Source organism: Dermacentor andersoni, chromosome 9, assembly GCF_023375885.2.
Source record: "Dermacentor andersoni chromosome 9, qqDerAnde1_hic_scaffold, whole genome shotgun sequence".
Taxonomy (NCBI): domain Eukaryota; kingdom Metazoa; phylum Arthropoda; class Arachnida; order Ixodida; family Ixodidae; genus Dermacentor; species Dermacentor andersoni.
In genome coordinates this window covers 15,790,015-15,862,103 of record NC_092822.1, presented here as the reverse complement: position 1 = coordinate 15,862,103, position 72,089 = coordinate 15,790,015, and the positions used below count along the sequence as shown (strand labels likewise).

The following is a 72,089-nucleotide window of genomic DNA, read 5'->3' as shown; positions in this document are numbered from 1 at the left end:
CACCCTACACGGTTTGATTTTCGTGTAGCCCTGCAGTCTTGGTTGACCCACCTCTTTGCCCATCCTCATTTCGTTTTACGTCTAGCTCCTCAGAAACACGGTCAGTCAGATAAGTGCGCTGGTCTCCTTCAATGTCCGGCGTGTTTGGATACTTGTGCAAACCATTTTCTTTTTCACAGCGCACTCGCAGGGGCCGTGAGAGGCAGCTGAATTCGGAAGCGTGAGTCTAATACAGCATCACTCGATCGTTCTATGCTCAACTGCTCACGAACCGCTATAACTTCTGCCTGAGTAAGGAAAGCAAACGTTGACGAAATTCATTCACGATAAGTTAAACAATGTACCGTGCATATTTAGGCTTAGACTAGTTTCTTTTCTTTATTCCAGCCCTATAGTGAAGTAAGCGCGTACCTTTATAAATTGAGTTTTCATAGAGATAAAAAAGCAATGGAAAGACAGGGCAGTTAGCAACAGGATATCTGGTACTGTCTACCCTGCACCGGGGAAAGAAGAAAGAGCCGCGATAGCTGCGAAAACACGAAGAGAACAGTGAAGGATCAAAACTGTTTGTGTGGACCCATGCACGCTGTCTCTTTAGGCACCACATAGTCATACGCAATGCTAGCATGCCACTGAGACGTACAACGTCACATAGTGCCGTGTCGCACAGGCCTTGACCCAGGGAAGCGCTATTGAAGAAAGAAAGCAAAAAAATTTGCACGCTGTATCTCCTGTGGGAGTTGTCTAAATTATCCATAAGCATTTGGTACGAATCACCCGCTGTTTCGGCGTCGTAAGCTGCTGTTTTTGGTACAATTGCACGAAACACCGCGAAAGAATCGTGAAACGGAGAAGCGCGGTTGAAACACAGAAACGTTAGCTGAGACCAGCATGAGACGACGAAGAAGAGGCTAGTAATGTTCACTGACGTTAAGTAATGGTGCGCTTGGATGATGTCGCTGCGTTGTGGAAGATGAGCACTGGCCTATGCGTGCTGTAGTCCGTGACGTAGTTGAACAGTGTCACTCTTGGTAGACTTCGTACATGGACGTGGTCGATGACCTCTCGATGACCTTTCTCCTCTCGATGCGAACCATTATCAACCATGATCAACCGAACTCCGGCGGCTACGTATGGTGCGGCCGCACGCGCCCTATACTGAAAGCGATCTGCGATGGGGAACAATGCGGCAAGTGCTGATAGCTTCTTGAGCGGCGTGTTCTCATCGCTTAGTTCCCGTCGAAGCGAGAGGCAGCACGATGGTCGATTCGCTTGCTGCTGCGGGGCGCTACGTTGAAAGCAATCTTGTCTTACGTGATGGACGGACGGACGGACAAACGGACGGACGGACGGGCAAACGGACGGACAGACGGACGTATGGATGGACGGACAGACGGACGTATGGATGGACGGATAGACCAACGGACGGAAGGACGGACAGGCGGTCGGGTTTGCTCGTTGGGTAAGCATAGAAAGGCTTACGCATTTGAGACTTACTCACTTCTGAAAGTCCGCGTTCCCGCTGATCACTTCCCACGTGGACCTTTGTTGGCAAAGCCTATTCTGCTTGTTAGGCGCGAATGGATAGTGCTGTAGAGCACCGCCGGCATCGTCACAGAAGTGGCTCACCTGTGAAAACGGCAGCGGCACGCGTTGCCGCCTTTTTCAGTCTCCAGCAATGCGGCCGTGTGCGCATATACATTTTTTTTAAAGAAAGGAAATTCAGCGCTCTCTGCCTAAATCTGCGACAGAAAGACTTGAAAGAGCAAGCTCAGCATTCTCTCGTACGCAGTTCGTAGGTGTCAATCAGAAGCCCATTTAAGTACACGTTGACAAACATGCGCTACTGATCACGTATGGTATCTGCGCCTCGATGAAATAAATATATGTGTTTGCTGCAGAGCAGTAGTGTTGTACTATCTAGCATGCAATCGGAGAATGGTGGCGGTTGCCTCCAATATTTCGTTGTACACCTTTTTTTATCTAAGCCTTCCATTTTGCATGATTAGAGACATGGCACATAACAGGCTTCGACAGCCTCTCATGTGCCCCCGTGCCAACAAACCAAACAGTAAGGAAAACTTGGAAGTAAAATACTGCGTGATTACGCATTTTCGTAGACACACGTATGAGACAGAAGGGGCATCAGACAACACACTTCGCGAACTAGTGTAAACGATGTGCATATTTGCTACCACCAATTCAGTGTTAACTAACTATGCTCCGCACGTCGATGTATATAAGAAGTCCGCCCGGTACTGTTTCAGATATCGAATCTAAATGACCGAGTCCACAGATTGGCAAAGAAACCACGAAAGAGAAAAAGCGTTTATCTGCCTCTGTGTTTTGATTTGTGCTACGTTTTAGCACGGCTATTTGAGGATTGGACGCAGATTTGCACTGCCCGAGCACCTGATGCTGGAATAATCACGAACAGCTGATGTTAAAGGGGAGTTTAACCTCCAGCGATATTTATTAATGTACATACTAAACCTAAGAACGATCTCGTCTGACCACCAGTGGGCCGAGAGCAACATATTTCCTTTAATTTAGAAATAAATTTCGTTGTACCGTCTGTTGGAAAAGTTATGATTTTGGCCTTATACTTGTTTTACAAAAAAATGCCGCAAATAGAAAAACCTATATTACTTACATTCTGGGGTGGCCAAAACGAAGATATGCTTATGAGGCACGCTGTAGTAGGGGATTGCAGATTAATTTTGACCTCTCGGGTTGTTTTAGGGTGCACGCAATATGCCGGAAATTGAAAAGCTTCTAGAATTTGAAGTGCAAGACGGTTAGAACTGTACAAAACCAACACATAAATTTATTACACTTTTGCAGAGAGCTTTAAGATAGCATATGGAATTGATTAGCCTTAGAGTATATGCTATGTGATTTGGAGCATATTTACAGCTGTAAAAGGGAATTATTTATTTAACGAGTCTCAGTAACTTATGCAAAAGCTACCTTCGCATAACTAAACATTTTCAAAGAACAGTTACTACAATTTAACTTTTTTTCTTTTAAATGTTGTCTACCCGTCGAGAGCATTACTGAGTTTCATATAAACTTGAATGAAAAAAAAACTGCTCTGAGCCTCGTTGTATCGCACTGCGTTTCATTGCGCTCTTCTATAGTCTTCGCACTGTCGGCGATGGAGAGCCTCCAACCTTTTCATTGCTATATGGATAAAAAATACGGAGACTGCTATATATATTTCGACCTTCAGACCAAAGCCACAACAATCGTCGCCCCCATTCCGGAGCATGTGTGAAGTTCAAAGCCATTCGTTGCCGTCAAAAACGAGCCCACCTCACGGCTGTTTGCAAGCATGGGGAAAACATGTGCTTTTTATGTCGAAGCACTGGCCATGAACGCCATTTCATGGCACCATGGCGAGAGTTCACAGCAGGCCCCGGTTGGCTCACAAGAAATTGCGTCGGGAACCTTCCTAAGGTAGACACAAACCCATGCAGTATCCTCTTTGCACTGAACGTGAGATAGGTCACGTGTGCATTATGCGCTCAAAGCTGAAACTGCTACGCGCTGTGAAGCGAGGCGCCTACCCTCTCTCCCATTGTGTAGCGCTCTTCTAGCTAAGCGCGCTTCTGAAAAGCTGTTGTTAATTTCCTCTCCTTGATCCTGGCCATATCTTATCCGTTCATACAGTGCCGGAGTGAAGCAATTCAATGATGTAGGCCTGCTGCTCACGTTGCCAACACGGGGCATGAACATGATCGATGACTCAGTGGGATGACCACTTCTGGGATGCTGCAAGCTGACCACGCAGTCCTCCGACAGTCGACACGTGCTATCCACGGAGCATTGTCCTCCAGTCGCTGTCCTGGCGGCGAAGGCGATCCTTTCCGAACAGGCATTCAGTTTCACCTGAAATCAAGGACGCACTCGTAACAAAGTTGCAGCTAGGAAAAACGCATGATTTAACGTCGATCTGCGTCTTGTTCACCAAATTATTGATGCATTGTTAAAAAAAAAACCTGTAACTCATTTTGCAGGAAGCTGTCGATTCTATTTAACTGGCTTCACGAAGGCAATATACCGGGTGTTTCACGCAACTTGAGCAAAACATCAGAAATAGAGTGGTTTACCTTAAATGAATGGAAAAAACAGCATGTTATTTCTAGTCATTGAATTACTCAAACTATGAAGCGCAATTAGTAAGCGACATCAATATCTTTAATTATGCGAAATCATAACTATTTGTTTTAGGCTTACGTCTTATATTAAAAGTTACAGAGCGTGCTTAGAATCGGGTAATAAAATTGTTTCGATAACGGTTTCCTTTTTTTTTTTTTGCGTGGGTATGTTTTCTGAGCACTGGAAAAAATTCATGAAATATAAAAAGAAAAGCTAACATCCCAGCACGCTTGCGCGTCTGGATTGCAGCGCACTGAAACTTGTTTTGAACGAAAGAAATCAAAATTTTGTTATAAACCTAAGGTCCAAAACACAATCGAAACAGAATGCTCTGTTGGAACGATTTTTTTTAACCCTTTGACCCCTTACAAAACTTGTTGCAAGATATTTAGCTGCGTTTAGCACTCGTATTTGAAGGCCAGCAATAAGTTGAGTGAAAACTAGATGTTTTATGAACTCTGGGGCATGTCGCGAATTCCCGACGTCTGGCACAAGTCTCAAAAATATGCACGCATATTGGAAGAAAAGAAATAAGGCTGAGGCACTTCGTGAGGTAAGTTGCTCGAAATTGTTTATTTTACACTAACTATGACCCTATACTAAACAAATGGTCAACACTGACTGCCTATGGCTGTTGAAAGTAGTGAAGCAGTTTTGACATCTTGGCGTTAAAAGGTCAAGTTCAATAAATTTCATTTACGTTGGTTCCGTGATTATCGAAGAATAAAAATCTTGCTTTCCACATGTGCCGAAAGGCACATAGGAATGGCCCTCGTAATAAGGCTTCATTTTCGGTGTTAAAGTCCTCGCATTAATTGTGTTTTTCTACTCCACGTATGCTGTGAAACTTTATAAATGCAAGAAATATCAGTATTTTTAATTGTAAGACGTCAAGGTGTTGTCATTTTAAACGTTGAGCACTCGTGACTACGGATAACTAACAACCTCTTTTGAAAACCATGGGCTCACCTTGCCACTGTGGCAGTACGTCAGCGGGTACTGATTGTCATCATGGCAGCCGTACTCGTCAAACACGCCGTACCGGAAATGGGCCCACTGGTGCACGAACATGTACGCTGAAAGTTATCAGTTAAATGTTCAGCAGCGCAAATGACTATCTGAATTTCGCGGGTTCTCTTCCGTTCACTATTTTAATAATATTATTATTATTACTATTATTGCGATCTCTAAATGCGGAACTACTTTACGATTGACGCGGAAACCGGTTCCTGGATGGTAGCGCTTGAATTTCCGTTAAGAATGGTTGAAATTCATCGTGATAAAGGTAATGCACCTTTCTTTATATTTTAAGCAAACATACATGCGGCTGCATGTATGTTTGGCTACATGTGCATCCTGGTTTGGATTCCGGCTACATGCGGTTGCATGTAGCCAGGATCAGCCTTTGCAACACTCTAAAAAGGAATACCTGTCTCCCACCGCGCTGCCATTGCCGCAGCGTGTCTTGTTTTCTCGTATAATTTGACATCGAATATTTGTTTACAAAGAAGAGCTTTATACAGTTTTTATGGGCAAGCGTGGCTATTTAAAGTGATCATTACGGGGATATCGTCCGGCAGCAGTCATTCAGCAGATTAGTACCCGGCACCCTTATAGCAGGAGAGAAAAGTCTCAAGGTTGTGCAAAGACGAATTGTAAAAATGAGCAGACGTTTGCGCTATCGCAAGGTATTCGCGAGCGACATATCTGGCCGGCCGTACCTCCTTTGAAATTACTTCTACGACGGGCACTGCAATCCAGCTGCGTGGAATACTCACGCAACCTGCACAGCGTCATTAAATGTGTCTTTTTATCCATTTACTGAAAACCATCGACTGGCTACAATTCGCCTACGAGACCGCGTAATGGGACGGCCCTTGATAGCTCTTACCACAAGCTCGCTATGCCGAGTCTGCACGCTCCCCTTATCGACGGCTCCGATTGGTTGCTGAGTCACACAGCTGTCATTAACACAATGCACGAAAACGTTAACGTAATGACGACTCTTCACCTAAAGGGCGAAGGAACGATCAGCAAAGCGTTCTCTTCGACCTACTCGGCAGACGATGCCACGAAGGTCCGCCTGTATCAACAAGTTGGCTCGAACGAAAAACACTAATCACATCTTTCAGCCGCCGCTACACGCATGTGCACCAGCGCGACACGATGCACCCAAGAGCCTGCTCTCAAAGTACTCTTCCCCACGAGGCTGCAGCATGTCACGAAACTCTGCGCCTTTTCTAGTCCTCATCAATTACTAACGGTAGTAAGCCGGTAGTGGCATTTTCCAGCGTTTCCTTTTACCCCAACTAACAGCAGTGCCCGATGGTTTCGCTCTACGCCGACAGCCTACGTCGCGACTTGAGTCGTGAGCTTTAGCCGGTGCCTCCCTTGTACAACCCGAAACACCTAGTTCTCCCAACGGGCACTGCATAGTCACAGACATTCTGACGCCAAGAGATATAGGTAACGAAAAAAGATGCAGCGAGGTTAACCTTGGTGCGCTCGTTTGGCCACCCTGCATGTAAGGAGAGGGGAAAGAGGAACAAAAGATAAGAATGACTGTGAGCTCGAAGGCAAATAATTGTTCACTGGCGTACATTCACAACCGCTCGTATAGCCCAGTTGCCTTCATGAAGCGCTTAGCATTTTCGTGGCCTTGTGAGTACCAGAGGTCTTCAGCCTGGCTGTCGTCTAAGCCACTTAGACTATTACTCAGAACAAATGGTTGTCAGACTACAGGAGGATGGTTTAGGTGGACTGTGTCGGTGGGTTTCGGTTGTTGTGACAAAGGCTGTAGTTCCTTTCTTCACAAATACCGCCGACTATGCCCGGAAATTCAAGCTTGCCTAGGAGGAGCACGTGTCATCACCGTGCTACGGGAATAGAGTTTTTAGCTATTTGCTTATGCTTTCATATTTTGTTAGCCTGTAGTTGCTGGTGCACTAAAGGCGTCAAAATATTCTTTGAATTTATATCAATTGAAAAACCTTTCGCTAAAGCCAGGATTACCCATGTTCAATGAGTGGTTGACGGTCGAATTTCTAAGTTGGGCGAGGAACCGCGGCGTCAGTTGAACGAAGTCTCCCGGCTGGCCACAGGGCTTCAGCTGCTGCGTGAATGGCCTGTCCCCGTACGGCTCGCTTGGCAGGTCGATCCGGATGTCGCTCTGCTCGAAGGAGCTCGACGATACGTTGCGGGCATTTTCTCTCGTGGGCCATTCTTTAGGTATCTCAATGGTGACCTGTTTGAAGTACACGCGTCCATTGGTGGCCCGGTGCAAGAACTCGGAGGAAGACCGGAACAACGCCTGTAAGTATTCAGCGCCTCTGGTGAGAGAGAGAGAGAGAGAGAGAGAGATTAAAGAGAGGAAAGGCAGGGAGGTCAACCAGACGAGCTTCCGGTTTGCTACCCTACACTGGGGGTGACGGACAGGTGGAATAGAAAGAAGAAAAGAAGAAGGAAGTGATGACTGCGTGCAGTGAAGCACCGTGATACCAAAGTGGAGTTCTAAAGGTGGTGATCGGCATTGATCACATCTGAGACGACCAAAGGGCCAGTGGTCGTTGCGCGAATGGGAGGCTGCGGGTGAGCTATGGTGAGAATCGCTGTATATGTATATAGCTGCATGGTAAAGATGCCTATCCCGTTCAGAGACAGAGAGCCGGAATCGAACATTTTGAGAGGCGACTATTTCTAAGCAAGTGCGTGGCTGTCATTATTAGCAATGGAAGTCAAAGCTAGACTCAGTTCTATTGAACATGACAAGAAGCGTCTTTATAGCTTTGCTGCTGCCGCTGTCAAGCTTAACGGTAAACAACCTTTATCACTAATACGCATCGCTCTTTTTGCAGCACAAGCCCTACCTAGCTTTTCATTCCCCTAATAATTTTTTTGCACTTCGCTAGTGGTGCCTTCCTCGAGCACAGCCTAAGCCTCTCATTGACTTGAATATTGCTTCCCTGGTACGTCGCCCGAGCTCTTCTGTATTTCGTCTCTGTCCCTCGTCCTTTAACATTTACTGCTTGCGGACAGCCCCATGATAGAGTGTATATGCGCGACTGAACGAGGACGTAGAAAGCAACAGATACACAGAGACAGCGCTTCTTTGTTGGTCTCTGTGTATCTCTTTCTCTACGTACTTGTTCAGTCGCGCTTATACACTCTATCATGGATGCTAACCAACTAGCCCGCCAACGTGTTTTAACGCACAGTTCCCTTTACAATTTCCCCCATTTTATCGGGGTTGCTGAACTAAAGCCACATCGGCAAATATTCTCGGTCTTCCGTCTGTGACCTGCACAACCACTTTCTGAACTTTACAGCTGCGTGCTCAAAACGTGTCATTAAAACGATGACCGGAAAGCTTGCGGACAGCGTTCAGGGTAAAAAACAAAAACAAAAAAAAACAAGCGGTGTGCCAAGCGACGAAGCTGCTCACGCTCACCTTTACGTCCTCAATGATGGACTCGTCGTAAGGAACAGCTTTGCTGATTGAAACCAGCACGTTTGTGTACCCTCCGTCCGACGTGTCAATTTCCAGCGAGGCCACCGAGCTTAGGAACCAAAAAAGGACTGCCGCACGACGTTGTTCTCTGTTCATCCTAGCTTAAAAAAAAGAAAGAAAAAAGAAACAGTAGATGTACTGAAGAACTACAGCTGTTACAAATGCTATATATATTCTTCAAAACCAATAAAAAAAATACGGAAAACATTCAAACGTAGTGATTTTTGTTTCTCTTCATTTTTTTTTTTTTTTTTGCTATAACGAATCATGGGGGTGGGGGGGAGGTGTCAGTCCTTCTGAGATCAACCAGCTCGGCAGTGTTCCGTTAGCACACAATGCGTTTGAAGTAGTTACAAGATGGCATACTCTACATTAATTGGACAGACTGACAGTGGAGCATGCGAGGTCTGTGGCACGGAAGAAAACATCGACCACCTGCTGTGCCACTGTCCACGATACACCCCTGAGAGACAAGAACTTGCCAAAGCTTTTCATAAACTGGACAATCGGCCGCTTTCTGTGCAGGTGCTGCTGGAACACCGCCCCCATCGCCCGTCGGCCCATAAAGCGGTGAAGGCACTTTTGTGCTTCTTAAGGACGACGGGCTTGTGCGACCAACTGTGACTATTAATGCACTTTCTGTAAGGCCACACACGTCAGCGAACTCACTGCAATTTCCTTCTTTCCTTTCCTCCTCTCTCTCCCTGTTATCTTTGTTTTCCCCCTTTCCCTTTCCCCCGGTGTAGGGTAGCCAACCGGACATGATTCTGGTTAACCTCCCTGCCTTCTTCTTATCTCTTTTCCCCCTTCCCCCAAGATGGCGTTTTTTCATCTGTGGTCCACAACGTTTACAAAATCCCGTGCCTGGATGTCATTTGAGTTGCTAAAGGCATGCCAGATGTTGACAAAAACAAAATGAAATGCTCTGTCTGCATGTTGGATATTCATGTTGTAAGCTGTACACTCTAAGATTGGGAAAACCAGCTTAACATAAGCTAAGCCCGTAGTAAAAGCTATCGCTATATCGAAATATGTATTTAATGCCATATTTATGGAAGGCTATTTGTTTAAAATAATGCTTTTATATTTTTCTTGCACGTGCTATATAAGAAGTATCCCGAGAACATTTTTAGTTATAATAATTTGATGTCTCCAGCGAGGGTTCGGCGGCAAAGCGATGAATAGCGCTCAGGATTGGGGTGTACATACGTAATATCCGGTTCAACAGTTCGTCTTTCCTATGCAACGTGTATTTTGAAAAAAAAAACTATGCTGCTATTAGAGGTATGTCCACACACTTGCCTTCAAGTCCTGTATCGCATCAAACCAACCTGTTCCGAATCCCTCCTCTTCACACTGCGACGCGGGGAGTGCCACAATCACTGCTGAGATGAAAGGTGGCTACCTGCGGTTGTTTAGCTCCTATTTGCAGTTTTATATCTCGATAAGCAGCGTTCGGCATCCACTGAATCTAATAACTGGCACACAAAGATATCACCGGAAACGTTGATAACGTTACGACATGCGTCCGTTGTGAAAATACGGAGAAAGAAAACTAGCCTATTGCTCCGGGCTAAGAATTATACAGTCACGACCTGAATGCTAGTTAGTTAAATTAAATTCTGGGGTTTTGCATGCCAAAACGGCGATTTGATTATGAGGCACGCCGTCGTGGAAGACTTCGGAAATTTGGACCATCTGGAGTTCTTTAACGTGCATCTAAATCTAAGTACACAGGCGTTTTCTCATTTCGCTCCCATCGAAATGCGGAGACTATTTCGTGGGTATTACGTTAGCCTTAAGTTTTGGTATTTGAATCAGTCCATACTTTATTACTGAGAAAGAGAGAGAGAGGAGACTTTAATGAAGATAAAGGAGATAATGAAGAGGTTGGCCTGTAGAGTAGGTCTCTTGCCTGTTACTCTTCACTAGGGAAATGGAAAGTGGGAGATACACGGAAGAAAAGAGGTTGCTGAGAGGAAGATTGTTTAATCAGTGCTGGAATTGTGTGCCTGGTCATACACTTAATATACTGCACCATATTGCGAGATTTTATTACACAGATTGCATTACACACACGCACAGCATACACAAGTGACGACCACAAAGGGTAATAGGTAAATGAAGTGTCTAACTCAGGTCAATCTTACAGTAGAACACTAAAAGCACTTTCCTTGCGAGCGAAGCATCATCAGCACGCGCCACACTCCAAGAATTTGGCGCAGCTTGAAGGAACTGCCATGTCAACTTAAAACAGATTAGATTCCGGTTCTTGTGGGTGCAAAACGGGTTCAGAACCACACAGCATGATGCGAGTTATCGAGCCCAATGCGTACACTACGCATGGACGTTCGCACCTATAGCAGATTGTGCTAGTAGTTCGTGTGGGCGACGTCAAAGCAAATATGATGTAGACATGTTGGTCACCCGTTATTCTATGTTACTGTAATACTGAGTAAGGCATCTTAACGGTTTCTGATTCCATCTATATAAAGTGATTCAACAGCTTATTAATAACGGGTTTCGCGAATGCATTACTTCTTGTTTGTTCTAAACATAGTCGTGATACATCCGTAACCTGTATTTCAACAGTCCAGCATGTAACCTGCGCAGTTACTTCATGAATAACCCATTATTGAGCAATCACTGTTTTAATGTGGATACATACTTTTAAAGTAGTGCTGATCAGGGAATGAGGGGCTGACATAAAGCGTAGTTTGAATGAAAGGCGAATATGAAGTTTTCTTTGTGTGCATCAAAGCAAAGGGGGCGTTCGTTTACGTCAATTTGAAGATGAAATATCTAATTGCAAAGTCATATTAGACCAAGATTTCCTAACTCATGACAATAAAGAACAGTCCATGATGGCCACGTAGCGAATAACTTTTTCAATTTCAATTTTCTAAACTCCTCTACGGAATGGCACATTAAATATCTTGTGCACGTGGTATGCACAAATGTCTTAAGTGTTTCAAGCGTTATGTGCAACTCCAAAATCGTTGCATCAACAGCAAAAGCATTGATCAACGTAATGATACGCTCGTATTTAAAATGTGTCGCACACATCTTCAAACACTTCTGATCGAATATGCGCTGCAAGTTTGAATGACATATACAAAATGTTTTAATAAAATGAGTGAAAAGGTAAACGGCTGCGTATTTTTGCTCGGTGGGACACAGAGAGAGAGCGAGAGAGATGCAAATGAAAGAATATGCAGGGAGGTTAACCAGAGTTAGAACCTCCTGTTTGCTACCCTGCACTAGGGGAAGGGAAAGGGGAAGTGAAGACGGAAAGAAGAGCGGGGACAAGAATAATGGCGTGAAAAAAAAAAAGGACGGGATCATTCTAGTCTTTCTAATATGCCGCTGCCGCGTAAAAAGGTCAACCAAGCATGATGTCATTCTATATAGCGGGATAACTTCGTCCATTGTTTTTAACAATTTGTTGTATCGGTCATTATCTTCATGTTGCTGAATAGGGAATTTTCAAGCCTGTAGAAGTGAAATAGGCTATGTTCTCATATCTTATGTTCCTGTAGTGGGTTTTCGCATGGATTCCAAATTCTGTATACTTCACAACACTCACTAAATATTTATAACACTTGACCTGTTATGCAGCTGTATGCTTTTTATGGCTTTGAATATATAAGAAATGCGGTGAATGTAAGTTTTCGATTAACAGAATTAATTGGTCCCTGAATGGGGGAAGTTATTTTGATCCTTCTATTGTCATCTAGCCATTAAATTTTAAACTGCTCGCTTTTTAATGTGATCCTGATAATTCTTAAGGGGCCATCGTTTTTCAGGTATTCCGAACTTGCAGAATAAAATTATTTTTGCGCTACAATATGTACAAACCAAAGAAAGACGGCACTCGAATAAGACAGACACAAAAAAAGTATCGTAATCGACAAAACAGCCACAGTCAAGTTCAAGAAGGTAATCCAACATCTGAATATTTACGCCTGACCAAGAAGGCTCGTTGCTTACAGCCTGGAGCTGGCGTGCCTTCCTTTCTTTTGCCCTTGCCACGTACGTAATACTCTTAAAACTCTTATGTTTTTGAATGATGCTGGAAAATACATCTCAAGATCAGTACCTGTTCGCGTGTGCGCAATGCAAAATACGCAATCTGTTAACGAACAACTCATAAGAGCATACGAAGCAAGCGCCATGTGTTGATAAGCCTCACATATACGTGCAAGATTCTCGAGCTAAGAAATGCGCTGACAGAGCGTAACGCGGACGACAATAGCGTTGCGCGGTTATCTTATTTCTAATCAGCAGAAAATCAAATTCAATCAGCGTTGTGCATCCAGTACAGTCGCACATTAGCCCTTTACTGCCGTTCGCTTGACTGCGTGAATCAATCATCGCCTGATGAAAACTGTAATTTGTTTCGTACGTGAACGACTAATTAAGCGAAATGGAATGCAATAAACCGTACCCGCTGCGCAACATGTGTACATATTTAGCGGTCAAGGCCGGTCTGGCATAGGCGGCTTTTTTGCACGCCGGGGCATCGTATTTGTCAGCATTTCCGATGTTTGCGTTGCTTGGGTTTGCCACGCAATGATCGGCGAACTAGATCGAGATCGCAGCGTCCTATTTCTTGGGCTCTAACCCTTTGTTTTTCGCTATTATATCAGCGTGACCAAGCACTATTTTCTTCTGAGATCCTTTAAGTGTCTGCTGCCGGGGCTCACTGCCTGTGCCGTTCTTCTGCTGTGCACGACGTCTTGGGTTCGATTCGCAGCCGCGGCGGACGCATTCCGTTGTGGGCGAATTCAAAAACAATCGTGTATTTTAAATGCGTTTTATAGAACCCCTGGTGGGCAAAATTATTCCAAAGCACCAGCCCTAGAGCGTACCTCATAGTCTGCCCGTGCTGTTTCCATACGTTAAACCAAGGAACGATGTTAGTTAAATACATGAACGGATACAATATTAAATGTTCACAAAAGTGCTTTAACAGCAACATATAACACACTGTGTCTTATATGTTGCCGTTAATGCAACAATACGCTTCCAATAGGAGTACGGTGACAGCAACAGTTGTTGCGTATGCAACAAAAGGTTAGAGGAAAAATGGCGACGAAAAAAATTAATTAAATTGCAGGGTTTTACGTGCCAGAACCACTTTCTGATTATAACGCACGCAGTAGTGGGGGACTCCGGAAATTTTGACCACCTGGGGTTCTTCAACCTGCACCCAAATGTGAAGTACACGGGAGTTGTCACATTTCGCCCCCATCGAAGTGCGGTCGCCGTGGCCGTGATTCGATCCCGTGACCTCGTGCTTAGCAGCCCAACACCATAGCCACTAAGCAACCACAGCGGGTAAATGGCGATGAACAGCAGCATTGTTTTATTGCAGTTGCTACGTGCCAAATGGCCGATGTTGTGCACCATTGTGAAACTAGCTTTTGGCTAAAAGAACGTCATGGTGATAATGCGGTTGGCGTCTGCGGGAGAGGCTTTCGCAGTGTAGTCAACCGACCCTAAGCCACACCACGACCTTCGCGAGAAAGCACTATCATCGCCTGGACCGTATAGTGCTCCCTGTCACTGTATGGGAGGAGGAGGACGAAGTAGACATCGAGGCTCGTTCGAGTGCCGAGGACTTACTAACAACATCTGGTACAACAATGGAGACACGATGAACCTCTAGGGTTGCCATTCCAATAGCCTGAAGGAAGGTTTGCGCTAAAGATGTGATGGAGAACGAATCCAAATGACTTCATTACTGGACACTAGTTCTTCAGGAGGAAGCGACTGGCGAGGCTTAGCACTGCTAGCTAATAGTCGTTATCGCTTGATGTAGTAACACTGGGCTTGGTGGAAAGGAGGCATCCTACCTCTGTTCCGTCTGATTTTAACAGTGTTATAGGTAAGTGACATGCTTAGGCCACTTGTAACTCGATGGCATAATTGCCATAAACAATTTAAAGAAGGCGCTCGGCAGAAGCAGTTGTCAGTATATCACTGCAAAGCTGCATCCGCATGTAGCTACCACTGTCCTACTCGTCCTGCACCTTCATCGCCCTAGAGACAGAATCTCAGCTTTGGGAAAGCCTCGCATTCGCTCTAAGAGCCTCCGCTGGTCAGTGTACGTCATTACAATGAGGCCGCGAAAGGGGACCACATTTGCCTGCTATCCCTCTCTGCCCGAAGAGGTGGTCTTGTATTCAGTAATGTCAGTAAATAATTCAGTAAGAGGGCATGTAAAAGACAAGTCCACTCGTCGAAGCGCTGGCTCCGGCTTTGGCCATGTTCTCGTTTTGCTCATCGTAATGTCCCAAAGTGTGATTAGATACTGCATCGACAAATGGCGCAAGAAAATGAGATTGTAGCCGTGTGAAAAACGTGTCTGTACACTGGAAGTGATCCGCAGTGGTCGCTCATTTGACTATAGCGTTGTTCCGCTCTGCACGAACTGGCGGGTTCGATTCCCGCCGCAGCGGCCGCGTTATGACGAAGACATAACGCAAGAAGGCACGTGAACCGTGCTCTGCATGCACATTAGGGAACCTGTGGTGGCCGACATGAACCCTGAGCGCTGCCCTAAGGCGTCCCCATAGCCCGTTAAACGGTCACGGGACTTAGCTTGACTCCGCAATTTATTTTCAACTCGACGGGACCAGACCGGCAAATGATGTGCGACGTTTCAAACTAATCGCAAACCATGTTGTGTAGCTAGCAGTGGGCTAAGCTTGCAGGTGCACGGGATACTGCGAACAAAAAATGAAACTTTACGCAGCAAGATAAATGGTGCGGCAAAATCTCTAAACCTGCCAGATCTGGCTTCAAATGACACCGATATTACTCGTAGAATTTCTACGCTCGAGAATGTACCAGGAATTGTCAACTGGACAGTAAACTAGATATGTGTGGCTGCGGAAACAAAAAAGCGCTGCGAAATTATAAACCGTCATATCTCGGTCACTGAAAACTTGAAGCGTCTGAACGTTGATATTGAAGCGCCACGTCAAGGAATGGGCAGCTAGCAGTGGCTATCGTTCGGTCGTCACACGCGAAGAGAAATTGCTTTCCTGCGGAAAAATAGCGTGGATTCTGCCGTTATCCTTCGTAGCATGGCAGACCTTAACAAACAATCTGTAAAATGGCCAGCCTCTTTACCACCCATTTCCCAAGTTGGCGTTTCTTCCAGAACAAATAGATTTCTTAAACATTAAGCCTTCTGTAAGTAACTGTTCATTCATTTTTACTTTCGGACAGAAAAAGATGGACTTGCTGAACGTGATTGTTTCTCTAGGAATGAATACATACGCGCAATTGCATTGAAAATGCCAAGCATTATTCCTGTGAAAGTTCTAGCAGGTTTTCTTGTAACGCATTTATTTATTTATTTATTTATTTCCGAGAGGTCCAGCTTGAACTCGATACGATGCTCCCAAAGGTGTGTTGGGAGTTGGGAGTCAAACACTACAGTATTCGACTCTCTCCTGTAGTGCTCGTAATCTGTAGCGATCGGCAGGTGCGCCGACGTTACGTCTCACTCGAAACGAGCCTTTTGTTTCATACCGCGCTCTTGCCAGTGTTTGCCATTTTTCACTGTCACTACAACGTAATAATATGCCAAGTCATGTTTTGCCGGTAATCTGAAATTCTCCATAGAAAGCAACATTGACCTGAACGTCATTACTTTAAAAGGGCTAGGAGTTACATTTATGATTTCCAAATATATGTCTTTGTTGACGCGCGAACTGACGTTCATCCCTATATTTTTTTCGTATTTCTATTTTTTCTTGTACTTCAATATGTATAACTGTGCCAGTTATATAGCGTTCACTGATATTTTTCCCATGTTTGTACCATGAGACCATGATTATTAACACAGCTTCCTCCGTGGTGCTCCTGGCAACATTTTTGATGCAAATAAACATTGATATTTACGTAACTTCTACAATAAAGTTGCCAGAGGCATTAGTCTGTCTACACCCTAACATATTACTCCGAGCGGGTGAGTTTCCGGTCGTCGTGTGTATTGTTCTTGTTGCGCCAACTGTCGCATTTTTGTGTGAAATTTCAGACTTTTCATATAGCGGTTCTCTACAACACCTAGCGATGGGCCAACAGCAGAAAAATTTGCAGGACTACATCCCCGCTTACACAATTTATTTAGTTATTTATTTATGTGTTTGTTTGTTTGTTTGCTTGTTTGTTTTTACATTAGAGGCTTCAAGAAACGCACACCAACAACAGATTTGTTAGAAATTCATGGTTTCTGTAGCGTACAGCCACAATTAACAGACAGTACACATGGTTGCAGCAATTGAAATATTTAAGGCACAGGAAATAGATATGAGAACACGTGCTTATAGAAATAAAAAATGCATGTGAGAGGTACCCTCTTCTTCGTCCTGCCTGTAAATCTTGGCTGTATGCTACAGTTCTCGAGATATGCACCAAGTATGCAATGGAGGCAAGGGGTGAGGGAGGGGCACCGTGGTGCAATTTATTATACAGTGAAAATCGTGCAATAAAACATCGTCGATTACAGAGAAAGTGATAGTGCTTTTAACGAAAAGGGCCAAACCCACCACAAATAAAGAAGCAGTATCAGAACAGGTATAAAAAAAGAAAAGGAAAGAGAGAAATAGCATTCAAATAATCGTACATAAACACATATGCTATACTCGTGCAAACATTAAACTGCGAAAAACCCCCAAAAGTGCCGAAGTGGAAGTTAGATGAAAAAGCGAACAGAGCGTAATGATCGCAATATGAGTGAAGCATTTACAGAACATTCAAAGAGTGTTTTTCATATTATCGATATCCTTACGAGATATAAAGTGAATTACTTGCGTATGTACTGTGAGACTCAGGTCCATTGAACGTGGGCACTCCGAAGGCGAGAAACATAGAGTAACTTAACGTCAAAATTACTCCTCGCCAATGACGATGAGCCAGCCTTAAATCAACAAAAATTGAGATCATTAATTTTTCACGTGCAGTGAGGGTGCATGCCATTGCGTATTTAAGGTGCAGTACGACGCGAAACAATAGGAAGTGAGACCAGAACAGAAAAGGGCGTTTTTCCTGTCCTGGTCAACATGTTTTGTCGCTACCAATTGCACCGTAATAAGTACGACCCAACAGCTCAGCAGCACATTGTGGCACGTATCCTCACAGTTCACCCTCATGTAGGCGGAGCAGCAAGGACTACGCTGAAGCATGCTGGCTTTCCCGGGAATGAATGTAGAAAAAGCGGTACAGCTCGCGCTTCGATGGACTCATCTTGACCAAGATCGCTAACACAGTGGCAACCATAATAACTGCTGCAACGCAGCCGATCAGAACCCAGACCCAGAACGACACGACGAAGCGTGATGACTGGCTACCCGCCACGCCTGTCGACGATGAAACAGCAGTCGGAACATCCGTGGCAGTAGTTTCTTGGGTAGTGCTACTTTGTGTAGTAACAACCTCTGTCGTGGTAGCTTCTGTAGTGGTAGTAGCGACCGTGGTCGTCACAGACGGCGGAGTGTAGAACACGGGAACGACGTTTGACGTTTGGGACTGTCGGCCATCCGCATTTAGGACGCGAGCTGCTAGGTAGCAGCTCCAGTCTAGGGCACCGTCTTGGCGACGCGTAGACAGGACACGGGGAAGTTGCACGGTGACGATGTGTTTGGCACCGGGGCGTCGCGGGTCGAGATTTCCTTGCACAACGTCGGCAGCCGTGATTTCGTTTTGCTTCTCGAATTCTGAGCTGAGCTTGGCATACTCTCGGCTGGCTCGAATCTCCACGCCTGAGGCTGCAACCAATAAAATAGCACATTGTAAGAACGTCCTCCAGTAAGTACAGTGCTTCTTACGGCAAAACCTTCGTTGGGAGGGCGAAAACAAATCAGACGTTTTAGCTCGGGTAACCAGTGAAGCTACGTCCTGATCAGTAGTATTTGTGGAATGAAATTTTTTTTAAATTATTGCCTTGGCTTTGTAGGAAGAAGGTTCGTCACAATACACAACGCGATACACTGTTGTCGACGTTTGACTGCAATGTTCGTCCTTTTCCTCTTTCCGTACCAAGAGTGACTGTTTTCGCCCAGTCTCCTTACATGCATTTGTGATTATTTGGATCTATCCCTCCTAAGAGTAATTTTTTTTTGGCTAATGCCATAGTGCAGCTTCAAAAACAATTAGGAAGTCATTTCTGCTCATATTGTCCTAACACCGTTACGCCAGTTCTGCTGGCTTGCATTTGCCTACACCTTGTTCATATACGTAACCAATGTATAGCACAAAAGCAATTCGCAAATAAATACAGTTGAAGGCAAGCTTTAATCTGATATTACTCTTGACCAATAACTATATAAACAGGAGACTCGGCACGAGCTATGAACATTGTTTTGCCGCACACCTTCAATAAACTGAATATTGAGAACCCATTTTATTTTTGTGTAATGTAATGGTATGGTATGGTATGGTGAAACTTTAAAGATGTCCTGCAGATCGTGAGTCTTCACGAAGCGGGCCGCTTCCACGTGGGAACCGGAAGGCCGAGCCACTCGGCCGCATCGTGGGCCTGCTGGACAGCCCAGAGTTGGTCACCCAGAAGAGGGCTGCGGAGAACCGCCTCCCATCTGGCCGAGCTGTTAGCGATGATAGAGCGTGACCGGGCACACCGCCAGAGCATATGGTCTAACGTGGCTATATCTCCACAATCGTGGCAGGTAACGTTGGTGTAAGTATCCGGATAGATTTTATGTAAGAGCCACGGATTGGGATAGGTATTCGTTTGTAGTAGACGGAGCGTTAATGCTTGAGCTCTAATGGGGCGCGGATGAGGAACAAAGCAGGTTCTACGGCTGAGATAGTAGTGTTTAGTATTCTTGTTGTAGGTGGAAGGCGTGTCCCTGTTCTCTGGGGAGTCGGCTTCCGGCTGGTCGAGGGTAGCGCGTTGGGCAAGTTCACGCGCAGCCCCGTTAGCCGACTCGTTGAGGTTGGGAGGAGCACCCTTTATCTGACCTTGATGTGCCGAAAACCAATAAATGAAGTGGTGCGTGATTGCCTTGCCCCCAATAAGTCTGAGGGCCTGTTTGGAAACGGTGCCTTTTTCAAATGCTCTGACTGCAGGTCTTGAATCACTATAGATGACATCCCGTGAGCTATCCAGCAGGGCTAGTGCAATAGCCATTTGTTCAGCTATTTCGGAGTCCCTCGTCTGAACCGATGCAGCATTAATGATTCCTTGCCGACCATCAACAGTGATGGTGAACGCCCGACGTCCCTTACAAGAAGCGGCATCCACAAAGCTGACCTGTCGCTGATCACTGTGTATTTGCCTAAGGAGGTTGGCCGCCCTTGCCCTCCTTCTACCGCGATTATGATCGTGGTGCATGTTCCTAGGTATTGGCGCGACCATAACGTTCTCGCGAATCGACGGAGGAACGTCAGAGAACTCCTCCGCTACTGTATCGGGGTGATATCCGAGTTCCTGCAAGATTGATCTCCCTGCCTTCGTTGTTGTGAGGCGAGTTAGCTGTGCGCGCTCCTGGGCCTCTGCAATCTCTTCAAGAGTGTTATGAATGCCAAGCTGCATTAAGCGCTCTGTGCAAGTGTATACGGGTAACCCGAGAACCCGCTTGGTAATCTTCCTAAGGTGTGCCTTCAATTTATCCCGCTCTGCCCGTTTCCATCGATGCATGGCTGCCACGTATGTAAAGTGGCACAGAACGAAGGCATGCATCAGTCGAATGAGATTATCCTCCTTAAGTCCATGATGCCGATTTGATACCCTCCGAACTAAACGAACAGCACTTTCAGTTTTAGCAATTAGCTTGCGTATAGTCTTGCCATTTGTACCTCCTGACTCAACGATCATGCCCAAGACCTTGATTGAATTGACTCAGGGTATACGGCAACCATTTCTTGTATATAGGTTAATGTCTCTGTCTTCCAACGATGTCCACCCCTTGGGCCTCGGACCGCGTTTCTTGGGACTATACAGCAAAAGTTCCGACTTCAAGGGGGAGCATCTGAGACCGGTGGGTTCGAGATAGGTTTCAGTAGTGTCTATTGCCTCCTGTAAGGCTCCCTCAACCTGAGCGTAATTGCCTCCTGTGCACCATATAGTTATATCGTCAGCATACATAGTGTATTTGATGCCTTCAATCTCGAGAAGCTTTGTGCTTAGATCAGCCATGGCTATATTGAATAAACAGGGGGAAATGACTGACCACTGTGGGGTGCCCTCTCGCCAAGTTCCAGCAGTTGTGATTCGAGATCGGCCACCCGGAGGGTAGCCTTCCTATCCGAGAGGAACGTTCTAACATAGTTATAATATCTCTCACCCAGATTGAGCCGTGATATCGAGGCTAGGATAGGCGAATGTAGAACACTGTCGAAGGCCTTGTCAAGATCAAGTCCCAAAACGGCTCTAGTGTCGCTAGAGTCGTTGTCTATGATTTGATGCTTAACCAGTTTCATGGTATCTTGTGTGGATAGGCCTGGTCTGAATCCTATCATGCTATGGGGTTAAATGTCGTTATTCTCCAGGAACCGGGAGAGTCGATTCAGGACCACGTGCTCCGCTACCTTACTCACACAGGATGTAAGCGAGATGGGCCTCAAGTTGTCAACGCTAGGTGTTTTGCCAGGTTTGGGGATGAGTACTGCGAGAGCAGTCTTCCAAGGTAATGGGACGGTTCCATTCCTCCAAATTTCATTACTGTCCTCTGTGAGGTATGCGATTGATTTTTCATCCAGATTTCGCAACGCCTTGTTGGAGATGCCATCCGGCCCTGGTGCGGATCTACCATTGAGTCCGAATCTCCTCAACGCCAAACTCTGCATCCAGGTAGGAATTGGCCTGGCCCTGGTAATCGAGATGTACAGCAGACCGCCCTGAGCCGACTTTGAGATATTTGCTAGCAAGCGTGCGGATTAATTCGTCCTCAGAGGTCATTCGTGCGGCCTCATGTGTGGTTCTACCAATGACATGTCTCTGATTAGATTTAGTATTGGTCTCGTTAAGCAGATGCTTAAGCAAGCTCCAAGTTTTACCATTGCGCACTTGTCCGTCTATCGAATTGCAAACCTCCTCCCACTGCTGTTTAGAGAGGGTTACACAATGCTCCTCAATGTGTTTGTTAATCTCAGATATAATGGCTGCAACTTATACCGTTAAGCATGCTTTACACAATGCTCCTCAATGTGTTTGTTAATCTCAGATGTAATGGCTGCAACTTATACCGTTAAGCATGCTTTACACATTCAACTTGAAATGCTGTAGAAGTGTCGATTGAAAGATCTGCGCAAGCCGCAAAAATATGCAAGGTATAAAAATTATCTGACTGCCTGCTAAGGTGTGTAGCTTGGAGTCTTTGTCGAAAGTTTCGGGGTCATTTGGTGCTTTAAGCCGTCGTTGCACCACGCACTGGTACACCTTCAGAAATCTATATGCTAGAAAGTGCGTATATGCTAGCATATATTTCTAGCATATATGCTATATGCTAGAAATATCGGAACTCCTTCAGAACAAGCTACTGAGCATGTGATCAGGCCTATTGCCCCGTCAGGTAATAAGCCCCCTGTAGGACGTTTGTAGCTCCAAAGCTATCACGACTGAAAAGAACAGTGCTAGATGTCTTTTTATGAGCTTGGGAGCGCGATTCATTTAACCAAGGGACCTTCTGCAGGAATTAGTGACAGATATTGTGACTAATGAAGTGGATTCCTAACTTTTGACAGAGACTCTCCTATACAATCTAGGCATGTCTGAATCTACCGCTCACCGTTTCCGTATGTCAGATGAGCTCCGGGCCATGTCCACGTGAGTTCCACAAGCAGTGAGTCGTTCGCGCCTGGGCGTACACCCGTTACCAAAAGGTCCCGGATGTCTCCTGGAAGTACCTGCTTCTCCAAAATGTCCACTGTCACCTCGAAAGACCCTCCGGATGCCACCCTCTGGAATGGTTCCACCACCTTGCCGCCTGCGCCGCTCGTGGATTGGACCGTCGAATTGACGAAGTCGAAGTCGTCGATTGGGTACTCGGACGCCGGTTCGATAACGCCCGTTCCCTTGACAGCTTCTGGCGTACGCAGCGCAGTCGCGAAATGGGACAGAGAAAAGAACAGAGGGAAATATAGATAAACTCTAAGGTTCACCACACCAGCACAAAGCAAATGCGCTTAAGCTAAGCGCACCAAAAAAATCCGCAGCATTAAGGCCGATCAACCGAAAAACATATCTGTGAAGTTTGCCTTCGATGCATTTCAGGCTTGCAATAATAGTGCGCAGCGCTGAGGACTGGTAAAAAGGTCTCGACTCCAGAATGAACATGTGCGCTTCACAGAAAGCAAGAAAAAAAAAACATATGCTACGGAAAACTTCTTTCCACGTCACTATAAAACACTCAAGCTCAAATGCTCCTCACTGCCTCTTCCTTGGGTCGCGCGGACAATAACGTGTGGAAGTGATCTGATTTTGACGGCCAGTGTTTCAAAAGTGCTGGTAGATACATTCCTATGGTCATCATCACTAGATTATTTAAGATCACTGCATAATGAAAACCTCTCGCGGCGACCTCATATTATCCTGTTCCGCGTCAACGCGGGCCCTATACCTTGTACGAGTGTAAATTTCCTTTCTGATCGCTCCATGCAATCACTTTCCGCAATCGACCCCCTCTACTCTCTTTTGCAGCCATACTATTAGTGTGATAAATAAACCTGATACTTTGTCTATGCCCTACTTGACCTGTCCAACTACTCGTGTTCCTCTTGGTCTCAAATAGGACATCAGCTATTGGTGCTTTCTTTCTACTCCACCCTGCCGTATTACAACCTCTTAGCGTATGCGCTTATGATACCATATATGTTCCACCTGTCATCGCCTGGTCGTTAGATGAATTTTGATTTCGTTCTTATTCTTCGCAATACCTCGTAGTAGATCCAGAGTTTTCTTTCCAGTAAACCAACATCAAAAGAATAAGAGCACGACGCACTTCGCTAAATGCGAACTAGCGTGCTGAAATGGGGAGCCGGCATCTACTCGTTCTGATTGCCGGTAATGTCCGGCGGCTGCTAAACCGCGCTTAGGATGACGAAACACAACATGAAATACCCAGGACGGGAGCTTGACAACAACACGATGTTCAACTCCCGCCCTGTGCATTTTATGCATAATGATAATTACAATAAAAATAATAATAACAATAACAAGAAATATAACATGGAAGTGTTTATTTTGACCTCTATACATTGTGAGGGAGAAGGCAAGAAAAAAGGCAATGAACGTTTGCAGAGGTAATGAACAAGTGCAGCTGAAAATATGGTCACTTCACTGGTTACAGTAAAGCTATACTTGAAATAAGTACAATATATACAAAGCAAATCACAATAAAGATAAACAGGGCATGCTGCTGACTAAAATGTGACAAGGTAGCAATCCAGACGTTGGCTGCATAGTTTACGTTAGTGACGTATTTCCCTCGTGGCGGTTCGTAATAGCGATGAGTAAACCAGGCGGCCCACCAGGCTACATGCGCTGTTCACTCACACGCGGCCTGCAAACGGGCATGTCACGTGCTTCTTTCTTTTTAAATATTTTCTGGGGTTCCCTTAGAACGCAGAAAACAAACATTCGCTAAAGGTAGTTGCAACACCCTGTAAATGCTTCTCGACAGCAAACACTACCGTCAAGAATCTTCTACGTCGCGATTAAAAAGATGTAATGCCGGAGACCAAGTGGCCACCCTTTGGGCAAGATAAAGAGAGACTCGCCTGTTGTCGCAGAAAACAATGCCGTGCTGAACAAGCTGCCAGAGCCACTTCGTGGGTCGGCCAGCCGCGTCGTCTTCTGGCTCCACACGTGCGCTGTCACCGCGTACCGGCCTTTGCCCGTGAACTGGACGAAGTACCCGCTGTACATTCCGTCGTCGGCGTGGATGTCAGGATCTGGTTGCATGCAAATACATGTAATTGTCCTGAAACTAAACTGGGTGATTCACATAGTCCGATATGTGTCTTCTCTACTTGAAAAACCACCGAAGGGGTTTGAACTAAGTTGTTTACTTTTTTTCTAGCTTTTTTTGTATTTAGAAGCGATTCACCGGTGAGGCCAAACAAAGAATGTCACTGGAGCCATATTTCGGCATGGAGACTGTTCCCCTTTTCGAAATTGGGCTCCAATCTGAGACATGTCATGTTGGACAACTGGTAACCACTTCAAACTGCCATCGACCTGTGAATTTCTGTCTTGCTTGCATTTAAGACAAAGAACGCACGCTCAACGCAGTGCTTGAAGCAGAAGTTAACTTTCCACAACTTTTTTTTTTTCAGAAATTCACGAGCATTACAAAACAAAGAGAAAATCAATGCATCACTTTTGCGGCCTCGCAATTTAACTAAAATAGATGTTGCTGTTCTCTAACCAGCACAGCCCGCTGTTACCGAGTCTAAAGTAGACAAACACGTTAGTTTGCAGCTTCAAAAGAATCGTTACAATGAAAATGTCGGTTTTGCAAAGGACTTAATAATAAATTAGTGGCATATGCAGGTACGGTTTAAAATGCGCCAATTATTCTTTTTTAGACCTCTTAGCATCTGTTTTCTTGCGGTGTCAAGAAATTCTAAAATGGGAACTTTTATTTTTATTTTATTTATTTTTAACTTTCAGTAATTTTAGCAAAGAAAGAGCGAAGGCCTAAACAAAATACCTGCATTTCTACCGTCGGCAGAATATGAATTTTTATTAACTACAAGAAAATATCATTAAGCAGACACAGTATTTAGCAGCCTTTCGCACTTCACAAATATTCCAGTGGGAACCTCTGTAAAAACCCCGCCTCTTAGTACATACCTGTAAATAATATGCATAGCATAACACTGTATCAAGTATTGTATCCAGGATGCGTTACCTAAGGCGCCGTCGTCAGCAGCTCAGGACTACATGAGAATGATCCGAAAGGTGTTGTTACCTATGGAGATTATGTTACCTATGTTACCTATGTTAAACTATGCAGAAGTTAACATTATGCTGTCGCATGAGAACAGAATTAGGCAAGCAGGAACGCAGAAAACATAATTTCACGGTTGAATTTCGCACCAAACTACTTGTGCGTATAGTTACGTGCCTCATATGTGGGCTCGATTATTTCTTACCTCTGAATGTTATTGCTGCAGAGATTCGATACTAGTACAGCGCTTAAAGACAAGTCTACAAAAATTGCTTTAGCCTGAATTGTGCTGCATGTCGTCATGTGCTGTGGCAGTGTGCGATGATCGTGAACGGCTGTGATCATGTGTTGTGTCCGTTGACTCTATCCGCTCCTTCATTGATAATGTCATCGATCTGGTGACTTACGTTCATTATCAAAAGAGAGGTAAACGGTTATACTCCGCTATGTTTTTGGACATTAAAGGTACTTATTTCAATGTCGTTCATGGTGCTATACTTGATGCTCTTAAACCGGTTGGTCTTCGTGGTGGAGTGTACCGCAAGACCGGCGGATGCTTATATCGTAAGGTATTTCTTTGTGCAGACCGGTGACGGTCCGACCTGTCAACTCTACACACACCGTGATGTTCACTGCGATGTCTTGAGCCCCACACTATTCAACTTTGCTTTTTTCGAGTATCGTGGAAAGTATACCAAGTGCTCTCCAAACGTCAATGTTCTCTCATCACATCTGCGTGCATGTCAGGGGTAACACGTCCTCAGATGCGCGCGCGGCTTCAAAAAGCCGCGGATTAAACAGCTCCGTATCTTAAGTCAACAAGGCCTCGAGATTACACCTGAGAAATGTGCGCTGGCCGCGTTTGCGCAGAATCCAATGATGTCGTACGCCATATCTATTAGTGGGCAAAACCTTCGTTACGACAGATGCACTGGCGGGTCATCATTCTTAGGGGTCGTCATTGATCGAGACTTCACTTCGAGTACCAATGTGGCCTATCTGAAGAAACGCCTCACGGCCGTTTCACACTTTTTTTCAGATTTCTTGGGGAAATATTGGGTATCTGAGACACAGCGTACCTCTAGCGACCATTCCTTGTAAAAGCAACATCCCCACAATCGAACGCGCTCAGGCGCAGGAACTCAGTGTTTCTCCTGAATTGCCGCGCTGCACATCAACAGCGGAAACCATTGCGATGGCCCAGGATTAGCCTGTTACAACTCATATGACATTGGAAGTACTCAGATCACACTGCCCGAGCCCCTTCGTGCCACCTGCGAGAAGACCGGCACAGTGCATCCTTTTGCAAGAAGATATTGGTATACCGTAACTACTTCCCTAGAGATCAAACGTCTGACTAGAGGTTGAAGGCACCTCTTTGGTGTTTGGCTCAACCTCAAGTTCGACTTTCGGTACCAGGAATTCGAACGAAAGCAAGATTATCGTAGCAGGAGCTGTCACCAACTCTCTCTACTCATGCTGCACGAGCCATGCAAGGCCCATCTTCAGATTTACACTGATGACTCGACAATTGTGGGCGGGTCTGCAAGAGCGGCAGATCCGCCGATATCTACCAGTTCCAAGGCAGCCCTACAATGTCTGCTGTCGGCTCTATAGCGAGGACCACAAGACCAACAGGTGTTGGAAAAAAGACAGCTATATCACCAACAAGCAAAGAAATGACATGACACCACCCCAGATGACTACGGCATCAGACGCTACGAACATGCTGATGAAGCTGCTAGGAGGACTTCCAAAAATGACCGTCAAGGAAGCCATACCGCTATCAAAAACCGATGCGGAAACAAAGCTTCGCATTCTCTGGCGTGATGTCACACGATGCATGTGGAACACGACAGGTTTCCAGCACACTCGAATGCGCTACCTGTACCCATCGCTCTGACTCGGCATTTCATCTGGACTATCCCAAATCTACATAACTGATCTCTGCCAACTGTGGCATGTAGCAACCTTTACGAATGAATTAGTTTGCCGCATCGGAATGACTGACATTCCTGCCTGTGAGAGTTGCGCTAGCGAAGAAACCATCTAACATATCCTCTGTTGTCCTCGCTACAGCTCCCAGAGACAGTCGCTCGGAACGGCGTTGGCACGCTTAGATTATTGGACGCTGATGAGGACTTCGCACCAGAAGGCCAAGCTGAATGACTGTGACACTCCCGCTCTCCTTTGTGTCATTGTGTGTGTGTGTGCGTGTGTGTGTGTGCGTGTGCGTGTGCGTGTGCGTGTGCGTGTGCGTGTGCGTGTGCGTGTGCGTGTGTGTGTGTGTGTGTGTGTGTGTGTGTGTGTGTGTGTGTGTGTGTGTGTGTGTGTGTGTTTGCTATTCATCTTTATCTTTCTGTCCCCCCTTACCTTATCCCCTGTGCTGGGTAGCAATTTGGATATCTATCTACCAGTTAACCTCCCTGCCTTTCGCATCTCACTTATGTCTACCTCTCTGCCCTTATCTTTCTACCTCCCATTCGCCCTTCCCACTCCCAGTTAAGGGTAGCAAATTCGATTTTCTGTTGTGGTTAACCTCCCTGCCTTTCTGCTTTGCTTAGTATTTTTCTCTCCTACTTACCCCGTCCGTCGTCATGCAACGATAGCGTGACTGTGTGCTGCTCGTTCGACGCCTTGGGACGGTAGACCGTGGCGAAGACGGCGGCGTCCAGTACTACCTCGATTCCCTTCGTGACCTTGGCGTAAATGACTGCTCGGTCGGGACCGTCCACAAGCATGCTGCTCATTTCGCAAGTGACCCGGATAGGCTCGCCGCCGTACTTGCTGGCCTGCGACTTGACGCTGACGCTCACCTCCACTGGGCCGAAGCTCCAGCTCCACAAGTGAAGTGTCCACGTACCAACCTTCATAAACAGAGTCCGCGTGCCAAGCTTCAGGAAGGATACCATCTGCCTTACCCCCTTTACGGGATTGTGAACCTAATATATTTTAAGGGAGCACTGACACGACATCTCCGGCTCGTCTTTTTTGTTGTTGTTCGAGGAAGGTTGAAACCTTCTAAACCCTCGAGAAATATTCGCATGCCGTCAGAGTGTCTTACAAAATTTACGCTTTAATACTTGCTTCTACGAACCAACTGGGGTCAAATTCACAAACATTTTCGTTCGTAGGTGTTTTTTGCCATTTGCCGGCTTCGCTAAAGATATGTCCAGCACCAGGGTTGGCTTATATTTTCTTTGATGAACAATTGTAGCGTAAGGCGTTTTTTGAGAATATGGGCCCTGTTTAACTTTCGCTGTCAATGAGGTGGATGCGTCACGATGTCTTAATACGTCAGCTCGCGCCGTTACGGTGGTCACTGCGTCTGCCACATGCGACCACACTTAGTGGCAACGCGCATTTGTTATTATTTTTATGAGTAACGCCATCATGCCTGGCTTTATTGTTACGCGAAGCCAGTAAGTTTATCTCCATTACGACGTCGTAATAGCGCTGATGACGCCAGGCCTGAACTTTCGAGACGAACATTACTACTAAATTGAAAAATTGCCTCAGACCAGAGCCGGATATTGGAAAGATATTGTGACAATATTTTTCCTACCCTTCACATTTGCTTAATATTATTACGTAGGAAGACGCAGACGAAAAGCTATATACAAGTATATTTACAAGGGAATACGCCGCACTTGGCCAAGAGGCAACAGCCCGGGCTACCCTCCAATCGTCGTCGTCGTCTTCTCACTGCTCGCCTCTTCGTCATCGCAAATACTGTTCCTTAGCAATATAATTTCTTCATGTGCGAGAAGCAAGTGGTAGAAATTCTTCAACTTTGATAATGCGTCAGTATTCCGTTAATCTCAACAAAAATATTAGTCACCCAAGTTCTCCCTCTGGTTCATACTACCATATTTCTATATGTTAATGTTACACTTCTCACGTTCCGTTACAGCACACTTTAATTTAAGAAGCATTTTTTAAGTTTCTTTGTTATCTTTAATGTTACCGCCCGAGCTGTAAGTCCGCCCCGGCCATTATTACGCATTTCGTGCAAGTTTGCAACCCACACGGCCTCGTCCAGAAAATGTATAAGCATGTTTATATTCATACTACTTCTCTATATATGCAGGCTATCACACTTTCAGCAATGTAAGCGTGGCGTGGCCTGCCACAAGCAGATTACTCTTTGCCTTAACGCGAGCCATGCGGCTCACCTTTGCGAGACTTGGAATGGAGATCACTACGTCGTTTCCGTTCACGGTTTCTCGGCACTCCCTGCATAGCTGGCCGCTGGGATCTTTGAGCCAAGCATGGATTTTTCCCGTTTCGGGGTGGTGGCAGGTCACGTGGACTACCGTCCCGTTTCGCACGTTGTAGTCCACTTGGAACTTCTTGTCTAGCTTGGTGGTGAACTCTTCTTCAGACTCCACCAACTTCGAGGCATAAGAAGAAGACGACAACATGAGGGCCTATATGAACACCTGTCTCATGAACGGTACCGCTGCAGTGGGTGGGAACAGAAGCGAGGGAAAATGGACAGCTTGGTGGGGCAACTATTTGGCGCACAAGCCTAATGCTTTGCAGCACCATAACAAAATCTTTTAAGCAAGCATTTCTCGAAACGGTACCGGATTGCAATTTCAGTTGCAAGACATTTACTACTCGCAGTATTACCATCCTGTGACAAGATAATGTTGTGATGTTTCTGAACCATTGCGGCGAAGTTTTCTGGCGCAAGCAACTTCCCACACGTTCCCGTGAGAACAAACGTCGGTAGTAATTCAGGCTAGTTGGTCTCTCATACTGGGTTCCTATAAGTACCGCTGAAGGGCAACACACAGCGCTGTCTTCCAACAATGAAGATACAAGTTGAAGAATAGAATAGGACAGAATAGAATAGAAAAGAATAGCTCCGTGTGTTGCCTTTCCTGTATATGTGCTCGTCTTTTTAGCGCTACTTAGGATCATGTTGAGTTGAATTACACCGCATACACGTGTACATAAGCGGTTGGAACTAGAAGGGGGAAAAGGCGGGGTGCGTAGTTGGAATACTGCAATTTGAAAGCTCCCCATCCCCTTAGTGCAGAACGAACTCTGTAAGAACAAGGCGAGTGCTGGTGAATGTTTATGCGGCGGCAATTATTTGTCCCATAACCAACTCCATCTTCAATTGTGTCCCCTAGGGCACAATGCACTATGTTGAGTTTTTTAGTGCGGGCTGAACTGTCTCCATTCGGAAGAATGAGAATACTTAGAAAAGGAGGGAAACATGGAAGAGGCAGTGACATTTAGCCACAGATCTTTCGGCCAATGTCACTAGATAGCACCCCAAAACAGTCGTTTTGCAGCGAAAGGTCACCAAGTGATTCTATAGATTGCTGGAAATTTTATCTTGTCTAAGGTTTTAATTGTTCCCAGACAATAAGAATTGTTCCGTATCGGTTTTTAAACTGTAGCTTTAAATTATAATTCCTGCTGTGGCGAGTCAAAAACTCGGAACGTGAAAAGGAAAAACAACCTCCGAGTTCTTGGAAGGGCATCACATCCCAGGATAGCGCATTACTTGAAGAAGGAGCTTTGACGCACTTTTGGCTCGCTAATAGGATGTTCCGTGTAGGTATCTCTTTACAGGTGACGAACGAATGGAAACGCGTCAATACTTCTTGGGATGAAATTTTCGCTAGGCATTGTAAGTAACTAGAGATTCTTGGGAAATTCTACAAAGGTAATATGCTAGCCATTTACGTCATTTTTAAGTCACACAAAAGATCGCTGAAGGACTCAAAAATTTTTTTTGTTATGGTGAATAAAGTTTGCTAAATTTAGCTACTTTATCGATAAGTTACCAGTACTGCAGAGTCAAAGCGTAGCCATTCCAGCATCAATGCTGAATCACAGAGGTGCCTTCGTTATAGAGAATAATTATTCTGGAATTGCTGCTAAAAACATTGGACCAAATTCAGAAAGCTTCTCATTTGTAAATGCTCTTTGCCATTGACCAGCTGTCTTCGCTAATAGGATGTCCAGCATCAGGATGGGGTGGAATTTTCTCTTTTCAACAATTTTAGCGTAAGTGCTTTATTGCCACAGCTACCAAATTGCGTCACTCCTTGTATGGTTATAAATTTTATTGCATTTTTTCTATTGATGCGACTGTTGTATCGTACTTATTGACCTTGCACCCTCTTCTCTCTCTAATCTTACAAGGGCCTGGAAGGTAATTGAGTAAATAAATATATAAATATAAATAAACACCAGATCCGAATAGCTACTTTTCCGGTGTTTATGTATTCAAACAAGTCAATTACTGAATTACGCATACCGTGTGAGCACGGGGCACGGGGTCGTGTTGGCTCATCGTGGATGACACGAAGGCAGACTCCAGTTTCTCCACTAGGTTTCCCTGCAGGCCGAAAAAGGCGAACGCTTTACCGCGCGTCGAAGTTGCCAGCCTTTCGAGTCTGTGGTCGGCTGTGGCTCCCAGAGCCAGCGTGTTGACCACGACTTTCGAGGCGACAACTCGGGGCAGCACTTCGTCGAAAGGCGGATTCATGTTCTGCTCCCCGTCGCTCATGAGCAGGATTGTGGCGCCCTCCGGGGTCTCATTGGCGGTTGTTAGTAGCTGAAAGTAACGATGAGCACGCTTTAATGCAAACTCCACCGGATCATATGAACTCACAGCATGCTTGTACAGGTGGGCTTGTTGGTGCACTTTCAGTTTATAAGTATACATCGACCTCGAGCACGGACAAAGGAAGAGGACCGGATGAGTCCTGTACTGTCGACAAGATTTATATAATGATGGCTGCTTATATGAAGGATCCACTGATATCGACGCAATATTTGAAAACAGGAATCTAGAAAATACATTTCACTCCCTTGTAGAACCGCCGATCTGTCACGGATAGACATTTGTCGTTTTTTCTTGATATAAAACGCTTCTACCAAACCTCGAGCTGTTTTATCGTCACTATACTCAGCGAACTTTGCACTGATATAATCTTGGCTCACAGGCGACGCATGCTTCCCTCGAGTAGACTTCGGAAGTATGTTTCCAGCTTTGCGACTGACAATATCAATTCCACTGAGCAAAAATAAGAGCCTCAGTGTTGAGATAACCGCTCTGTTCCCGCTATTTTCTTTTCGCTCGCCGCCATTGGTCCGAGCCATACTCCGCCTGCGTTAATACCAAGACCGGTCGGTCGTGAACGGGGTATGATAAGAAAAAAATGCAGTCTAAAGAAAGGAATCTCTATGTTAAAACTTAACGCACTTTAATCAAAGCAGGCAAAGATAATTGCATACTCACTAGTAGTTCCATTAAAGCGCCGCAGTGCAAGTGATATAGCTGTCTAAATCTCGCTTCCTTTCAGGGGTACCTGTTTGTACTTCTATGCCGGTCTAGCTTCGCAAAAGTACCACACAACTACAGGTTCTCGCCTCAAAATTCTCACTCCGGAGTTTGGTTATCTGTTCCATCGGTCGCTTATGGGTCAACTTGCTCAGCGTAGGATCGCAATTTCTATCTACACAGCCGGGCCACGGAGTAAAGGGCAACTTCAAGGAGGCCTGGCATCACTTCGGCCCACTATGAGAACCAGTTTTGTAATTGAAGAACAGTTGAATAGAGTGTAGTTACGAAGTCATTGCAATTATGGACAGCGCCAATACATAGAGTACGAAGTGCACCTTGAAACACCTTTCGGTGCGTCTTGCCTAACCTTCGTACGACGGCCAAAGGTTTGGCCTTTGCACAATTTTGACTGAGTATGATGACCAAATATCCTCCCCTCACATCCACACACACTCACGCACACAAGCCCGCAATCACGCACGCAAATACACAAACACCAACAAAATGGAAGACTGCCGATTGGCGGTGTCATATACAGGTTGTCCCAGCTAACTTTAGCGAGTATTTAAATATATGCAAATGCCGCTTAGCTAGGAAAAACATAGGTAATGTTGTTTGCCGTCGCTTGGAGATACTCAACCAATTTTGTTTCCATAGCGCCTAATTAGATAATTAGTCTTAATTAGCAATTCAAGTTCTCACATATTATATTTAGATGAAAAGTGTCAAAGAGAAAATCGTAGAGCGACATGAAAAACTCCCGATACAGCTTTCTGTTGCTCAATACGTGCTAGATAAAAGCGTATTTCCGAGCGTGAAAGAAGTCCGTAAATGCACGCAAAACTGCCGCGTGACTGGCCGCTCGAGATACTTTGCGTGTATTCGCGGGCTTCTTTCACGATCTTTCACGAAACACTCGATGAACGCAGTTCGGAAGAACCTTCCTTGAAGCTGGGTCGACAGCTGGGTTCAGCCTGGTTACCGCCCATACCTGTCCATACTTACTATCTCGCATGCACATAGGTAAATCAAGCTGTATGTTTACGAAAATGTCAAAATACCTCTAGGGCACTCTCGAGGCCGCATCCGATGCAGGTAGCTCCATATGGTTTCAATCTGCGAATGGCGTTCAGGAACCCAGTTCTTGTGTTTAAGTTCACTGGCATCAGAGTGTGCACCACTTTGGCGCGGTAACTGAACTCGATGATGGCCAGTCGACGCGAGCCGTCTTTGATGTCGCCAATGTAGCGTGTCGCAGCTTCCTTAAAAAATTCTAGTCGTCTGTAATCCTGCACCGAAAGAGTACGCACTCGATTAGCGAGTTGGAGCATGGTGATCTCTACAGCGCACGTTACAGAGAGAGAGAGAGAAAGAGAGAGAGGAATAAGGATAAATGAAAGCAGGGAGGTTAACCAGAACTGAACCTGGTTGGCTACTCTGCAATGTGTAAATGTTTCTTTATGTAATTCACGTTAAAAACTCTTCACACCCTTTAGGGCTTATCTTGTCATCAAACAATGTTCGTCATGTACTATACGTGCACTTTCTTTCTTTACCAGCCTTCGCTTGCTGTCTCAGTTCCACGGCAACGGAACGGCATGTGTCACGGTTACGGCAAGCATACAGTTTTCGCCGTAGCCGTGACAGATGGCGTCACCGTTCAGTTACAGCCGAATCGAGATGTTTTGCGTAATGCATAGGTGCAGACGGTTCGCACATAAAATTTATTATGGACGAAGCAAGTGGACAAATCACACAAACGTGGTAATAAAACTGAACTCAAAGGAATACGACACCTGCGCGAGATTTCAGTGCGAACTGGCGAGTTGTATAGATTGAAGAGTCATATAAGCCCTCGCTCCTCCCCTCCCCGCCTTCTTATTTATTTAAAAACTTAGTACATACAGAGGAAAAACAAAACAATAAAGAATGGTACAACAATCGATAACAGAAACCTATTAATGCAAGGTTACAGCCTGAATTCAATTAGATAATTCCATTCTGCTATACTGAGGATCATGAAGGTAGTGGCACTTACTTGAGTCGTATTATAAACTTAACATTGTGTACTACTTTAGAAATGAACAGTGAACGACGCCCTCGTTGGCTTCCGCATCGCTTTGTTGGTATCTTTAAAGAGATAAAATGTTCAAGTCATTAATAGTGGACAGTAAAATTTAGTGGCCTGAAGCATGAATGGACGAGCTGCCACAGAAATTACAACCGGAAACACCTGCGAAGTTCGAATGTGTAACTTCACCGAGTTTAAAACCCAGTTTTAAGCATTCTTGACAAATTTATAAAGTGGTTCAGTACGCGATATCAAGAGCAACTATGCGTTTAAAAGTGCATTGCGTCTTGTTATCAACTATTCGTTACTCAATGTTATTGTGCTTTGCTATGAGCTTTGCTTTGCAGCTGTGGCGGCGCAAACTTAGCTAAAGGTGGCTGCCGGACTGGTAATCACGCACAGTTCTATGTCACCACCGGCGGTGTCACCGCCGGCTGACCCACGGAAGTATGTGTTCTACGTTTTTCCAAAGCTCCCTAATAAATCATTTTTTTTATAACACACAAACTCTTTCAATTTCTACACACGTTTACCGAAAAGTGCACGAGTCCCTCTCACTAATCGTTCCAAATTTCGAACTGTAAAACGAGGTTAAAGACCATGAGGCAGACTGCGCAAAACTTCTCAAATGCAAAAGCTTTCTTCCAACATATAATACATACTACCAGTCTTGCAAGTTTAAGTTAGATAAACGTTGCTGTGTAGAGTTATGGGATATGTGGTGCAATTATGGAATTGGCGTCAGTTCACTCCATTCTGAAAAACGGCAAACTGTGCATTTTATTACACAACTTCATGTGCTTTTATTTATTTATGGAACTGTGAATATTTGTGCATGTTTATCGCGTGCTAATAGAGTATCTTCAGTGGCTTCGTGGACTCGTGTGCAGAAATTTGCATGTGTTCCCGTTCTTTGACTACATTTTGTGGTTCTCGGTGTTTATTGTGATTATGTTTTATATGGCGTGACGCGGAGTAGCTGGTTACACTTTAAGAGACAACCTGTCCTTTCAATTATTGTTATTAAAAGAAACTAGATATGTGTATTTTGTGATGCTGGTGAGTAATCTTCATCTATAGAAGGAGGAGAAAGAAAAATACAGGAAAAGGCAGGAGGATGATGAGGCTTTGAATATTCCATACACTCCTTAAAGATTGCACAATTGTACAATTGTACTCACAGCCATTCTACCCGAAACGTCCAGCACAAGGACAACTCGCGGCGCAAGGTCTTCCTTTTGCTGAGCCTCTTCGAAGGTCACGTAGGTTGACTGAGACTGATATGATCTGGAAAGTCTTGTATAAGCGAAAGAGAAAGGAGGAATATTAAACCAGACTTTCAGTGTTGCCATCACATTTACAGTTTACTAACGTTAGCACTCATCTTCGTTACGCCGATTCACCTTAGCTGCCCGAACGGGAACAGATAGAGTGGAAAGCAATTTGGTATTCACTTATCAAAGCCAGTCGAAGAATCCGTTGAATATAACGTGCTATTCCTTTATATTGTGTTAGATGCCAATGAGCCGACATCATATGTTAGGTTTTATGTAGGAATATAATTGTCTGATATATATATATATATATATATATATATATATAGCCATGTTCATGTAAAGCGAACGGACAATGAAGCTATGGATGTCATCAGGGAAATTAGCTATGGCTGGACTGTGAACTGTGAACTGAAACTGCATTGTAGAAAATAATAAAGGAAAGCGAAATAAAAGTGGACGAGAAAATAGCTTTCGTGCTAAATGTGGAGGGTTGGCGAAGAAACATACGATTTATTTATTTATTCATTCATTCATTCATTCATTCCTAGAGTTGGGGAAAAAATTTCTACAATATTTGGCGCCATATATATCATACTGGCGGTATGTGCGGTTCGTGCCATATTAAATAAAAGTGAACAAAGCTGGACATATATAAAGGTTATTAGCAGAAGAGGCTGGACGCCGCCGCCAGGGGAAAGAAATCGCTTACTTCTGAAAGTCCGCGTTTCCACTGATAACTTTCCAGGTGGACTGTTGCTTGCAGAGATCGTTCTGCTTGCTTGGGGCGAAGGGGTTGTGGGCGTTGGGCCCGTCTCTGTCGTCGCAGAACTGGCTCACCTGTCAAAGGACAGATGTAGTATTGAATACATAACGCGGCATACGTTTTCATCAGCGCTCGCATTATTTCATTTTGCAAAACGAATGCCACGTTCGCATGCGCCCAACTAATCTGTTAAGAGCAGGTCATCTTACAGCAACCGCTACGCAAGCAATCAAGTTATTTGTTGTCATTCAAGGTTATAACGTAAGAGAAAGGTTTAGGTCTGGGCCCCCTATATAAATACATGGGAACGGAGAAATAATTTTTCTCGCCAACCAATGTACCGAAGTTGATGAAGTTTGCTGTACTTCAAAGAGAATGTTAATTTATGGTGACTGGTGGTGGCAGATTCTTTAGTTAGGCCGTCGATTTTCTACTAAGAATTGTTGAAAACTGCATTATTTCGAAAACGAAACTATCAAGTTTAGTACTCTGTAACTCAGCATTCAAAACAACGTGGTTTAGTAAACTGCGCTTAATAATACATTTAAAGCGGACAAAATTTCTGTGTTATATTCCTCTTTGGAATATATCCCTCATTTCTGAGTGGGATATTTTTCAATTCCCTTGTAGATATTCTAACAAACGCACGTAAGCTCTGCATGCATATATCAGGTATGTCTTATTTAGATGCTCTTGCGAATACAGTTTACAGAAGTGCGATGTCTCTTTTTGGTGCAGCTCTACGGACTGGTAAACTTCGTGCTGATGTTTTACTAAAATTGCAGATTTTCGGGAATTTTTGCAAACTATAGCAAGAGCTTTGGTATTTAGAGTCCCTAGAAACCAAATTTATCTCTGAAATGAAACAAATCTCATACGAATTGATCCATCGGTTGTCCCGGAAAAGCATTTCTGCGTTTTAGATGTTCAATAGGCGGCATCAAAGTTATCCCCGAGCTAAAGGTTCCTCTTAAAATTATCGAAAGCGGTGGAGACACTGCACTTTTTAACGATCCTGCTAATTCCGCAATGTGTTTAAAGGACGCTAAAGGCGAACATTAGGCCAACGTGGACTGTTCAAATACCCCGCCAGAAACTCGACAGCGCTTGTCTCGTGCCAAGAAGAGATCTAGGTTAAGAGGAAGCTCTAGCTCAGGTGCTTCTGTCTAAATACATGTAAAAGGAGAATTCGTTTTTTTCGGCAACCACTGCACCAAAGTTGACGAGGTCTGTTGCATTTAAAAGAAGAAGTTAAAATCTAGTGTCTGTTGGTCTTGAATTTATGATTTAGGCCATCAATTTTTTATTAAAAGTTGTAAATTAATTCGCAAACTTTAAGGAAACGAAACTATCAAGTTTGCAACTCTGTAACTAAGCAATGAAAAAAAAGATATTAAGATTATGTGAAATGCACTAATAATACATCTTAAGCGGACAAAATTTATACGTTACGCATAAATCCTAAGGAATGTTGTATTATTAAAATAAATCTTTTGCAGACCCCTTGTACGCATCGTAACGAATTCACGTAAACTGCAAATTGACATACCAAATTGGTCCTCTTTAAATGATCTAATGAATGCCGTTTACAGAACCGCGATATCGGTTCTTGATGCAGAGCTACTACTTTGTAAAGTTCGTGCTTCTACTTTTACAGAACATTATATTATTTTAAAACGTTCGTTTAACAAAATTCAGGCCCTCAATCCAAATTCCGCTTCCAACAGTAACTAGAATTAAACTTTCTCTCTCAAATGCAACAAATTTCATTGAAATTTGTCTCAGAAAAGCATTTCTTCGTTTTACATGTATTTGAATAGGCCGCGTCAGAGTTGGGCCCTAGCTATAGCTTCCTCTTAAGAGAAAATCGCGTCTGAAATGTCCGAATATCTTTATTGCAGTATTCCGCCTCGCTACTGGGGAGTGGTGACGTTGCATACACCATCATCTCCATTTACTGTCGTCAGTGAGTAAAATGCCGCCCCACAGATGGCGCTAAGGTGCCTTTCGCAAAACCCAAACTCACGACCATGGAGAAACCGAGCCAAGGCAGAGCGTTGGATTCACCACGGCAGCTGCTCTTGGTCAAATGGCGTGGAACAGTCGGGCATCGCGCGACATCACGTGGACGTAGAATTCTCTGTTACTTGCAGTTTGTGTGAGTTTCGCTAACCAACAAAACGAGCGCACACGACGCGATGACGAAGCTGCTGAAACACGCAAGCAGAGGCGGCGCAGAGTCGAGCGAAAACGAAACCTTTCGACCGCCCGCGTTGTTGCCAAGGGTAATGTCAGTGAGCTCTTCCTGAATATCGCATAGAACTCGACAAGTACCACTTTCCTCCATTTTATAATGTGATACAATTATCTTTTTATTACGACTGCTTGTGTACTAGGGACAGAATTATAACGACGAGTGCCTACGTCATCAGGCCCGGTGTAGTCTCAAATATTGCCCTGTATTTAACTCAGTTTCTCTATTACTGAGGCTGTGTTGGTGATAATATTGACGCCTTAGACGTTCTCTAGCATTATTCTATTACTATATCTGACTTAAAATTTGCTTCTAGTGTCAGTCGCAGAACTAAGTTTTAAGACTATCCAACTGAGCATTACAACCGTGCACAAATAATTTGTGTCTTTCATGCCATTTATTTAATCATTTCTGCCAACCCTGCAAGCATCGATGAATATCTCCCTACACTACAACTAACGTTTTCATCATTGCATCAATGCTTGGTCTACTTGGCGAGTTACCCCTTGTGGATGCGCATAAGTAAATAACTCGGACAAAGACGATCACAAAGGAACGAGATTCAACAGCTGAAGCGCAAACTATACAAGTTTACGCTTCACCTGGTAAGACAGCTTTGAGCTCCACTGCTTACTTTATCGAAGTGCTCAAAGCTATATTTGCGTTGACGAGTGCAGCATGTATAGAGCTGAAGGCAGCCGAATTTTCTTTCAAGTTCGTCAGAGCAAGGCAAGGAAAAAAGAAAGCAGCTACGTTCTCATGTGGAACCTTTACACTGAATAACTTAGGCTACGCCACCGTTCAAAAAATGTTAGTACGAAGCTAACCGCAGCAGGTAATGCCGTTCAAAGACCATTGCTAACTTATTGCGAGCTATTTACTAACGTATGAAATTCACCTTTGCATGGAGCTTAAGTTAGTAATGGTTACTACCACGTCTTGCTCGTTGATTATCATGCTTTGTAGTGACAATGACAGTACGAAATCTAGATTAACTGTATCTTTCTATCATATTTTCGAGTTAACCTTTGCACAGAGTAGGTCAGAAAAAAATGAGGAACAGCTTTGTTACCTTATTAAAATGCATATGTTTGAACCCGTACCACCGTAGTCTTAAATGTGCGGCAACAAATAATAAGTTTTACTATGCCACCTTTATTGACGGCAGTTCCTAGCAACGTAGGGAATATTATGACAAACAGTTAGCAACGTACATTTGCTAACTATTAGTAACAATATTTTTTTCTAAGAGTGCATAATAGTTCATGCAGATTAAATTTAACCACCACGGTTTCTTTAACTGGCGCCTATACCTAAGCACACTGGTGTTGTAACACCCGTGCATTCAAATGCGACGGTCCGGGAAGGGTACCAAACCCGCGTCATGTGCTCCTCTGTACCCACTGAGAAGGTCCTAGCCATTGTACGTAAGTGTAAAGGGCGGCTCTCACGTTGGCCAGGTATGGCATGAACATGATGGATGACTCGACGGGATTCCAGCTTGGTTGCTGCAAAGTGACCACGCAGTCTTTGGCGAAACGACACTTGTCGTTGATTTCACACTTTCCTCCGTCGGCTCTCCTTGCGGTGAAGGCCATCCTGCTCGAGCAAGCGTTCAGCTTCACCTGCGAAGACAAGTGTGGAGCGCAATCATGATCGCACAGTGAGCACAATGAATTTATGAACAGCTAACGCATGTCGCCAAAGCAGGGTTTAGTGTGCTTTCTTTTTATTTTGTTTTGTGCTAACAGCGGGCCAGGAAGTTTTCTAGTCACTGCTCACAGAAGTACAACTCCCAACGATAAGCGAAACATACAATGCATTTACCACAAAATAGCTTCTTAAGTGACTACTATTCTTGAATTTTACAACTATGGTAGACGAGACAAAATTATATGATTACATTTGTTTTCTGGCCACATTTCAAAACAGTGGCCTACATCAAAGTTTGCTCTGTAATGGTCAATAGATTGATTGATTGATTGATTGATTGATTGATTGATTGATTGATTGATTGATTGATTGATTGATTGAGTAACTTTTATTTTGCAGTGCTGCAGAACGCGTATTAGCACGTCGCTGGCCGCTGGCCGTCGGGATCGACAGGCCTAGCCTGCCAGCCGCATCGTGGGCCTGCTGGACAGCCCAACGTTGCTAAGCCAGGAGTGGGTTGCGGAGGGCCGCCTCCCACCTGGCTGAGCTGAGGTCAGGGCTTGCTATAGAGATACATCCCCAGAGCATGTGCGAAAGTGTTGATCTATCCCCGCAAGCAGGGCACGCGTCATCAATGTAAATCTCCGGATATATCGCATGTAACGTGAACAGGTTGGGATAGGTTTCTGTCTGCAACAGTCTGAATGTCAGTGCCTGAGGCCTAGTGAGCTTGGGGTGAGGAGGAGGGTATTGTCGCCGCGAGAGATAGAAGTGTTTAAGAAGTTCATTATAAGTGGCAGGCGGGTCCCTATCATGCGTAACTCTCTCTTCGGCCGTTACAGCGCCAGCGCGGTCAGTCAGTGCGCGCGCGGCAGCGGGGGCCGTCTCATTGAGGTTCGTGGGGACACCCGCCACGTGCCCAACGTGGGCTGGGAACCAAGTAAGCAAGTGATACTTGATTCTATCCGGACCTGCCTTACGAAGCAGCCCAAAAGCCTGTTCTGAGATCACTCCACACTGAAATGCCCTAATGGCCAACCGTGAGTCACTGTAGATGACGTCGCTGCTGTCATCAAGCATCGCCAAGGCAATGGCCACCTGCTCGGCTATCGCCGGATCTCCGGTTCGTACAGATGCACAGTTCGTGAGTCGCTGTTTGGAATCCACCACTACTGCAGAAAAGGAGCACCCCTTCCGATATGCGGCCGCGTCAACAAAGCAGGCTCTACGCCCCTCTGTCTGGATCTGTTTGAGTATGGTTGAAGCTCTTGCTTTCCTTCTACCCTTGTTATATTCAGGGTGTACATTTCTTGGTATCGGCGATACGGAGATCAAATCTCGTATGTCCCGTGGTAACTGGCATTTTCTTGGTGCTTCTGCAGATGGTGGGTAGCCGAGCTCTTGTAATATCCTCCTACCGGCGGCGGTCATGGAGAGTCTGGCAAGTTGCCCTCTTTCCTGATCCTCTGCAATCTCCTCCAGAGTGTTATGCACACCTAGCTGGAGGAGGCGATTGGTGTTGGTGAAGATCGGTATACCCAGGGCTCGCTTAGTTATTTTCCTGTGCAACGTGTTGAGTTTGTTCCTCTCTGCTCTTTGCCATCTGTGCATAGCCGCCACGTAGGCAAAGTGGCAAAGCACAAAGGCGTTAATCAACCGTAACAGATTGTCTTCTTTAAGGCCATGATGGCGGTTAGCCACCCTTCGGATGAGACGTACTGCGTTGTCCGTCTTGGTCGTGAGCTTGATTATCGTTTGCGCGTTAGAGCCAGTAAATTCGACTACCATGCCGAGTATTCTTATTGCGTCGACCCTAGGAATCTTGTCTCCCTTGCCCGTGCGAAGACAAATGGTGCTGTCAGACAGTGGTCTCCAGCCCATGGGCTTACGACCTCTTCTTAAGGGGCGATAGAGTAAAAGCTCTGACTTCTTAGCCGAACAGTTTAATCCCGTGGGTCGAAGATAGCCCTCCGTGACCTCGATGGCCTCCTGTAACGCACTCTCAACCTGTCCTTCACTTCCTCCAACACACCAAATGGTAATGTCATCCGCGTAGATGGTATGCCTGATGCCCTCGACTCGTGAGAGTGTTCTGGAAAGGCCGATCATGGTCAGGTTAAACAAAGTGGGCGAGATCACCGAGCCCTGTGGAGTGCCCCTTGTTCCAAGCTCCACCTCTTCCGCGATCATGTCTCCTGCGCGGAGGGTCGCTCTTCCTCGGTGCAAAAATGACCTGACGTAATCATGGAATCTTACGCCCAGACCAAGCTCGGATATCGATTGCAGTATAAATTGATGGGCTATCTTATCGAAAGCCTTCTCCAAATCTAATCCAAGGATGGCCCGAGTGTCCCGAGTGTCCCGCGAGGTCAATAGATCATCAATTAAATATTTGTACGAGTAGTTGTTTAAATTAACGACTATAAAGACAACGTTCTATATGTGGAATAACAGTTGTCTTGCACTTCAAACATGACCATTTACTTGAAATTGTGTGACTAGCACCAATTTCGAGGCAACGCAAATCCAAACTGCACCGCCAAATGAATTGTTGTTCCAGCTAACACTTCTTTTTCTTCTGTAGTCTGTGCACAGACCTGATAAATGAAGCTGCCATGTATTTCAGTGCATAGTACTACTACTGCTACTACTACTACTACTACTACTACTACTACTACCACCACCACCACCACCACCACCACCACCACCACCACCACTACTACTACTACTACTACTACCACTACTACTACTACTACTACTACTACTACTACTACTACTACGCCTACAGTGCTGGGAAGTGCACTGGAAGATTCGGCGATCTACGTCCACATGCGTTCGCCGTACCTCACCTTTCCGCGGTCGCAGTAAGTGAGTGGATACCGCTTGTCGTCAGCGTTGCCGTGCTCGTCGAAAACACCGTAACGGTAGTGGGCCCACTCGTGCACCATCACGTACGCTGCGAGCCAGGATCACGTCGTGAAATGCTTGCCTGTCTTCTCACACCCATTTAAATGCATATTCCTTCCAATAGGCTCTAGAGAGTCACATAATAGAATCTCAATATTATCCGTTAGTTTAATAGATCACTCACTCAGTCAACCAATCCGTCACTCTCAGCTAAAACGCAATAATTTTTCATTGACTAAACAACACCCAATTTCGACTTAGGCGCAAATGTATTAAGCAGAAGAAAGGCCCAAATTCCAAGCAAGTCGAAATGCCAATTTTACGAACATATACATTGTAAATATATTTATTTAATTTAAGAAAGTATATCGTACCTGTCATGTCGGGCACACTGGCATCCCAGATGGTAAACTTCCAAAGAAGACTCCGTCGAGCGCTAATCTGGGGTACTTGAAGTAGCGGTAACGTCGAGGGAAACTATCGTTGCCAATGTCGACACGTTTCACTCTCCGTTAACTTCTGCGCGGAGGTGGCATGGGTTTCTAATGATGGAGGGTGCCTACAGTACCTTGGTAGTGGCTTCAAGGTTTTATTTAAGACCATTAACGAAGACAGAGGGGTTACATCTCAAACGAGGCTCCGGATTAATTTAACCCAACCGGAGCTCTCGAAACCTGCACCCGCTGCACGGTACATACCAGCACACCCCTATTTTCACATGTCGGACTCATCGAATCGAAATGCTACTGCTACTGCAGGGAATCGCACTTGCGAGCTCTTGCTTAGTAGCCGAGCAATTAACGAACGCTAAGCGGTCGGCTCCTGTTTACTGTCGTGGCTGCAGCTGCCATCTCCTCAGTAATTCCATTACTACCGTTTCTTGAGAAAGAAACGAGTAGGTAAATAAAAATAAATTATTGCCCTGCAATGTCTACCGTATCACATATGCTGCGCTGAGTGTGAGGCCTCGTAACATTCTACTTGAGCTCGGGAAACTTACCTTTCAGCCAATAGTAATGTTTTTGATACGCTACAGCGAAGTTTCAGTTGAGGCCAGCTTATGAAACGAAAACATAATATAATTCATTGCTATAGCAACTAAAATATTGCTCAAACAAGATTTTATTGTTCGTGTTTTCCATAAATGTTTCATCGGTAGCCAGAAAAAAAGGTGAGCAAGTTTTACTTTTACTTGGTATGTGTTTTGGCATGACAGAGTTAACTAATAAAAAATTAGGAAATGGCGCTTGCCTGCGTTCTCCAACTTATCTGCCGTCGAGTTGCCGATGGCGGCCAGAAACGCGGGCGTCACTTGAATGAAGTCTCCGGGTTCTCCGCAGCGTCTCTTCTGCACGGTGAACGGCCTGTCCCCGTGCAGCGCGGTGGGCTGGTCGACGCGCACGTCGCTCCTGTCGAAGAAGCCGGACGACAGGGCGCGGGCGCTGCTTCTCTTCGGCCAGGTCTTGGGAACCTCGATGGTCACGTGCTTGAAGTAGACGCGCCCATTGGTGGCCTTGTGCAGGAACGCGGACGAAGACCGGAACAGAGCCTGTGGGTTTTTTTCGCCAACGTCACCACGATCGCATTACAGCAACCATCTCAGAAATTTGAAGTATATTTACTAAATGAAAAAAAAAGAAAGCAACCACACTCGAATAGTGGCGCTTGAATATCTTGATTTAGGTCCTCAAATGCCTTTAAGACTCGTGTACTGCCAGCTTCTGACTTCTTTTTCCGAATTAGCGTTACTTAATTTGGCTGGCGGTGTTGCATGAATTTACTAAAGAGAAGAAATGAATATTATATTGCACGAATAATGAAAGGTACTCGAACCAGCACTGCCGAAGCTGCAATGCTCTTGGCCTGAGGCTGACATTCTAAATTCAACAAAACGACATATTGGTTCAAGCGTGTCGTACATTATTAGCAGAACGATGGCTTAGACTGTGCAGAAGGAAACTCAAAGGCCTACAGCATTGCTTAATATACGTATTGCCTAATAAATTTGAATTTTCTCAGGAAAAGACGAATTGTAGCAACGTGGCTACTATTCGACGCGTTCTACGCCTATTCGACGACGAAGAAACAAAAATGCGTTAGAAGATATCTAGCTCCTACGATTAAGGGCGCGATTTGCCCATAAGTAATAAGTTCAGAATTTAGTTAATGTCCCCCGCGGTTCTTCCTCTGAAACTGAACTAAGGAGGAACTCAGTAAAGTTTAAAACTGTTTTTCTTGATTGAAAGTTGAGTCTGTGGTTGCAACTCAAGCTGAAAGATTACGTAAGCTATGCCGCTATAGTATTTAGCAAAAAGTACATTCTATAGCGAAAAGGTTTGACGATAACCGAAACATACAATGCATTTACCACAAGATAGCTTCTTAAATGACTACTATTCTTGAATATTACAACTATGGGAGACGAGACAAAATTATATAAATATATTTGTTTTCTGACCACATTTCAAAACAGGGGCTTAGATCAAAATTTGCTCTATAATGGTGAATGGATCATGTCGATTTAATATTTGACTAGTAGTTGTTTCAATTAATGATTATAGAGGCAACGTTTCACATGGAGAATAAAAGTCGACTTGCACTCCAAGCATCACCATTTGCTCGAAATTGTGTGACTAGCACCAATTTCAAGACAACACAAATACGTCCCCACAGCACAAAAGTAGCACTAGAAAAATCTTGCTTCCAATTGACTAAAGTGCATCTGTCCAAGCAGGGGAGGCTAAGATTTTGCACGTTGTGGTACCCAAATGCAGCAGCGAAATTCCTGCGAAAAAATGCGAACACATCGCCAAACCGCAAAAGTGCGGCGTGAACCAAAAATGTGTCATCGGCTAACGTAACAAAGCACAGTGTTAATCATCATACTAATGAGTGTTTTGTTAGTAACTGTCTTGACTCATGGCGCCTTGCGCGCCACACACTCTTGGCGCCTGTGTGTGTATGTGTGTGTGTGTGTGTGTGCGTGTGTGTGCGTGTGCGTGTGTGTGCGTGTGTGTGTGTGTGTGTGTGTGTGTGTGTGTGTGTGTGTGTGTGTGTGTGTGTGTGTGTGTGTGTGTGTGTGTGTGTGTGTGTTTGTGTGTGTGTGTGTGTGTGTGTGTGTGTGTGTGTGTGTGCGTGTGTGTGAAAAACACACAGGTCCGTCGTGCTCTGGTACACTGTTGTCAGTAACGATATGGTGAGAGCGACAAAACACAGTACGAAGCGAAGTGACGCTGTTTGAAGCGAGGAGTTCGTGCTTGCCTTGATGTTCTCAATGATGGACTCGTTGTAAGGAACGCTTTCGCTGATGGAAACCCATATGTCCTTGTAACCTCCGTCCCAGGTGTCGATGTCCAGTGACGCCGCAGTTGTCAGAAAACACAGGAGGGTGGCAGCAATTCTAAGCATCCTGCTCATTTCGCAACTTGAGGGACTGAAACATAAGAAGAAGAATATCGAAAAAGCATAGTAGTTACACAAGCAAGGGGAGGTTGTGTTGAAGGCAGTGAAAACTACCTCAGCCCAGGTAGGTGCCCAACTCGGCCAAGCCGAATGAATACTACTTCTACTACTACTACTGCTACTTAAACTTCACAAAAACACGAAGCTAATTCTACATCAAAGAAAATTACAACTGGCTGCCTTTTATTTCTGACCATAGAGAGTATCCATTCGTAACACTAGAAGACAATGAAATGTTGAGTCTAAACGTAATTAGCATAGAAGCAGCTAAAGGCGCCGTAGAACGCGACGAACGAGAAAGGAGACTGAGACGATCGCGACGTGCAGTCTTGCTTGTCTCTCGTGTTCTCTGGTGTCATTTGCTGCTATGATGAAATAACTAGCCCAACCATACGTTTCGACCAGGTAGCACAGTAAGTATTTAATTAATCAGTAATTGGTTTTATGACCTATCCATAACTGAACTTCACTCTAGCACATATTAATACCTCAGGAGTTTTACACGCGAAAAGCATGATATGATTATGAGGCACTCTGTATTGGGGGATTCCGGGTTAATTTGGACCACTGGATTTATTTTAAACTATTCGCTGCCATCAAAATGCGGCTGTCGCGGTCGGGAAACAAAGCCGCCACCTCATGCTTAGCTGCGCAATACCAGGGCCGCTAAATCACCACTGCTGGTAGAACAAAGCAAAGAAGGGATCCCCAAGCACGTCTACTAGATTTGTTTCTATTATTTGTCTACTAGGTCGCGTTGATGCTGATGCTGATTGGCGCCTTGCGCGGCTCCAATTTGAACGCACACTAACTTCAACAGCAGGGGCGATACGGATCGGCATCTCGCGGTATGGCGAAGCTTTATTTTATGCTGCCCCACAACTACGTCACATCGGGGCTGCACCGCGAGCCGCGCTTCGCGATTCGGCGGGCGTAATTAGGTGAGTTTAACATGGCCATCTACCTGGCCATTTCGAAATGAGGAAACACGGGAATAGACCCCCCCCCCCCCACTTGAGATTACTACCTTCAACTTTCTGATACAAACACGTGTCGCAATTTGTGTAACTATGAAGGTAATTAATGTAATTAGTTTATTCAGCTTGTTAATTGCCCTAGCATCTCTTAATGTCCGCCTGGGCAGATAATTAGTCTGTAGTGACATCGGTCGAGTAAATATTGTAGGCCTTTTATAAGTGTTCGAATAGAAGAAACAAGCATTGTACACGAATGGAGCCAATATAATTTTCATTGCTGTGTTACAGAGTTTGGACACCAATTCTCCTTCCTCAATTTTTCTCTCTCTCTTTCGCTTTGTCTCGGTCAATAATAGCAATTATCGTAAAAACACTCAATGTTTTCTTTAATGCTTGCCTTCAACATTCCACGGGGTATACTATTTGCTTTTTAATATGACGAACCTCGCAAAAATTGATTCACTAAATGTCGGTGAGAAGACTTGTCTCATTACCTATACATTTAGACCGTAGCCACGGAGGCAAAGCTTACGCGCAAAGCGAGAAGCACATAAAACACTGTGATGCGCATTTTTTTTTTTTTGCTCAATATTTTCAGCAGTTGTACGCCTAATTTTCTCTCTTTTCTTTCTTTTCTATGTTTCTTCTTTTAACTGTACAGGCATCCCTAATTAAGTCCACCAATTCGCCAAACACTGTGATCTACATCTTTGTGTAACAGGAAATTTCGACCTTAAGTGAACGGTTCTCCGCTTGGGCACTAAACAACGACTATTCAGGTTGCGCAGTTTCTTATTAACTTGACTTTTACAGGTGGTGTACTTCTAATCCTTGAACTGGATCGCCCCATTTATTACAAGTACTGTTCCAGGTGGGCATCACTTGCAGATCTAAATGCTTAAGTAATTACTTAACAGGAATATATGTATGTATATATCTATATATATATATATAGGTACGTTTGAAATAATTGATGGCACGTATTGCAATTCATGAATTGTAGCCGGTAAAATTGCAATGCATATTCACCTGGTGCAACTTTTAGAAAACCGCTGCTATTGAAATATGCGCCCTTATACCTGGGGTAAAAAATATGCTCTAACACAATAAAATATTGTGTTAATACAACACAATACAATATTGTTAGTCTTTGGGCATTGGCTACATACGCACCTCTGTAATCCCAGTTGTGGCGTGAGCCAGTCCACGATTTCGTACGTAGAAGTGGCACAGGTGCGGTGGCCGGTGCTTACCCCACCCTTGGCGAGACAACAAAGTTTGGCGCGTGGATGCTCACTGATCATTTATATCATCTATTCGCTACTAGATTACGTGTAAGCCATATCAGTCCCTTCACAACGCCGCCACCCGATGCCAATAGTATGGGGGCGTGTTAAGTGGCGGGCAAAACAGAACAATATACTTAATACTGATTCAACAAGGGCTCATAAATGATTTTCTGATAACGGGTCTACCAGGAACTTGCGCCTGGTAACACGAGATACCGTCCTTTTTCGCATCTAAGCACATTTTTTATGCTCATTAGTACACTATGAAAATGTTGCTAATCAGTACAGAACAAAACGTTGCAAACAGCTGTCGCAGTTTCGGAGAGTTAGAAATTCCTCAAATTAGACAGAAGACCACGTAAGGTTAAGGCTAGACAAACACATAAATGTATTTGGGATTCAATGTCCCCTCTAGGCATTACATTGTTCTTACTGTTTCTCGCAGCGCTACGCAAAAGCTACGCAAAAGCGTTACGCAAAGTCTTTTATGCCCACAACAAATTCATTTTGTCACATGATTGTTCACGGGATAAATTCACTATGATGCCTTGAAATACGTGTCCCACTTTCTCCTTCTCCGGTGCGTGGTAGCCTTTTCCATATGACTTCTCTCTCTCATATACACAATCTATACAGGCTCAAAATTTAAGAATTCTACTCATTCTAACTTTACATATTTTACAATTACTACAATTATATGTTCACGGGCTAAAATTTGTAAATTGCAATTTGTACCGTGAAGTAATTGATTAATATGTAATTGAAAAATTTTCATTATTCAGCTAATATGTGTTTCGATTTTATGTGATAGTACGAATAATGTCCAGCTCTACGAATATTCCAGCTTATGTGCCATAAGATAATAAATTAAGAAGTTATTTAGCAATTTCTTAATTCGTTGAATGTGTGTCTCCATTTCTCGAGCAGGCACTGTCCGCCCCTATGAATAATAAAGCTCAAGGGTTCGAATGATTTCATCTACAATAGGCCACGCATCTTCAAAAACTCCGCAGAACTTCAACAAAAAAAATCACTGCCCAAGAGAGAGAGAGATGCAAATGAGAGAAAGGCAGGAAGGTTAACCAAAGTTAAAGCCTCCGGTTTGCTACCCTGCACTAGGGAAAGGGAAATGGCAAGTGGGGGACAAATCACCGCTCAAGCAATACGTGCAGATGGTTAGCTGGCGAAGCTGAAACGTGCGGCAACAGTGTTTATCACTTGGTTAATCCCGACGATTCGTTAAACCACGGCTTGCTAGGCTACCGGATCCGCGGTACGCAGCTGCTACTTGCGCTCGGCTGCACGAGCATGTTCTTGTGGCCGGGCTGCAGCATCGACAAGGCTTAGACGAGCTCGTTCCCAGTTCTGGTCGCGGTATTGTTGATAGAAAGCTGCCTGCTCCTCAGGAGTACGTATGAAGCACGGCCCATACCAGTTTCGGAGCCGGAGAGAATCTACTGCACGCGCTCTCGGCTGCGACCACGGAGTAAGACATATAGGAGGTGAAACTCCCGTCAGCGCGAGCGAGCGCGGGCGACCAGATAAAGTCACAATTGTTGCACGCGCCGACGCTACCCTATGCAGTGGCGGCACCATGCGGCGCGTCGTAGAAGCCACAGCGAAAAAAAAAAAAAAAAGCAGCGCCCGGCAGGCGGCTCGGCGGCTCCGGCGCTCACTCCGGCGGCGCCCGCTCAAAGCAGACGACAAGCAGACGACACGGGTGTTTGCTTTAGCGGGCACGCCGTAATAGAACTGCGTAGGTGCGCGCACTCAAGAAAACTGTTTTATTGTGTGCCCATCAAAAAAAGCAACACGTGTGGCAAACTTCTGCTAATCTTCCTCTTATCGCCAAGTAGCTAGGGCAACTAGTTTTCGCGAGTCTTAAAAAAAAGAAAAGGAACGGAAACACATGCACGGCGGCATCCTTCCTACGCGCACCCCTGTGAGCACTAGAGCGAGAAACAAGCGGTCGCCCTTTGAGCGATTAGGAACGAGATAGCCATCAGTTTCGCAAGCGCAAAAAGCCGAAAACCGCCCGCCACGGAGCAAGATAGCCCTGGCTACAACCAGAAGCTACTTATCATCTTATAGCTGTCATGGAAAACGCGTTTTATTTTTTACTGTGCTCAAATGGCTGAAGCGTAGCAGCAGTTGCTCTTCGGGCTACAAGCGGTAAAGAAGCGCGCGAGAGTGCCCTCAGTAGAAGTCAGGCGCGCGCGGCCGAACGGGAGCAACACGCTCGACCGGTTGCCCTGGCAACCGAAAAGGCGGTAATTTCTTCCCATGCCGCCAGGTGCCGCCAGCATGAAAATATATCCGCGGGCTTGTGACCTTTTCTGGTCGCCGCAAACAGCGGAGTTTCCACTCCTAAATATTTCTTGCTCCGTGGCTGCGACGTAAAGCAACGACGTCAATACTGGCGCAGCCAATCGCATGCCTATCTTTCTCTTTTTTTATTTTTTTTTTCGCACATGCGCATGGGGATGTGCTGGAGGAGTTTTACGCGTACAGGTGACAGAGGGACGAACGAATGGGCTAGCCATGTACAGCTTCGCTGTAAAATCACGTGACCTTACTGGCGTTTCAGTGTATATACATATACATACATATATATATATATATATATATATATTAGCGGGATATTTTGTTTTTCTTGGTTTCATATGGTTGTGGCTATGTAAGTATGCCGGGTGCTTCAGCGAACACTGAAATATTTTTAATGTTCCCTTCATGTCTCTGTGTGCCTTTTTGTGGATTCTACGCTAAAACACTAATAAGTATGGATTACCAATTAGCCCGAACCAACGCTTTCAACGACAGTGCATCTTTACCTCAATTTTGACAGCGAATACCTCGTAAATGACATCAGCACAATTATTTTAGAGTCGACATGCCTTGCAGTCTTCCCCGCTAAAATTTATAGAGTGCAATACATACGATAAGGTAGTTAAAAACTTAATTAGCGAGATTTTACTTAGTGGATTAAGCATTTCAATTTTTTGTTGAAGTAATATCCGCCTCTTCACGCACATCAGCTCATGGAATAAAACGGTGCTATCTGCCATGGGCAAGCTCTTTCTTTTATTTGAAGATTATTGAAGACTTGTACCGTATGTTGCACGCCGAGTACATAGGTCCCTGCACACGCTGTGTTGAACCAGAGAGGCTGAAATGCTACTGGGCACTTAATGCACAATGCATTGTCATATTTGTGTTGTAAGCAGCAACTCTACTTGTGCATGCTAGATTAGGCACGTGAGCAATAAAGGCAGTTTCCAACAAAATATTACTGCGTCTCTGTGTAGTCTGCACCACTTCAAGGCAAGCGTACAAATAAACAAGTGATCGAGTGAGAGATAATGCAACGGACCTCGAAAATCGCCTTCATGCAGGCTTCGTGCTGATAAGCAAATTCCTATGTTTCGAGCAATACCACAGAATAACCGGACCGCGTAGCAGCTAGACTGGTCATGTGTAACAAAGGAATAGTTACATGGGGGTCTACATAGTTCCATAATTGGTGTGCATAGTTCTATGATTGCTCTACGGCCAAAGCCTCTTCCTTCGAAAATCAGGCGAAATTCGCGGCCGTGAGAGCCCAATACTCGACACTATATGGCACATCCTTGGTTAATCACCCTGCCTTTCCCTATTCTCTCTCAATCTCGGCACGAATAGCAATATTTATTTATTTATTTATTTATTTATTTATTTACTTATTTATTTATTTATTTATTTATTTATTTATTTATTTATTTATTTATTTATTCTATTGATTGAGTTGTTAATGACCACTCTAAGATATGACCGCGCTTTGACATTTGTAACAACTTCGAAGAGTAGTTGCACTATTTGTGCATGCATATACGTAAAACACGAGTTTGTTGGGCACACGCAGTGTGACCCGCCGTGGTTGCTCAGTGGCTATGGTGTTGGGCTGCTGAGCACGAGGTCGCGGGATTGAATCCCGGCCACGGCGGCCGCATTTCGATGGGGGCGAAATGCGAAAACACCCGTGTACTTAGATTTAGGTGCACGTTAAAAAGCCCCAGGTGGTCGAAATTTCCGGAGTCCTCCACTACGCCATGCCGCATAATCCGAAAGTGGTTTTTGGCACGTAAAACCCCAAAATTAAATTTTTTAACAAGCAGTGTGGTGATCGCTGTGCACTTATCCGAATATCTACGTAACTGTTGTTGCTCGCCGCCCACCCAGATGTCTGCACAAAGTTGTTGCAGTTTTCATGTCTGTAATACGTTTTCAATATTGTACAATTAGCATTCGGCTCATTTAGACAATGAACAGATTGAAACCAGAGACAACGACAGAGAATGCAAGTGCCATGCCTCCTTCGTATGGCCATTGTGGTGCGCCGATATACAATTCTAAGGCTTCCACCTCCCCTCTCTTTAACATTTGCGAACATGCCGCCGTTATGCGCCGTTTTGTTGGGCTGACTATCAGCAACACTATAAGGTGTTTTTATTTGGCTGCACCAATTTTTTTCCTAAATAGACTGTGGTAGACAGCACAATTCTAACCCTTGATCTAATTTACTCAATGAGGCTGCCAGTACTTATGCAAGAAATCAAAATGCTTAAATGAATAACTAACATATTTACCTTAATGAACTCTTTAATGACTTACTTTACGACACGTATACTAATCTATGAATTATAGCCCATAATTTCGCAAGGCGTATCCACTTGGAACGATTTCTCAGGACTGCACAAAGTTCGACATATTCATTTTCGAAGTGTTCGACGACATTCATTGGCATTCCAGTCGCAGTTTTTATTAAAATGCTGCTTTATGCATAGAAGCACCAAAGTAACTGGAACACCAATGCAGTTCCTCGGACACCTTGAATATCAACATCCGAAAACTGATGCAGTCCAGAGAATTCATTCGAAATGGATATGCCTTGCAAATTCACTATAACCACAATTCGTAGATTAATATATAGGCTTTGAAATAGTTAATTAAATAACTAATTAGGGTAGTTATGTAATTATTCAATTAAGCGATTTGATTTCTCTTAGAAATAAGAGATAAGGGGCGTCATTGAGTAGTCTAGATCAAGGGTTAGAATTGTGTTGTCTGCCTTGCACAGGCAAAGTTTAAAAATTTGGCATAGGTAAAGAAAACACCGTGCATATTCGGCAGTATGCACTTGATATTAGTGATCTCTTTTAAGAGCTAGGTAGTTTTCTCTCGAACCTGAGCACGCCAAATGATCGCGCCGCAATACACATGCAATAACGTATGAAAACATATGCAAACGTTTATCGGACATATTTACCCGCAAATATTTTAGTGCTACCAATTTAGTTACCGATTGAGCGAATATCACCGATATGGCTAGCTACTCCTTTTTTAATTGTGCCGGGCGGCGCGAGAATAGAAATGATGTGATAGCGTTACTATTGCAGCAATGAGTATTTGTTGTAGCTTGGTTCCATGTGACATTTATGGGACGTGCGTGATGTGCTTTTACGTCGTCAGTAGTTGGGCGGCTTAGAGTAGCTCAGGCTATTGAGCCACCCTGAGTTACCACATTACCCCCCACTATTGCCCCATTCGCTTTCATTGCGCGCTAGCCGTGAACAAAGTAACGCGGCATCAACGCATCGAATGAACGTTATAGAAATTAACAATAAATATTCCGCTGAAACATAACAGCTTTTGAGGCAGCCGCACATTCCGTCTCCACAGAAATAGGTTTTCTAGTCTTCTTTTCACAGAAGGTGCCGTAGTCTAATAGCTATGGCTTTGCGCTGTCAAACTCCAGGACGTGGGTACGATACCGGCCGCGGCGGCCGCATTTCGCTGGGGGCGACATGCAAAAGAACTCGGGTACCTAAGGGTACCCGAATGGTCCGAACTATTTGTGAGTCCCACACTACGGTGCGCCTCATTGGCCGATCGTGCTCTTGGCACGTAGAACCGCTGAATTTAATTTAAGTAATTCGATAGAGACAAAATTTCAGCACCAAAACTGTAGTTTCAAAACAATCGCGTGCTACCATATCCTTTATGCAAACTGATTTTGATGTCAGTAGTTGATGACCATCTTAACTAAGGGATTTCTTAACCAGGTGCCCAAGTAAACGCAGGCAACAGATTCAATACCGTTGCACGCTATGATCCTTTTTGATTGCGTGTACTACAACTTTTTCTGCAAACATGTTTTCTTCCGTAACCTTGCCTTAATTTTAATCACGTAGATTCTTGCTGTAATGATGTCATTGTTGGATACACTGCAACCGCTATGTGTATATATATTTGCATATGCATGTGTACATGTATATGTATATGTGAAATGTTCATTGCCTTTTGATTGCGACCCGCCATCTTTTTATGTAAAGACCTTTCAAGGCTCTTCACAAATATATCTGCTGATGATAATTACGGGGCTGATTTAATTAATTATCACAGTTGTACCAAATCTAACTTCATTTACGACAGTACGCTTAGTCCCCGACTAATTACGTATGCATTTAGACAAAGTGAACATTTTGCTTTTCAATCCCTTTTCGCGCTTCCCCAGTGCAGGGTAGCCTACCGGGCTTAGCTTGGTGAACCTCCCTGCCTTTCCCTTAAGACTTATCTCTCTACCACAAACCTTACTTTTTTCTTTCTTTCTTTCTTTCTTTCTTTCTTTCTTTCTTTCTTTCTTTCTTTCTTTCCCCCTTTGACGCTTGTGTCCTATATGCAGGGCTGAATCCTTAAGTTTCATTAAACTCTTCCTCTCTTTCTCTCCCATCCCTGCAGGACACAATGACTATTCGTTACAGAGTTTAATGCAATATAAGCAGCCAATTCTGTGGACGCATCACCCCTTTTAATGTGGCATTACGCACGCTTGCGTCTTTATTATCCGTCGTTCGTTATTTATTTATTTATTTATTTATTTATTTATTTATTTGTTTATTTATTTATTTATTTGTGCTGTTGCTGGCAAGACCGCAAACAACACGTATATCTCGGATGGTATAATCGCCACATTGAATATACACTGTTCATTCATTCATTCATTCATTCATTCATTCATTCATTCATTCATTCATTCATTCATTCATTCATTCTATCATTCATTGATTCATTCATGTAAGGCTATGAGATAGTGCAATACTTCCGTCTGTCCAATATCCCTAGTTCTGTAACCGGAACCTGGCTTTCATGATTGCTACTTGTCTTCGTTGTTGTCTTTGTTCTTGTTTTATAAGTTACGACATCCTGGGAAACTAGGCTCCCGAAGAGCCAGCTATCCCAATCGCTGAAGATAAGCTTCAATGGTTAAGGTGACTCCATGACTGTTAAAAAAAAGAAAAAATAATCCAAAGGTAGGGGGTTAAAATAACGGAGAAATAGCACATCACATTATGGCTTATGTGCGTATGGCCATAATTTTTGTAGCAGTACAGTGTACACTTTGCATTCAGAAGTACAGTCGCGAATCATGCAGACGGAGAGTGAGATTTTATTGATAGGGAAGACAGAGACGCCGACTTGAGCTGATGCGCTCCAGTCTGCTATTTTGTGCTGACGAAGAGGGAAGGAGAGTGAAAATGTTGGCATCGATGACGACGAGGAGAAGTGATGGGTGCTTATGTACATTAGATAGTGCCATATTCCAAAGCTGCTCCTATAGTTTTGTGTCATGCAGGGACTTTAACAGTACTTTAGTTGGCCACATTTCAAGTTGCAGTGTCAGGCCGTGAACCAGATCAGCGTCCTTCGCTGGCTAAGGAATTATCCAACGTCGGTCACTGAAGAATATATGCTGGGCAATCACATAATATGTGCTCCAGCGTTTCAGGCACCTTACAGTGGTTGTAATCACGGCTGTTCGACTGGCCGTTGAGGTGTGTGTAGCGTCGGCTAGAAGCCACGACGAGGCGAATCCTGCGTAGCAATGACGGTCTGCTACGTGCAACCTAAGGCGGCAACCAGAATTCACCGTCTAGATGGATCCCATGTAGGCCTCAGTGGATGCTGTCAGCGTGAGCTCTCTACGTCTTTCTGAGGCCCTGCATGAGTACCTCGATCATTGAGTTGATGTCAGGTCACGAGTACACGATCCTCACTTCATCAGCGGAAGCGAAGGCCGACCTTGCCTCACTGTATGCCTGAGTTCACTGCCAATCACACCACCATGACCAGGCACCCGCGGAAAATTGATAAAGTGGCCACCGCGCGGGACACTGTGATTAATTTCGCCGATTCGGCCGTATCACTGTGAATTTAATCCGATTGAGCTCGTGTGGGCAAAGGTAAAAAAAATGGCATTGCTGTGGACAAAAGAGATTTCGAGCTGTCCACTGTCGAAGACATATTGAGGGAGAAAATCAAGCACGTAACGGTAGAAGACTGCAGCAAGAACATTCAGCACGTGATTGACCTCGAGGCAAAGTTAGGACTTCACACGTCTGGGAGTGACCACATCTGACTCATCGTCATCCAGCTGGGTGAAGGTGATACTGAAGAAAGCAACTCGGTGTGCGAGCTGTCCAGCATTGAATCACAAGAAGCATAACGGCTACGTATTCATGAAAGAAAAGCCAAAACTTGCTGGAACATTAAAATTTTGCTGGTGGGAACCCCATGACCTCTCAAATATATAGGCAGTTCATTTGATGGCATATTCCTTTGAGCGGAAGCTCAATTAAGAGAAAGCAACATCCTGCACGTGTCGTACTCAATTTAAGCACTAGCATGTAAACATGCTTAAATGCTGGCAAATAGGAATGAAAATGCAATTATTCCCTCTTAATAACTTTGCGGGGCCCAAAAGGCTCATTCGGACTGCCTCCGTCGAGCGTGAGAGGATCTATGATGAAATAACCGTGAACACGAAGTCGACAGCCACTGTTAACAGCTTGCATGCCAAAGCACATTCATGCGGTGGTATTGTTTATTTTGATTATCTGGCTCAGGCAAGTAATTCGAATAAGATAACAATTATAAAGCATTATTAGCTATAATGAGGCCCACAATGCTAATATAGGCAGCCATTGTCATCCTCCAGGAGCCCTATGGTGACGTAGCAGCAGTCGGGGCACGCTTGAAAAACACCGTTTGCAGTCTGTACTGCAACGCAAAGTGATGCCGTAGCCATTGTTTAATTTGCTTATATGACTCGGGAAATGCAAGCATAATTAATAACTCTGGACAACATTGCTAGCATTTTCCATCGTTATTTTTTTTTTCGGAATATGCTGAGTAAATTAGAACGTGTGTTATTGAGGCATTGTGTTCATTGCACAAGCCGTAGGCAAAGCGGTGACCAGATTCAGACAACGAAATCGGGGAAATAATAAACTGTGAAAGTTGCAAAAGCTGTCAATTTACTCCTTTACTGGGCTCCATTCACTAAAAAATGCCTTTGTAATGATGAAAGCGTCCGACAGGAAATGACACCCCACTGCACAATGTTATCCCTGTTGAAAATGTGTACAACCATATGTCATGGGCAGCGAAAGACTAGAAGCGTGAAAAAAGCAGCAACATAGCAAGGAGCTGTTTCAGAATATGGCACTTTTCATGTGCACTCCTGGTAGCTGCCGCATGTACTGATGCATAAACACATAAGCAGGGGTGAGAGGCGAAGTTGCTGTGCGACCCACGTGATGCTTTTAGCATAATGTATCTGTAAACCTTTCTGTTGTCATAGCTGATCGATCTTTATTTTATTCAAGTTGCTTAATTACACGGCGAAACAACACAAGAAGCAAGACAAAATGCTAGGAGAAAACACAGCAAGACGGGAAATTGAGAAGACATGGTAGACGAGAGAGAGAGCGGGAGAGAGAGAAATGGTAGACGAGAAAGAAATGCTTTAGTCAGATCGAAGAGGCCAGCCCTGCTATTCACGACTTGGTGCTTTGAGTGAGACGAGTTAATGACATTGTGAAAATAGACGAAGCGGGAATAAAATAGAAAAGCAAACGCACATACAAAATAAGGACAGAAATTATTATAAACACAAACACGCACGAAAGCGTGCACATATGCACACACATGCACACGAATGCGAGCACTAAAACTAAGAAAACCTCATACATAAGAAAGATGGGGGAATAAAAAATATACACAAACACACAAGAAGATGCGCATCCGCGTTTACACAGAGACGCGGGTACAGGTCAGCTCACAAGCTACAGTACAGTCAGCTCACAAGCTGGATATATATAGATATATATATATATATATATATATATATATATATGTATATATATTTGCACCGTTGCCTGCCTTAAAACTGTCATAGAATTTTTTAGTAGCGACAAATCGAGAATCGAAAAGCAGCGCAGAACTGTGTTGTGGGAAAGAATATCAAGCGCTGGCAGCACAACTTGTACGTGAGTGTGTCACAGCAGGCATTTTACAGCTGGCACGTGCAGTGAGCAAAGAGTACTCAGCCACACAGCGACACGAATCAATGCCTAGCTACCTTCTAAAGGTAGCTAGGCTGTGTATTAGGTTTAATGGTCGTAATTTTATACGACTTTGTAATGGGGCTGACATTAAGGCAACAAACAGTGCAACCAATTATCTGACCGTTACTAGTGACATTCGCTCAAGTAGCGCGTGTTAGACACTAATTGTTATCATTGGTAGACAGCAATCAATCGACCGTGCTATGCAATCGCTCTAACGACGTTGCTCGAAGCTACGCTATCTTATAACACTACTGCCAACGATCGTTTGTACGCTGAGTTGGTAGCAACGAATATTTTGCGCTGGGGGTTGCTTTCACAATCTTTTCTGCGGAGACACTCGTAGGTTTGTTGCATCCGCGTACGCTTTTCTCATTTCTCCTGAGAATGGTTTTACTCCATCAGTTCACCACGTCCGACGAGAAACGCAGCGACACAATGCAGGAACTCACCCGCCGCTCAAAGGTACCAGACTTTGGCAAACTTTTTTCATCCCTACTTCAGCTTGGAGCAAAAGAAAACACCGCGGAACAAACACCAAGGCTGTCTTTTTGCAGCGTTGTATAACCACGGTATCCTGTTTTCAGATAAAGCCTAGCGCAGCATCGCCGAGGCTCGCTGCAAGCTTTCTTTGCCGGATCACGGCTCGGAACAAACGCACGCGGCACAAATTGCGCATCGTAAGCTTGCACTAATATTTCCGGCATGACAGACCGCCACAAAACAGTTTGGGAATTCGCTCTTACGAGGGGCAGACTTCCACACGTGACGCGCCTCGACCCACTTCACAGCGGAGGCCGCCATGATCTCCGTCGGTGGGATCGCCGTCCGTCCGTCGTGACGTCAGTCTAGAATGCGCGTCCATTGGTGGAGGCTCGATGCTTTCGCCTTTGATTGGCAAATCCCACCACCTTCCTAAAGTTCTACCCGGCTCTAGAACGTAGCGCTGCATGTAAACGTACGAATCACTTTCTGCTGAATGAAAACAACGTTATAAGTCCCTTTATAGTACGGGGAGGATTAGAACAAAACATTATTTTATTAGATACACTACCATATTGACAAGAAGTTCGATGTTTTGCAGGAGATCACTGCAGTTAACTTGGGTTTTTTCTTGCATCAGAATATCCTCAAATATTTCAGTTCTTTTCATAATGTAATGCATCACCTATAAGGAGTCTGTATCCGTAATCCATTAATTTTTGTATTTGTGATGACTGTGGTTATGTAAAAATGCATTCGTGCTATGGGTCCAAAATTTTTCTGCCAAGCTTATGTCTTGTTTCCAAAATAAGTATATAAATTTGAAGGCCCCTTTAAGAAAATCGCGTCATAATTCCTGACTTAAAGGGTGAGCTCCGCGTGCCCTGTTTCTCGACTTTTTATTTAATTTCCGATGTCCCTCGTACTTACCCGATGGCCTCCGTAGCCCTCGTACTTATTCATAAATAGCATAGCATGATATCTCCGTAGGGACGGCTGGTAAGGTTGCATCATCCACCTATCGTGACCACCAGAGGTCAATACACTTGCGTAGAAAGCCCTCTTGATGGCCAAAGCCCCTGCCAACGCATTATGCTATGCCAGCAGGGCGAGAGGAGACATGAAATCTCGTAAGTTTAGTCGCACATTGTCACATCCAGCTGGTTTTCTAGAACGTGTTATCGCTAATGTCGCCAGTGCAGTCCGGAGCACGCAACTTGCGCAGCGTTCTACAGACAAGTGCGTTCACCTACGTGGAATGAACAATTGTCTTCCAGCCGACTTTAGAACGAAGCTACTCGATGGGACCAGTGCGGCAAATGATGTGCGGCGTTTCAAACAAACCGTAAAGGATGTTGAGCAGCTAGCAGCAGGCTAAGCCTGGAGGTGCACGGGATAGTGCGAGCAGAAAAGGAAACTTTACTCGGCAAGATAAGTGGTGCGGCGAAATTTATAAACCGGCCAGATCTGGCTTCAAATAACATCGATATTACCCATAGAATTTCTTCTAGGCTCGAGAACGTACCAGGAATTGTCAACTGGACAGTAAAGTAGAGATATACGGCTGCGGAAACACAAAGCACTGCGAAATTATAAATCGCCATATCTCGATCACTAAAAACTTGGAGTGTCTGAACATTGATTTTGAAGCGCCCGTCAAGGAATGGGCAGCTAGCTGTAGCTATCCTTTGTCATCACGTGCGAAGAGAAATCGCTTTCCTGCGGAAAAAGAGCGTAGATGCTGCCCCTATCTTTCGTAGCATGGCAGAACTTGACAAACTATCTGTAAAATGACCAGCCTCTGTACCACCCTTTTTCCAAGTTAGCGTTTCTTGCAGAAGAAATAGATTTCTGAAACATTTATGCCTTCTGTGAGCAATTGTTCATTCATTTTAACTTTCGGTCAGAAAATGAGCTTGCTGAACGTGATTGTTTCTCTAGCAATGAATACGTACGCGGACTTGCATTCAATATGCCAAACTTTATACAAATGTAGCTTTTTATTCCTGTGAAAGTGCCAGCAGGTTTTCTTGTATCGCTTTGATAGACCACGTCATAGATCTTGTCTCGTCTGTTCAACACGAAAAAAGCCTAAGGAGAGAGTCAGCGGCGATGTTCCTGGACGTTAAAGGCGCTTATGACAACGTAACACATCGAGCCATCCTGGACGCCTTGGGCGATGTCGGCCTAGGGGGACTTGTGTTTCGATGGATATTCAGCTACTTGACAGACAGGTCATTCTTTGTGCAAACAGAGGATGGTGCATCATCGCAACACAACACATACAGCGGAGTACCACAAGGCGGAGTCTTGAGCCCCACTCTATTTAACCTCGTGCTCATCGACCTGGTTCGCACCCTTCCACAATCCGTCCATGCGTCGATCTATGCAGACGATACATGCATTTGGTCATCAGGACCGACGCGTCCACAGGTGCGCGCCAGACTGCAAAAAGCGGCCACACTAACATCCAGCTATCTTCGAGCACGAGGTTTGGAGGTGTTCTCCCAGAAGTGCTCTATAGTCGCTTTCACGCGCGCAAAGCAATGAGACAATACGTTGTTAGAATTAATGGACAGCCAATTGCCTACGAGAAGACGCACCGTTTTCTAGGAGTAATAATAGATCGAGACCTCTCCTGGAGTCCTCACGTCTCTTACCTAAAAAGGAAACTAGTGATGATAACAGACGTGCTCAGATTTCTTGCAGGAAAGTCATGGGGTGCGTCTGTGAGTGCAATGCTCCAACTCTATAACGCACTGTTCTTGGGTCTCCTACGCTACAGCTTACCTGTACTACGTGTGACCGGTAAGACCAACCTCCGAGCCCTCCAATCTGTACAAGCTCAAGCTCTGCGAATTTGTCTTGACCTTCCCAGGTGTGCATCAGCGGCAGCAACAATAGCCATCGCGCATGACCACCCTATCAATACGTATATTCATATCGACTCCTTACGGGTTCACATCAGGCACTTTGCCCGACTTCCATCGCATCATCTCGCCTCCCTTCCTGCCGCTCGACCTCGTTCAGCGTTTAGCAGAATTATTGCCGCCAACCACGGAAGTTTACCGTCAAACTTCACACCTGCAGCACGACCATCTCTACCGCTGTGGTATCTGCCTCCACTCCAGGCCCTTCTTGTTATTCCCGGCATCGAAAAGAAAACGGAGATGTCATCTTTCGCCCTCAAACAAACCGTCCTTTCATTCTTACATGAAAAACACATCGAACGCACCCACGTTTCCACGGACGGTTCTGTCTGCTCTGAAAGTTCAGGTGGAGCAATCGTACTTCTCGCTCAATCTGTCACTATCAAATTGAAGACGTCTCACGTTACATCATTGACGGCTGCAGAACTCGCAGCTATCCGTGCTGCTCTGGAGTTTATAGGTCCCAAATCACCACATTCACGGTCCATCTTTTGTGATTCAAAGGCAGCTCTCCAGTGTCTGCTGTCCCCTTTCAACCACGGACCAAATGTGCAATTAGTCGCAGACATCCGACTAATCCCCCATTACGCAATCGACAACGGACACAGCATCATCATCTACCAGTGGATACCGGGTCACTGCAAGATTTTGGGAAATGACAGTGCGGATGACGCTGCCCGGTCGGCCCATGATGGTGCCCAGATTGTACCCATACCGCTGTCAAGAACAGATGCAGCCACAAGTCTTCACACCCTCGCACGCAAGCTTACGCTAACTCTGTGGAACACCAGTGAATTCACGAACACACGTCTTCACAGATTGTATCCAAGTTTGCAACTCCGTCTTCCACCAGGGTTGCCATGAGTGGAAGCAACACTTCTGTGCCGCCTATGGCTCGGCGTGGCATTCACAAACTCCTATTCCTTCCGCATTGGAATGGCCGACAGCCCTGCTTGCGACACCTGCGGCTGCGAAGAGACGATCGCGCACCTCCTCTCTGACTGTCCACGTTACAATGTGCAAAGAAAAGTTCTCGTGACCGTGCTCGAAAAACTGGACAATCACCCCTTCACAGAAGAGAAAGTTCTAGGACACTGGTCCAGACGGGTTTCGGCACTCAAGGCCTTAAGGGCTTTGCTCAAGTTCTTAGGGACATGTGAATTGTGCGAACGCCTTTGACTATTGTGGCGCGTAACATCGGGTTACTGTGTCCATTTTTCTTGTTTTTTTTTTCTCTCTTCCTTCTCATTTTATTCCCTTTACCCCTTTCCCCAGCACAGGGTAGCTAGCCGGTATTTACACTGGCTAATCTCCCTGTCTTTCCTTCCCTTTTGTCTCTCTCTCTCTTTATTTCCGAGAGGTCCAGCTAGAACTCGATACGATGCTCACAAAGTGTGTTGGAATTCTTGGACACTACAGTATTCGGCTGTCTGCTGTAGTGCTCGTAATCTGTAGCAATCGGCTGGCGCGCCGAGGTTACGTCTCACTCAAAACGAGCCTTCTGTTTCATATCGCGCTTTTGCCAGTGTTTGTCATTTTTCACTGTCACTACAAGGTAATAATATGTCAAGTGATTTATTTATTTATTTATTTATTATTACCTCAAAGGCCCCAACGTGGGGTATTACATGAGGGATGGGTGGCCACTTCAGTGGAATATGGACTCAATGGCAGCCTTGAAATGATGTGGATTGGAGTGGTGCACGGCGTCGGCGGGAAGGTCATTGCAGTCCCGGGCGGTCTTCACAAAGAAAGAATGTAGGTGCGCAGTGGTCCGGGCAGGCGGAGGATACACAGATTTTTCATGACATAATCGGCAAGACTGACGGTGTGCTGGAATGATGGCTGAAGCACTAGGAGCAGAATGATAAAATTTGTGATAAAGACACAGTCTGAAGACATGACGCCTTATATCTAGATTGGAAATTCCTGCTTTTAATTTTAGCTGAGAGACACTAGTGTGGTAAGAATAATCAGAATAAATAAAGCGAGCTGCACGATTCTGAACTGCTTCTAGAGTGTTAGAAAGGGTGATTTGGTGTGGGTCCCAAACAGAGCATGCGTATTCTAGCTTAGGTCTGACAAAAGTTAGATAAGTTAGTATCTTTAAGGATGGTGGTACGAAGCGCAAGTTGCGGCGGAAGTAACCAAGTGTGCGATTGGCTTCGTTGGTGATGTTGGTAATATCAGAGGACCAAGAAAGGTTATTTGAAAGAGTAAGGCCAAGGTACTTGCATGACTCCACTGATGATATTTCCGAGTTGCAAAGAACGTACTTAGGAGTATGGTGAAGCTTCCGTCGATGAAAAGATAGTAGTAAAGTCTTTTTAGTGTTCAGTGACATTAGCCACATGCTGCACCAAAAGGTAACTTTGTCTAGGTCATCTTGCAATGCCTGGTTGTCGGTATCAGCTAGGATTGGGCGATAAATGACACAATCGTCAGCAAAAAGGCGAATGTTAGATGAAAGATTAGCCGGTAAATCATTAATATATATAAGTAATAGGAGGGGCCCGAGAACTGTGCCTTGGGGTACACCGGAGAGAACAGGGCTCTTAGAGGAGGAGTGGTTGTTAGCATACACAAACTGTTGTCTGTTAGTTAAGAAATTTCGGATCCAGTTCAAGACAAGGGGATTAAGGTGCAAGCGAGAAAGTTTTAGGAGAAGTCGTTGATGCGGAACTTTGTCAAAGGCCTTTTCAAAATCTAAAAAGAGGGCATCAACTGGGATATTTTGATCAAGGTTAGAGCTTATGTTATTTATAAAGAGTGCTAATTGGCTATCACAAGATAAACCTTTACGGAAACCATACTGGTTAGGGTGGAAGAAACTGACAGATGTTAGGAATGTAGCAATGTGGGAGTAAAGCACATGTTCCATTAATTTAGAACAAACGCTAGTTAGAGAAATTGGGCGGTAGCTACTACATGATGATGAAGGACCTTTCTTTGGGACTGGGATAACCTTACCCACTTTCCAGTCATCCGGCACCACTCCTGATGATAAAGATTGCTGAAAAATGTGACATAACATCTCGCTTGTAACATATTTAGTATTTTTTAAGACTTTAGAATTAATACCATCTATGCCAGGTGAAGACGACAGCTTTAAGGAATCAATGCATTTCCTGATTCCATCAGAACTGAAGGTGATTGCGGGCATAGTATGGTAATTGAAAAATGGGAATTCAGGAAGTTCACCTTTAGGCTCATTCGTAAACACGGAAGAGAATGCATGATTAAGCGCTTCGGCGATTTCGTGATCAGGAATAGGCCTATTTTTCTCGGTGATTAGAAATATTGTGTGGAAAGCAGCATTGATCTTAACGCCATTATTTTAAAAGTGCTAGGAGTTACATTTATGATTTTAAATATAAGTTTTTGTTGACGCGCGAACTGTCGTTTATGTCTATATTTCTCTCGTATTATTATTTTTTCTTATAATTCAATATGTGTGACTGCGCCAGTTAGATCGCGGTCACTGACATTTTCCCCATGTTTGCACCAGGAGCTCATGATTAACACAGCTTCCTCCCTGGTGCTCCCGGCGACATTTGTTATACAAATAAATATTTATATTTACGTTACGTCAGCAAGAACGTTGTCAGAAGCATCGATCTTTCTACACCTTAAGATTTTACTCCGTGTGGGAGAGTTGCCAGTCGTCGTGCCGTGAACACCGTTGCTGTGTTCTTCTCCTTGGGCCAAATATCACAGCTGTGTGTGAAATAAGTAGAATACTTTTCTAACAGCGGCCCTCTACCACGCCTAGCGATGGGCCAACAGCAGGAAAATCTGCAAGGCTACATCCCCGCTTACACTTTTGTTTATTTGTTTGTTTGTTTGTTCTTTGCTTGTTTGTTTGTTTGTTGGTTGGTTTTTGTTTGTTTGTTTGTTTGTTTGTTTGTTTGTTTGCTTGTTTGTTTGTTTGTTTGTTTGTTTGTTTGTTTGTTTGTTTGTTTGTTTGTTTGTTTGTTTGTTTGTTTGTTTGTTTGTTTGTTTGTTTGTTTGTTTGTACATTAGAAGCCCCAAGAGACGCACATCAACAACGGCTTTGTTAGAGGTTCATGGCTTCTGTCGCGTACAGCCAAAATTAACAGACACGACAAAAGAATTCAACACGTCACATGGCTGCAGCAATCGAAATATTTAAGGCACTGAAAATATATATGTGAAAACACGTGCTTATAGAGATAAAAAAATTCATGTGACAGGCTCCCTCTTCTTTGTCCCGTCTGTAAATTTTGGCTGTATGCTACAGTTGTCGAGATAGGCACCAAGTATACAAGGTAGCCATGGGGAGAGGGAGGAACAGTGTGGTGCAATTTATTATACAGTGAAAAGCGCGCAACATCGTCTATTAAACAGAAAGTGATAATGCTTTTAACCAATATGGCCAAACCCACTTTAAATAAAGAATGCAGTATCAGAACGGGTATGAAAAAAAAGAGAAATAACATATAAATATTAGTACATAAACAAATATGCTATACTAGTGCGATCATTAAACTGAGAAAGGCCACCATAAGTGCCGAAGTGGAAGTTATATGAAAAAGGGAACCGTGTGCCAAGATCGCAATATCAGTGAATCATTTACAGAACATTCAAAGATGGTTTTTCGTATTATCGATATCCTCACGAGATATAAAGATAATTATTTGCCTATGTGCTGTACTGCGAGGATCAGGTCCATTGATCATGGGCAGTCCGAAGGCAAGAAACATAGAGTAATTTAAAGTTTAAAAAATTACTCCTCGGCAAAGACGATGAGCCAGCCTTAAATCAACAAAAAGCGAGATCATTAATTTTACACATGCAGTGAGGGTGTCATTGCCTATTAGGGTGTAGTATGACACGAAACAATGGGAAGTAAGACCAGAACAGAGAAGCGTGTTTTTCCTGTCCTGGTCCACACCTTGTGTCGCTACCTATTGCACCGTAATAAGTGCGAATCAACAGCCCAGCAGCATGTTGTGGCACGTATCATCACAGTTCACCCTCAGGTAGGCGGAGCAGTAAGAACTACGCTGAAGCTTGCGGCCTTTGCCTGGAATGACTGTAAAAAAGGCGGTACATCCCGCGTTTCGATGGGTTCATCCTGACCAAGATCGCCAGCAAAGTGGCGACCACGATTGCTGCTGCAACGCAGGCGATCAGAACCCATACCCAGAACGACATGACGAAGCGTGACGACTGGCTACTCGCCACGCCTGTCGACGATGAAACAGCAGTGGGAACATCCGTGGTCGTAGCTTCTTCGGTCGTGCTGCTTTGTGTAGTAACAGCCTCTGTAGTGGTTGCTTGTGTAGTGGTAGTAGCGACCGTGGTCGTCACAGGCGGTGGAGTGTAGGACGCGGGAACGACGTTCGACGTTTTGGAGCGGAGGCCGTCCGAATTTATGACGCGCGCTGCTAGGTAGCAGCTCCAGTCTAAGGCGCCGTCTTGGCGACGCGAAGACAGAACGCGGGAAAGGGACACGGTGACGACGTGTTTGTCACCGGGGCGTCCCGCGTCGAGATTTCCTTGCACAACGTCGTCTGCCGTGATTTCTGTTTGCTTCTCGAATTCTGAGATTAGCTTGGCATACTCCCGGCTGGCTCGAATCTCCACGCCTGAGGCTGCAAGCAATAAAATAGCAGATTGTAAAAACGTCCTCCAGTAAGTACAGTGCTTCTTACGGCAAAACATTTGTTGAGAGGACGAAAACCAATCAGACACGTTAGCACTTGTAATCAGTGAAGGTACATCCTGATCAGTATTATTTCTGCAACCTCGGCTTTGTAGTGAGACTGTTCGTCACGATTACACAACGTGATACACTATTGTCGAGGTTGGACTCCTTTTTCACTTTCCGTACCAAGAGTGACATCCAAATAATCCCAAAAGTATGTAACTTTTGGGAATATTTGGATGTCTCCCACCTAAAAATTATTTTTTTGGCTAAGGCCATGGTGCAATTTCCCATACAATCAGTAAATCATTTCTGCTCGCGTTGTCCTAACACCATTCCGCCAGTTCTGCTGGCGTGCATTCGCTAAGTCTTGTTCATATACGTACCCAATGTGTAGTCCAGAAGCGTTTCGCAAATAAATGCAGTGGAAAGCAAGTTTTGATCTGCTATTACTCTTGACCAATAACAATCTAGACAGGGGACTCGACGCTGGTTTAAAACATTGCTTTCCCGCGCGCCTTCAACAAAACTGAGTATTGAGAATCCATTTTATTTTTGCGTAATGTAATGGCGGCAACTTATACCGTTAACCATGCTTCACATGTTCAACTTGAAGTGCTGTAGAAGTGCCGATTGAAAGATCTGCGCAAGCTGCAAAAATGCACAAGGTATAAAAAATGATCTGACTACTAGCTAAGGTGCGTAGCATGGAGTCTTTGTCAAAAGTTTCGAGGTCATTTGGTGCGTGACTAAGCTGTCGTTGCACCACGCACTGGTACACCTTCAGAAATGCATGTGCTAGAAACCTCAATATACTTAATGTGACAGCTGTTCTCCCGCCTTTAAGATATCGTAACTCCTTCGGAACAAGCTACTGAGCGTGTGATCAGGCCAATTGCTACGTCAGGTACTAAGCACTCTAGGTTGTTTGTAACTCCAAAGCTACAGCGACTGAAAAGAACAGTGCTAGATGTCTTTTTACGTGATTGAGAGCGCGGTTAATTTAATCTACGAACCTTCAGCAGGAATTAGTGACAGATCTTGTGACTAACGAAGTGGATTCCTAACTTTTGACAAAGACTGTTCTATGCAATCTAGGCATGTCTGAAGCTAGCGCTCACCATTCCCGTATGTCAGATGAGCTCCGGGCCATGTCCACGTGAGTTCCACAGGCAGTGAATCGTTCGCGCCTGGGCGTACACCCGTTACCAAAAGGTCTCGGATGTCACCAGGAGGTACCTGCTTCTCCACAATGTCCACCGTCACCTGGAAAGACCCTCCGGATGCCACCCTCTGGAATGGCTCCACGGCCTCCTCGCCTGCGCCGCTCGTGGCTTGCACCGTCGAATTGACGAAGTCGAAGTCGTCGATTGGGTACTCGGACGCCGGTTCGATAACGCCCGTTCCCTTGACAGCTTCTGGCGTACGCAGCGCAGTCGCGAAATGGCACAGAGAAAAGAACAGGGGGAAGTATAGATAAACTCTAAGGTTCGCCACACCAGCACAAAGCAAATGCGCTTAAGCTAAGCGCACCAAGAAAATCCGCAGCATTAAGGCCGATCGACAGAACAACATATCTCTGAAGTTTGCATTCGATTCATTACAGGCTTGCAATAATAGTGCGCAGCACTGAATACTGGTGAAAAGATCTTGAGTTTAGAATGAACATGTGCACTTCTAAAAAGCAAGAAAAAAAAACTTATGCTACGGAAATCTTTCCACGTCACTGTAAAACGCTCAAGCTCAAATGCTCCCCAGGGGCTGTTCTGTGGGTTGGGCGAACAATAACATGTGGAAGTGATCTGATTTTCAGGGCCAATGTTTCAAAAGCGGTGATGTACCAATAGTTATTGTCGTCATGACAAGCTTATTTAAGATCACTGCATAATGAAGGCCTCTCACAGCGACTTTTTACCATGTTCCGCGCCAGCGAATTTTACCTTGTATGTGTGCAAATTTCCTTTATATACTTGCTCCATGCAATTGCTCTCCGCACTCGACCTCGTCTCCTCTCTTTTGGCAGCCATACTATTAGTGCAACAAACAAACCTGACACCTTGTCTATGCCAACCTTGACCTGTCCAACGATTCATCTTCCTCTTGGTCTCAAATAGGACATCAGCTATTGGCGCTTTGTCTCTACTCCACACTGCCGTATTACAACCTCTTTGCGTATGCCCTTATGATACTATGTATGTTCCAACAGTCATCGCATGGTCGTTAGATGCATTTCAATTTCCTTCTTATTCTTCGTAATACGTTGTAGATCCGGAATATTTTTTTTCGGTGAATCAACGCCAAAACAACAAGAGCGCGACGCACTTCGCTAAATGCTAACTAGCGTGCCAAAATCGGGAGCCGGCCTCCACTCGTTCTTATTGCTGGTAATGTCGGGCGGCTGCCTAGGATGACGAAACACAACATGAAACGACTTAGGATGACGAAACACAACATGAAATGCCCAGGACGGGAGCTAGACGTCAACATGATGTTCACCTTCCGCCATAGAGTTTCTCACTATAACACCTAGAGGGTAACCTGGCACCACTGTCTATGGGAGTTTCTTAAGGGGGCACCTATCCGTCATGGGAATGACGGTATATGTGTCTGCGAGGCTCGTGTTGGCTGGTGTTGTAAGAGGCTTCGTCTAAAACGTGGCTATGGCTATGCAAATAATGCGTCCTCAAAGTAAAATCTTAATAAAATGTTTCCTTTCACACATATTACATCTTTACTCACCCATAATGCATGACCAAGCGAAAAAAAGTAAGAACAGACGACCAACTCTTTCAAAGCGAGCGCGAACCTTGTCGTCTGTCCTCCAACTTTAGCGGTCCGCTGATACTTCTTACGTAACATGTAGTCGCACACACAATACCAAGTTCTCATAGTTAAACAAAACATGTTTTCGCGTAATAATAAAGCTAAAACAGCTTTTCACGTGCTGTTTTAGTAGACAGTGAATCATTGTGACAGACAGAACGGTACTTTCCAAGCGC

The 72,089-nt window shown here is 44.7% G+C and overlaps 2 protein-coding genes across 2 annotated transcripts in view; both read right to left on the bottom strand.

Annotated features, from left to right (window-relative positions):
- Positions 1–36,964: 36,964 nt before the first annotated feature.
- On the bottom strand, positions 36,965–47,244 carry LOC129383832 (calcium-activated chloride channel regulator 1-like). Its single transcript, XM_055068753.2, has 5 exons — positions 47,098–47,244; positions 45,088–45,385; positions 43,779–43,885; positions 40,728–40,901; positions 36,965–37,096 (listed from the first exon to the last, which is right to left on the bottom strand). Exons 1-5 carry the CDS (start codon positions 47,242–47,244, stop codon positions 36,965–36,967), a joined length of 858 nt encoding a protein of 285 aa, XP_054924728.2.
- A 20,475-nt stretch (positions 47,245–67,719) lies between these two features.
- Positions 67,720–72,089, bottom strand: part of LOC129383831 (calcium-activated chloride channel regulator 1-like) — a 10,909-nt gene continuing 6,539 nt past the window's right edge. The window contains exons 4-5 of the mRNA XM_055068752.1: positions 70,212–70,508; positions 67,720–69,037 (exon numbers count right to left, since the gene is read on the bottom strand). Coding sequence (XP_054924727.1) covers positions 68,442–69,037; positions 70,212–70,508 — 893 coding nt within the window. The 3' untranslated portion in view covers positions 67,720–68,441. The remainder of the gene's footprint in view (positions 69,038–70,211; positions 70,509–72,089) is intronic.

Bases quoted from the DNA above. Each gene is read 5' to 3' on its own strand.
- LOC129383832 (XM_055068753.2), bottom strand. From the start codon at position 47,244: ATGCTTAGAATTGCTGCCACCCTCCTGTGTTTTCTGACAACTGCGGCG. The intron at 45,386-47,097 runs GCAAGCACGAAC...AAAAACCCACAG, and splicing joins CCATCATTGAGAACATCAAG to GCTCTGTTCCGGTCTTCGTC. The intron at 43,886-45,087 runs GCAAGCGCCATT...CCTGGCTCGCAG, and splicing joins AGATAAGTTGGAGAACGCAG to CGTACGTGATGGTGCACGAG.